At 45.0% G+C, this 59,599-nt stretch overlaps 1 protein-coding gene, 1 non-coding gene and 1 pseudogene across 5 annotated transcripts; 1 reads left to right on the top strand and 2 right to left on the bottom strand.

The window, feature by feature from the left end:
- Window positions 1-15,942: 15,942 nt before the first annotated feature.
- Window positions 15,943-38,617, top strand: LOC119086636 (neurofilament heavy polypeptide-like). 4 transcript variants are annotated; one of them, XM_037199067.1, is made up of 6 exons: window positions 15,943-16,091; window positions 35,286-35,435; window positions 35,556-36,209; window positions 37,192-37,530; window positions 37,885-37,978; window positions 38,362-38,617. In XM_037199067.1, the coding sequence occupies exons 2-6, from the start codon at window positions 35,303-35,305 to the stop codon at window positions 38,456-38,458; spliced, it is 1,317 nt and encodes a 438-aa protein (XP_037054962.1). In that variant the 5' UTR covers window positions 15,943-16,091; window positions 35,286-35,302; the 3' UTR covers window positions 38,459-38,617. The 4 variants fall into 4 exon arrangements, with proteins under 4 accessions (XP_037054962.1, XP_037054961.1, XP_037054959.1 ...); XM_037199066.1 differs by having other exon boundaries at window positions 35,466-36,209; XM_037199064.1 differs by having other exon boundaries at window positions 15,944-16,091; window positions 35,286-36,209.
- Window positions 29,739-29,816, bottom strand: Trnaa-agc. The gene has a single exon. It is a non-coding gene; the product is annotated as a tRNA-Ala (tRNA).
- Window positions 38,618-41,567: 2,950 nt separating the features above from the next.
- LOC114689096 lies at window positions 41,568-42,463 on the bottom strand (annotated as a pseudogene).
- Window positions 42,464-59,599: the final 17,136 nt, after the last annotated feature.

Raw genomic sequence — 59,599 nt, 5'->3', positions numbered from 1 at the left:
ATCTAAAGTATACGACTTGCTTTTTTTTTAATTTTAAAATTTTTATAAAAATATTTATTAAATTAAAATAATTTTTTTTTTTGAATATTATTATTTAATTATTTTTATTTTTTTTTTATTAATTTTATTTTTATATTAAATTTTTTTTTATTTTTTTATTATTTATTTATATATTATTTTTTAATTATTTTATATAATTATAATTATTTATATTTATTATTTTTTAAAATATTATTTAAAAATTTTTTATTTATTATTTTTTATTTTAATTTTTTTTTTAATATTTATATTATTTTTATATTATATTTATTTATTATTTATTTTAATTTTTTTTTATTTTATTTATTTTATTTTATTTTTGGGCTTTAATTTTTTCAAGATTACTTAAAAGTTACTGACTTTTCTGCCTCTGATTAACATGCATTTCTTTGTGTAGTTAAATGTGTTACCATGTAATATTTGGCCAGTATGAAATAGGAGCATATGAAATGAAACTGAATAAAAGGGACATGTGTTTACATACCACCAAACTTAAAAATGACAGTGTTGACGATGCTACCATAGGAACCTGCAGCACGAATCTTAAATAAAATCAAACCTGAGGCCAGTATTGGGGTGAATGCTGGAGGAATCAGAGAAGCAGAACAAGCCACAGCCACCTCACCTTGCCAATTCCTCGGCTGATCCTGTTTCCTCAGACTGGAAGCCTCTGAGTCCTCCTCTGTGGTTTGGAGCAATCACAGTCTGATCAATGTCTGTCTCTTGGAGCCATGAACATTCTTCCCTAGAAGAGAAAATCTTCACAGCATTTTCTCCCCACCATCTTGTCTTGCCAAACTTTTCCGAACTGACCTTTGTCGATGTTTTCTTGTAACACGATGGTCCTGGCAATTCTTCTCTGAACAAGCAGCTTCTCTGAACAACCCTTCATCCCAGGTAGCAGCATCACCCCAGTCACCAACACGATGAGAAGCAGCCAGCAACTCAGAGCAGCAGCCGCTGCTCCCATGGTCCCGCTGCCACCGTTTGTGGCTCGGCCTGGCTCTGGGCACAGCTTCTCCTCAGCAAGCCTCCTAGGCCGGCCTCAAACCCGGGATCCTCCTGCCTCCGCCTCCTTCAGTAAATCCAACCAGCGTGCGCCACCACAACTGGCAACATGTAGCTTGGGCCTGAGCTGGGGCCCACATGGCCACAGGCAAGTAGCTTTTTCGAGAATTCGTACCACGAACGTTGGGCGCCAGATGTAGCACAAATCTTAAAGAGTCTTATTATAAAAATCAAACCTGGAGCCAGGTATTAGGGTGAATGCTGGAAGATCAGAGAAGCAGAACAAGCCACAGCCACTCACCTTGCCAATTCCTCAGCTGATCCTGTTTCCTCAGACTGGAAACCTCTGAGTCCTTATCCAGATGGATCTCAGTTGAACTGGTGCTCCAAAGCCTAAAGCTTAACCAGGCTCTAGTTTCTGGTCCTCATGCCTTATATACCTTTTCTGCTTCCTGCCATCACTTCTTGGGATTAAAGGCGTGTGTCACCATGCCTGGCTGTTTCCAATGTGGCCTTGAACTCACAGAGATCCAGAGGGATTTCTACCTCTGGAGTGCTAGGATTAAAGGTGTGTGCCACCATTTTCTAGCCTCTGTATCTAGTGGCTGTTCTGTTCTCTGACCCCAGAACTTCCTATTTTGAAGTCTTAAAAGTTTTTTTTTTTTTTTTTACTTTCTTTTAACGTCTATTTTTTTTTCCATTAAGTATATAATTCCATTTGGAACTTTAAAGAAATATAAATGGAGGTGCCAGGGAGATTGTTTAGTTAAGCAAAACTTAGATGACCTTAAATTCCAGTCCGTAGACCCTCCACAAAGTCAGATGCAGTATCCAAGCACACGCTGCAGCTAGGTGGGAAAACAGAGCCCGGGAAGGCTCTGGGAGCCCAGGGAGGCTCTGGAGCCTGCTGGGCTGGCTAGCTCGGCATCTGCGAGTGGCAAACAACCAGAGACCCTGGCTAAAAACAAGGTAGAAAGTCAAGGCTGGATGCCCAATGTTGTCCTCTGACCACCACGCATATGCTGTGACATGCTTATGCTGCACTTACACACACACACACACACACACACACACACACACCACACACACACACACATTGTGTGTTCATATCACATGGGTGTCACCAGGTGGGACAAGGGGAGAGGAGAATGCTGGGTGGAAGAAGGCTGAGTCAGGAGATGCTGCCAGCCGACGCCGAGATGAGTAGCAAAATGTAAGTTAACTGGTAAGCCACAAGCCACGTGTCAAGGTATAGATTAATAGAAATGGAATAATTTAAGATATAAGAACATGGGCTGGAGAGATGGCTCAGAGGTTAAGAGCACTGGCTCTTCTTCCAGAGGTCCTGAGTTCAATTCCCAGCAGCCACGTGGTGCTCACAACCATCTGTAAATGAGATCTGGCGCCCTCTTCTGGCCTGAAGGGACACATGCAAGCAGAACACTGTATAAATAATATCTTTTTAAAAAAACATAGCTTAAAAAAAAAGATATAAGAACAGATAGCAAGCCTGCCATGGCCATACAGTTTATAAGTAATATAAGCATCTGAGTGAGTATTTTATAAGTGGGCTGCGGGACTGCGGGGGCTTTTCAGGACCTGGAGATTAACATTCCAGCTACACACACACACACACACAACACAACCACACACACACAGAGAGAGAGAGAGAGAGAGAGAGAGAGAGAGAGAGAGAGAGAGAGAGAGAGAGAGAGAGAGAGAGAGAACAGAGAGACAGACAGAGACAGATAGACAGAGACAGGGTGGGGGGAGAGAAAGATATTAAGAACCCAATCAGATTGCATCATTTACTCAGTTTAGTTTTTGAGGTTTTGAGACAAGATCTCACCTCCTAGCCCTGGCTTTGAATTCTAGATGCTTCTAGCTCTGCTTCCAGAGTGCTATGATTATAGCAGGTGCCACTCCGCCCTGACATTTGCAATATTTCCCGCCGACTGCTAACTGTCCAGGACCATGCGCTGCCTGGTGTATTTTCCCACAGTCATCTGCAGGGCCACCTCTGAAGCACAGAGATTTCCACACGTGAGTGGGATCCCTCTGGCCTTGCTGTTCTATTTCACTGTTCTGTTCTTATGCTCTGCGCCACACCTGTGTTGATTAATAAAGGTTAACAGAAAGTCCTGAGAAGTGTAAGCCAGATCTGCCTAATTTGTTCTTTTTGTGTTTGTCTTCACTATTCTTTTTTTCTTTTTTAAAATAAAATTTTTATCAGTGTGTGTTTTTATTATTAAGAAATTTTCTGTTCATTTACATACCAACCACAGATCCCCCCTCCTCCCTCCTCCCGTCCCCCAGCCTTCCCCCAACACCCCCCCCCATTCCAACCTCCCCAAGTCAAATTCTCCCATGGGGAGTCGGCAGAGCCTGGCACACTCACCTGAGGCAGGTCCAAGTCCCTCCCCCTTGCACCAAGGCTGCATAAGGTATCCATAGGCATTGGGCTCCGAAAAGCCCGCCCATGCACCAGGGACGGATCCAGATCCCCCTGCCTGGGGGCCCCCCAAACAGTTCAAGCTAAACAACTGTCTCGCATATCCAGAGAGCCTAGTCTAGTCCTATGGGGGCTCCACAGCTATTAGTTCACAGTTCATGGGTTTCCACTAGTGTGGCTGGTTATCTCTGCATGTTTTCCCATCAGGATCTCAATGTCCCTGCCCACAGAATCCCTCCTCTTTCTCATCGATTGGATTCCTGGAGCTCAGCCTGGTGCCCAGCAGTGGATCTCTGTATCTGCCTCCATCAGTAACTGGATGAAGGCTCTATGATGACAGGGTATTCACTAATCCGGTCATCGGAGTAGATCAATCCAGGCACCCTCTCAACCATTGCCGTTAGTCTAAGGTGGGGTCATCCTTGATTCCTGGGAACTTCGCTATCACTCTGCCTTTTCCTAGTCCCATGATGTCTTCATTTAGCATGGTATCTCTTTCCTTGCTCTCCCACTCTGTCCCTGTTCCAGCTTGAACCTCCCATTTTCTTATGTTGTCATCCAAGTAATTTTATAATTACTTGCATACTGGTTATATACATATATATATATATGTATATATATATATATATTATTGTCACATACATATTCTATGTATAAAAGATGTACATTTCTGTGTCTGGTCTTAATGTAGCATATAATGCCCTGCTTGGTTGATGTCCTTGGGAGCCTGCTCTTTTCTGAGGGGAGACGGAGGATGGGTGGACCTAGGGGAGAGGTGGAGACTGGGGGGAGGAGAGGAAGGGAAAACTGTGCTTGGGATGTACTATATGAGAGAAGAATAAAGAAAAAAGATACATATTTCTGTATGTTTCTATATTTATTCCTCACATAGTTTTGCTAATGTTTGCTAATGTTATCTTAAAAACTCATGTGTCCTACATTTCTTGGTATTTTTTTTTTTTTTTAGAAATTCAGTTAATTTTTGAATGCTGAATTTATACTTAATAAATTTATTATACTTGACATTTTGGTTCATCAAAATAATTTACATTCTAGTACTGTACTATTGAATAGAATTGGTGGCAAAGAGCACATTTCATCTTTGAAAGATTCTAAATTATTTTTTGAGACAAAGTCTCACTATGTAGCCCTAGCTGGCCTTGAACTTGCTTATGTAGGCCAGCTGGCCTCAAAACTCAGAGACTGGCCTACCTCTGCTTCCCAAAGAGCTGGGATTAAAGGCATTGCCACCATGCCTGGCCTACGATTTTAATTTTTAACTCCTAGGAATAATGTGTGCTGTAGGTTTTTGGTAGATTTGCTTCTTAAGTGTGTGTATTTATTTCTTGAGAAATAAATCCATGGTTGGTGAGATAGCTCAGAGGCACTTGTTGTAACAAGTCTGGTGACCTGAGTTAAATACCCAGAACCCATGGTGGAAGGAGATAATTGACTTCTGAAAGTTGTTCTCTGACTTCTACCACAGCATGCACATCCACATTCAAAGGTACACATCCTGAACACACATATATGAACACACATACAAGAAAAATTTAAAGCATAATAAGTATTTAAACACAACAGTGAGTCAGTGTTGTACAGGACTATCCACTGAGCTAAACTGCCACTCCACTGTCTTGGGGAATTATGTCGGGTCTGCTGGTAAAAGGTCACACAGTTGGGCTTCTTGACAACTGACGCCAGAAGGATGGGATGGGACTGTCATGGAACCCTCACTGAGTATCTAGCTACTCCTCCCAAACAGTTGTATTCAATTTTGTCCTAAAGGTCTCAGGGAGGGACCAGAGGTTCTAAGATTCAGGGAGGGGCCAGAGGTTCTAGATGGGGAAGGATTCAGGGAGGGGCCAGAGGTTCTAGATGGGGAAGGATTCAGGGAGGGGCCAGAGGTTCTAGATGGGGAAGGATTCAGGGAGGCCCCTATCTATGCAGCCATGGGGAAGCCTTCTGTGATGCATGCAGACTTTCCAGCGTTGCTTTAGGGGCCCCCATGCACCTGCTTGGAACACATCACTCAAGCTGTGTAGGTAAACCTAATGAACTCATTGGTTCACCAGGGGGATCTCTGGTGGACTCAAACTTTGGTTTGTTATTGGAAACTTAGAAGGAGAGGGGAGACACTGCCTAGTCTCCCCACCCATGAAAAATTTCACAACAATCAGAAAGAGTTGGGTTCAGTCCCCATTCACAAGTTATATGTCAGCTCCTGTACAACTCGGCATTGTTCTGTACCTAGAATCTTCCAGTCACTAAGGTATCTCATATCCTCACACACCCTCTCTTTTAGCAACTGCTGACAACATTATCTCTAATTCAATATCTGACAATTGTCTTCTTACTCTAGCCCTAATGTACCAGGATCTCTCACCAATGTACCACGATAATTCCTTAAATGGTCCCCTAACTACTTTCTAGATTTTCCACATCCTGCAATTTTTTTCTTATATAATGAGTACCTGTCATCCTTTTTGCCTCTCTTTCTTTTCTTCTCTCATTTAATCACATAATACTTTTGGAATCAGATAGTTTCCTCTGTTCTTCTGGTCTACTCTGACATTATTGATCACTGATCGTCAGGAAGTCTGTTCTGATTAGCCTGCTTCCCATTCTTGTCCATTTCCCATCCATCCTCCCTCCAACACTGCATTAGAGTGAGGCTGTGAATATGTAAATGAGCTATGCCATGTCCATGCAGAAAGCCCATCCTCTGTGTCTTTAGCCCCAAGGATGCAATCCTGACTGTGATCTAGAAGAGTCTGGGTAACTCATCCCACCAGTCCTTCCTCTCCTAGGTCACAATGTCTCCTTGTCACTCTCTCTGCCTCCGCCTTTCACTCCTTGGCCGCCAACACATGCCCCTGCATCCTCTGCCCTGGTCCTTGACACAGCCTGGAACTCTCCCTCTGCATCTACACAGTCCTCCCGTGTTCTCCAGGCTCTACTTAGAGGACCCTTCCGAGAGCACCCTACCACCACCCAGGCACCCTTTGCTTCTCCCTCTCACATCTTTGCTCAACTCATCCCCAACACAAGAACAGCTGTGTGTGGTTTCACCCTCTTCTTTTCCCAGCTAGCTTACCCCGCCCCTAACACACACCACCTCCTCTGCCTCACAGGAGGCTTCTTCCGGTTTCTTCTCCTGCCCCCGCCCCCCAACCCTGTCTCCCCGCCCTCCTCAGGTTCAGAAACCTCCAATCAAGAGCGCCGAGCCGAAGGCGTCGCCACGGCCCGCCCCGTCCTCTCTTGTGGGGGCAGTTCCTGTCCCTACCTCTTCTGCCTCAGGATATCAAATTCTCTTCACTTCCAGTCTGACACCTCTAGGTCATTTACTCATCTTCTGCTTTGCCAAGCACAAGCCAGAATCTGAGGATCAGCAGTGAACAAGAAACATAGGAACTAGGGCCAGGCATGGTGGCTCACACCTTAAATCCCAGCACTTGGGAGGCAGAGGCAGATGGATCTCTGTGAGTTCAAGGCCAGCCTAACCTAGTTGACATAGTGATTTCCAGGAAAGCCAGGGCTATAAGGAGAGACACTGTCTCGAAGAAAAAAAAAAGGGGGGGGAAGGGGGGCAGGGAACTTACTGTCATTCATGTTTGTCCTCAAGAAGATAAGAAGATTCCCAGGTTGGGGGCTGGAGAGACTGCTCAGCAGTTAAGAGCACTGGCTGCTCTTCCAGAGGTGCTGAGCTCAATTCCCAGCGGTTCACAGCCATCCATAATGAGATCTGGCGCCCTCTTCTGGCCTGCAGACATACATGCAGACAGAACACTGTATACATAATAAATAAATAAATCTTAAAAAAAAGAAAAGAAGGCTCCTCAGCTATTGGTTCATAGTTCATGTGTTTCGGAGCCCCCAACTGATCAGGCCCTCTGGATAAATAAGACAGTTGGTTAGCTTGATCTGCTTGGGAGGCATCCAGACAGTGGGACCGGGTCCTGTCCTCAGTGAATGAACTGGCAGTTTGGAACCTGGGACTTATACAGGGACACTTGGCTCAGCCTGGGAGGAGGGGACTGACCTGCCTGGACTGAATCTACCAGGTTGAACTCAATCCTCGGGGAGTCTTTGCCATGGAGGAGATGGGAATGGGGGTGGCTGGGGGAAGGTGGAGGGGGTAGGGGGTTGGAGGGGGGAGAACAAGGGAATCCGTGGCCTGATATGTAAAATTAAATTTAATAAATAAATAAATTTTAAAAATGAAAAAAAAAAGAAAAAGATTTCCAGGCGGTCGTGGCTCATGCCTTTAGTCCCAGCACTCAGGAGGCAGAGGCAGGTGGATCTACGTGGCTGTAGGCCAGCCTGATCTACAGAGTGAGTTCCAGGACAGTCAGGGCTGTTACACAGAGAAAACCCTGTCTTGAAAAAACAAACAGAGAGAGAGAGAGAGAGAAGAGAGAAGAGAGAGAGAGAAAGAGAGAGAGAGAGAGACAGCAGACAGAGACAGAGAGAGAAGAAAAGAAAAGAAAAAGAAGACATTAGGAAAGGTGACAAGACCACCTGATGGCTCCACTATACACTGTGAATAACAGCAGAAATGTCACTGGATTCTTCAACGACATTGCTAGTGTCGGCAAAGAGGGCTAATTAAAAGCCCTGAAGCGATGGATTAGAAGATGAATGTGTTACCAGCGATCTCTCTAGAACTGAAAAAAGAATCAAAGAAATGTCTGTTTTGGGACTGTGCCAAAGACATCCCAATAAGTCCAAGGAAAATCAATTCCACTATCAATTAGTAAAAAAAAAAAAAAAAAAAAAAAAAAAAAAAAAAAAAAAAAAAAAAAAAAAAAAAAAGTTTGATTAATGTAAGTAGTGAAAAAACATTTATCACTAAAAATAAGGGGCTCACTCTTGTTCTTTTTCAAGGAAATTATTTGGCCACTCCACGTAGTTAAAAGGATATTTATTTGATGGCGTAACTCACAAATTAAGTACTGGGTAGGTCGCAGGTTCTGGGAAGGTGTATCGCAATTGAGCGGTGTTCTCCGGAGCTCTGCACAGTCCACCTTCACCGTTCAGCGTCCCGGCACCGAGAGAGCGCACAGAGAGAGCGCTGGCCCATCCAGTTCTCGGTCTCCAGGCGCCTCCCCTGCCCCGCCTCGTAGGCGTGACAGTCGCCAGAGTCTCAATGGGGGTTGGAACTTCCAGATCCAAGCTGGAATGGCTACCCACTACAATAAGGGCTCACTCTTGTTCTTTTTCAAGGCACAAGGTACTTCTCGGGGTACATCATTTAAAAAAAATAAACGTTATTGGGCTAGACAGATGGCTCAGCAGTTAAGAATGCATTCTATACTTGCAGAGAATCCGATTCATTTCTCAGCACCCACAACCACTGGTAACTCCAGCCCCAGAGGGTCTGACACTCTCTTCTAGCCTCTGAGAGGACCCACACACCTGTGGCATACACAACACACGTGCACACAAATAAAAAGAAATCCTAAAACTGTTACAAATATTGAAGGTCTACATATCATGAGAAACCAAGGGTGGAACGTTTACTGAAGGGAAGCTGACTAACATCTCTCATGTAGCATATTTGCCCTTTCCTTTTTCATGTGTGTCAAGAGCAGTTCTGGGTTATCTGTGAAAGAAACGCTCCCCTGATTTCTTCTGGATTCTCTTCACCTTGGCCAAGAAGACATGTATTTTCCCTTTTCTTACTTGGTTATCTTTTACATTAGTTTCCTTGCATGCAGAGGTCACATTAACCTGTCAAAATATGAACGAGATGTGTCCTAACTTGTAAGAATGGTTGCAAAGGTGGAGAGGCATTGATTGATTTCTGCATCCTCTTCATATTCCCAATGGGAATCATTCACTCGTCTATACCTGGGCCACTTTGATACTCCACCTAGATTTGAGCAATGGAAGTAGTGAATGTCCTACACACCCCCAAATATTGACCACCTGGATCTTTATAGAAAAGCTTACCTAAACGCTGTCATACGTGACTAAGTCATCTTGGTGGGCCCATGAATGATGCTGCCATACAACAATGAAGGACATGCTGAATTGTTTACAAGTTTGTCATTGGCCTCAACAATAGTGGTAGATATGAACCAACCCCCTGAATGCTACCTGAGAGTCCTCTAGTCCATCCAGCCCAGAATGACCCAGGAACAATCTACTTTTCAAACTATTACTGATGCTGTCACAGGCCCTGACCCGAACCTACGCATTGTTTTGTTCCTGGCAGCTCAGCTGAGAGAGCTGAGTGCTTAAAACTGAGCTTAGTTTAGGTGTGTAAGTGGAGCATCACTCACCACACTTGGAAAATGGACTCAACAGATGTTTTTAAAGTTTAAACATTTATTCATTTATGGTGTGTGTGTGTGTGTGTGTGTGTGTGTGTGTGTGTGTGCGCATGCGAGAGGGAGAGAGGAAGAGGGAGAGAGAGGAGGGAGGGAGGGAAGGAGAGAGAGGTCGGTGCACATGAGGGGCACGTGTGTCTGTGTGTGGGGGTGTATGAAGGCCACAGGCATGCCGCAGTAGTCAGAAGATAAACCTGCAGGAGTCGGCTCTCTCCCTCCACCACATGGAGATCGAAACTCAGGCTATCAGCCTTGGCAGCATGCGCCTTCACCCACTGGGCCATCTTACTGGCCCTCAGCAAGTGTTTCTATATTAATTTGCACCCCCACTTTCCACGAAACTTCATTTTAGAATCTTACGTACATTTGAAGCTCCATACCGCAGGTGTTCTAGATATCCTCGGGAAAATGAAATGTCTTGATTTTGAGGCTTAAAAGAAAACTGTTAATTTGGGACATTTGTATAGCTACTACAAAGATTGAAATTGCACAACCTTTACAGTGAAGTCAAATACATCCTATCCATCTAATAATGTTATCCCAGCTGTTATTGAGAAACAACAGGATTTTTGTTGTTGTAGGAGAGTGGAACTAGATATTGAAGTTTCCTAGAATGTTGTAGTTTTTTTAAAAGGCCTTCCAGACGCTAAGAAAAAGCAGTAAAATATTTCAGTGTTAGGAGTCTCTGTCAGTAAAATCTGGGGTTCTTCTAAACATTGTCTTTAAACATACAGATGTTTTTCTTGTTTACCTGCTTGAGAAGGGGCTTGTTATCAACTCATCAGGCTAAAGACATCAAGTCTTGGTTTATGCAGTAGCTCACAATGTCGTGTCTGGTGTTTATAGTTGCTCCTCCCTGCCCATGCCCTCAGCCACCACCTTATCTGTTCGTGGTTCTTGGCCAGAGAGAATGTGACTCAAACATTTACTCCTCAGTGCTCTGGCCATTAGATGTCTGCTTCGACGGAATTCTTTTAATTACTCGTTGCCCTAAATCACAAAACATACCAAGAAGAGATCTAGCCTTATCATGTATACCCCTCTATAATCCCTTTTGAAATGGGAACTCAACTTGTATTCGACAGTCTGGTCCAATCACCCCAGAGATTACAGTAAAGAACAGCCTCCCTCTCTGCCAGTTCATTGAAAAGGATGAGCAATCCAAAAAGGCCAGCCGGAAGTGTCAACTTCTCTTTCAGTGGAGACATTATTGTTTTCCCTGGCCAAATAATTTCTCTAACTGAAATGAAAATCTCTAATGCAGAAGAGCATAGCATCATGGGAGTCCACTAAGCTGTGAACTCACCCATGAATTAAACCATTGATGGAGTTCATGTTCTCATGGGCCAATCACCTTTACATAGTGCCACAAACAAAGACCAGGCCTTTAACATATGTGCCTTTATATCCAAACCACAACATGGCTTTTCTCTAGACTCCTTATGAGAACATTTTAATTGTGTATTCTGAAAGTTGCTGACTAGTCAATCAATGACTGGGACACAGCCTATGCATGTAGGTCACTCATACCTCTGTCCACTTCTCCTTCTGACAAAGTGAACAGCCTGGTCCACTGTAGAGGTTTGTTCCTCCCAGAACATTCGCCTTCACCACTGCCTCCATGGCTGGCCCAGTTGGAACTATAGTGATATACCTGTCCACTTTGGGCCAGCACAGTGGACAATGTTTTAGTTGTGTCCCTCCATGATTCTAGTCTTCTGGTTCTCCAATCAAATCTAATTGTGAATACTGCTGTGCAGAATGTGGGCTTTCTTTTGGTAGCACTAAAAGAAAAAGTAAGCAAGACGACAGTGTTCCTATTGAAAAAAAATGTTTAAACTTTGGTATCATTCAAGTAGATTACAAAAAAGGGATGTCCTAGGAGCTGTTCTAAAAATATATGCAAATCTTATTAGCATGGTAGTCTACAAATCTCTTAGAATAAAAAGGATCCTCTGACAATGTGATGAAGAAATACAGTGTTTGGGGCCTGGGGAGATTGTTCAGTGGGTAAGAACACTTGCCATGCAATTATCAGGATCTGAGTTCAAATCCCCAGCACCCACATAAAAATCAGGGCATAGTCAGGCATGTAACTCCAGCACTCTGGGGATAGGAGGTGCATGGAGACTCAGGCCTTCTGGCTATCAGCCTAGCTGCAGGTTGAACGAGAGATCCTGTCTCGAGGGAATAAGGGAGGGTATGAGAGAGCAAGACAGCTAAAGTTTTCTTTACATACATGCATGCACTCCCTCACACTCATCTGTGGTGGCTTGAATGAGAAATGTCCCTCAACCTCTTGGGCATTTGAATGATAGGACTCTGATTGGTGGTGCTGTTTGGGAAGGCTTAGGAGATGTGGCCTCGTTGGAGGAAGTATGTTGTCACCACTGGCCCATCGGGGGTACCAGGACCGTAGGGGAACCAGGGCTTGGGTAGTCAGGAAGGCAAGGATTCTGCGAATGACAGACAGACAACACACTCCGAAGTGGTTTGAATCTGCTGCAGTTTTACTTCTGCAAATCAGTAGTTTATATACAGAAAAGAAAACTATCAAGTCATACAAGGAACAACAAGAGCTTGACAATAATTCAATTACATCATCTTTAAAAAAACAGCAAGCACGCAATTATTAATCGTCGCTAGACATATCCCTTTACCAAAGAGCAGTCTGTGTTTTTTAAACTTAGTATGGTCCCTAGACTTGTGAAGGCTTCTTTGCGGTTGCGGCTGTGTCCTTCATCTTTATCTCAGCCGCTCGCTAGTTTATTATGCACTTCTACTTTTCTGGTTCTCATGACCCATTTAGCCAATTTGGATGCTGCAGATCTTCCCTAAGTCTTTCTTTAGTTCTTTTATCACATATCTCTTTTAATATAAAACCTTTTTACCTGCTGGAATATGGACACTTGTACTTTTACACCTGTAAGGGGAAGGGGTTCTGCTGTAGTCCTTAAGTTTCCCATGCTGAACTTCCTCAACAGAGAGGCCCACCATCTGCCTCCTATGAGATAATGTTTTCTGCCATAAAACACTTTAGTTGGGATTCCTAAAGGATTCCGAGTGGGTGAGTGTTCATTCCCTAGAAGTGCCTGAACTATTATACTTTCTTTATCTAGCGGCTTGGGGTCTTAAAAAATAGCTCATTCTGCTATATTTGATTAAGATCCATGTCCAGCTTCCCCTTTCCTCCATAGTTCACAACCCAAGCATTCATTAATTTTGGCTGTGCTTCATAGATTAATTAGAACATTATCAGAAAAGCAGTTATACAGAACCCATAGCCCAGGGAGCTCATGATCTCTGAAGCACGTCTCCTTCGAGAAGGAGGCATAACAAGGGCATTCTGCCAGGGACCTCCAGGGAGCTTAGTCCCGTGGCACACGTCTCTCCCGTCCGCTATTGTTGACATAATTGTTCATGTCACATGGATGACACTGGAGTTGGTGTGGCAGTATGTCACCGAGTCCAGCCTTTGAGGCTTCAAAGACTGGGGCCAGTTCAGCTCTTCTCTGTTTCCTGCTTTTGGTTTGAGATGCGAGCTCTCAGCTGTTCCTACCACCCTGTCTGCCACTAGCATCACAATTACTTACCAGGCTGGATAATTATCCCTCTGGAAAGAGACACAATCAAGTTGAAGCTTCAGTTTTAAAACTTTTTAAAAGATGTATTGATTTCTATTTTATATGCAGGAATGTTTTGCCTGCGTGGTGCAGTACCCAAGGAGGCCAGAAGAGGGCATCATATCTCCTAGATACAGGTGGTTGTGAGTTGCCACGTGGGTGTTGTGAGCCACCATGTATATGTTCAGAACTGAACCTGGGTCCTCTCTAAAAGCAACCAGTACTTTAACCACTGAACCATCTATCTATCCCCCACCAGCTTTCTCTCTCTCTCTCTCTCTCTCTCTCTCTCTCTCTCTCTCCCTCCCTCCCTCCCTCCCTCCCTCCCTCCCTCCCTCCCTCTCTCTCTCTCTCTCTCTCTCTCTCTCTCTCAGTTGAGGATCGAACCCAGGGCCTTGCGCTTGCCACTGAGCTAAATCCCCAACCCCCACCACCAGCTTTAAACCTTGATTACTATATTAAATGGAATTACTATATTTGGGCAAATTTACAAGTTTTTCTTCTTTATGTTTGTATACATGTTTGCATGTGTGTGGGTATGCATGTGTGCATGTCTTCTTCCTTGGTCAGGTCATTCTCTATTCTTTGAGGCAGGATCTCTAAAAGTTATTTTTCTGTCTAATCAAACCACTTCCTAACCCTTTTGTTTGGACAAGTAACAAAGCCAAAAGATGTCCATTTATCTTTGTAATCACGAATCTTCCCTGAAGTCTTCAACAGTTTTTACAGAGGCTGTGGTCCTTCTTACCCCTTTCTCCACTTTTTCCTAGTCAGAAAATGGCTATGAGAGAGTCAACTTCTCCCTGAGTTTTAGAGTTTCTTGAAGCAAATGCTGTTTGTCTTTATTTAGGAAAGACTCAATCTGTGCAATTTGGGTAAGCAACTTATAGATTTCCTTATGGTTTATGGTAAGTCTCCAGCATGAGCAATCCAACCTTAACTTTACAGAATTTTGGAGGCTAAGGTACAAGTGTGTGTGTGTGTGTGTGTGTGTGTGTGTGTGTGCATTCAAGGCTAGACCCATATTGCATTGTGTAGATTTCCAAATTTCATATATAATTGGTGAGTAACACTGTGGAAGCTGTGGCTGACTGAGAAAGGGCATCACACTCAGGGAATTCTTGTTGACCTAATATTTGTACATTAAAAAAATCACTTCATTCTAATTAACTCACTAATAAAAACCACTACACAGTTTGTTTAAGGAACCCACTCCAATACTTGCCCAGTCCTAAACTCTGTACATCTCAGCGAATACCCACAGTTAGAATAGCCATTCTGAAGCAATGGAGATCACTTAGGGTTTTTTACTTTCACTCTTAATTACATGTTTATTCACTTGTTTACCAGGAAGAAAAAAACCATGACAGAGTTTGTCCTGGGGTTTCTACTGCTGCCATGAAACACCATGACCAAAAGCAAGTTGGGGAGGAAAGGGTTTATTTGGCCTACACTTCCACATAGTAGTTCATCATTAAAGGAAGTCAGGACAGGAACTCACACAGGGCAGGAGCCTGGAGGCAAGAGCTGATACAGAGGTCATGGAGGGTGCTGTTTACTGACTTGATCCCCATGGCTTGCTCAGCCCTTTGTTTGTTTTTCAAGACAGGGTTTCTCTGTGTAGCCCTGGCTGTCCTGAAACTCACTTTGTAGGCCAGGCTAGCCTCGAACTGCCTGTCTTTGCCTGCTAAGTGCTGCTAGAATTAAAGTTGTGTGCCACCACTACCCAGCTACTCAGCCTGCCTTTTTATAGAACCCAGGACCACCAACCAAGGGACGGCACCATCCACAATGGGCTCGGCCCTCCCACATCAAACACTAATTTAAAAAATGCCTTATAGGCTGGCTCTTAGCCTAATCTTATGGGGTCATTTTCTCCATTGGGGCTCTTTTCTCTCAGATGACTGTAGTTTGTCAAGCTGACCTAAATCTATCCAGCACAGAGTTGAAACTAGAAAAAAAACCAACAACCTTTACATCCCCTTTCATGACTCAGGTATCCTTTTGCCTACATTCAGGCCTTCCTCAACGCTTAATGTTACCCTCAAACGGTCTCCTTTCTATAACATTTGCACTTTTGAAGACATAGTGAAGGGAAAATAATCTTCCGTATTGGAGCCAAAGGAGCCCATTTTCCAGCAGAGCATCAGTTAATTGTGTGTTCTAAAGCTACGTGCCAGACGGCAGCGAAGCAAGCCATCCCTCCCCAGCCTGACAGTGTTTGCTGAGACTGTCAACATTTTAGGAAGGCAAAGGCCAGGCTCCACCTAAACGCATGGTTCCACTGTAAGTCTTGTTTGCTTCCATCCTCTCCCCAGCGCTGCCTGAGCTTAGCGCTGTCACTTCTTCTCTGTTTCCCTGGAAAAGTGACACCACAATTGTCACCTGAACATGGACCACCCCTCCCCCAGATCCAAACGAATCAGGGTGGAGCAACTGCAGGGGAAATTCCAGAGAGGAGACATCACCCTCCATATGATTAGGAATGGCGTGCCTCCTTGATGAGTGTGCTCTGCTCTGTTAAGCACCCCGGTGCCTAGTGGAAGCGAGAACTCACGGATACCCCTGCAAGTAGTGTGCATAGGACGGAACTGCAGGAGAGCTGTAACTACAGTTCCGCGGGCCCCGATACAGGTAAGAAGACGCACGCGCGCAGCCTGTCTCACTAGCTGGAAGGAGAGCCCTAGATGGAAAGCAACATGCAAGGAGCGTCTTCCACAGTAGCCTGAGTTGGCCAGAAAATTAGATTTAAAAAAAATGGAGGATGAAATGGCGATTTTGTAATGTTGCTCATGACTGTGAGACAAATGGGACGTGAGTGCAAAAGAGAAAAGCGTGTTCCTGGAACCCAACCCTAAAGTCCATGGGAGAACTGGATAGTAAGGAGGAAAACAGTGAGGTAAAAGGTGTGGATGAGATCCCCACACCAATCTGACCCTTGGACAGAAAAAGAGAAAAGTTCACAATTAAGAATGGAGACAAAGATCCTGACAATGGCCCCATTTAAGAAACGGTGGTCATCTGGGACTATTCTGTGTTGTGTTTGGTTGTTTGTTTGTTTGTTTGTTTGTTTGTTTTCTGAGACAGGCTTTCTCTGTGCAGCCCTGGCTGTCCTGGATCTTGCCTCTGTCGAGACCAGGCTGGCCTTGAACTCACAGAGATTTCTGCCTCCCCAGTGCTGGGATTAAAGGTGAGCGCCAACACCGCCTGGCAATCAGGGACTATTCTGATTCTGAGCTGCTTGAACTGAGAATTTAAACAGGCATAAAAAGGAAGTTATTACTGATTGGTTTGTGAGGCTCTGGCATGCGGATGTGAATGTCAATCACATTTAGCAATGTGAATTGCTGGCAAAGGGACTAAAGCAACATAATGAGTCATCCTTTGCCCTGGCAGTGCCCACAGAACCTCCAAATGTCTGAAAGAAATCCCTCACTCCTTAAGGACTGGCTCATATGGGCCATTAGGGACTCTTGGATGCTGCCTGCCACTGTATCAGCAACTTGAAGTGATTAGAAAACCATTGGAGGATCAGGTGATGTTATGAGAACTGAGGATGTAGGAGACAGCTTTTGATGCCAATGTACCAGGTCAAATAACTGTGATAACTAAGACCCCTCTAAATATTGAATGCAATGGGACCTCGGAATAGGTTTTGCTCACTAGTGGAGCACAAGATCTTTGGGGTGGGGGAAGCTCTGGCCAACTCTTTGATTCCCAGTTTGTGAAGGATTACGAGGTGTGGCCTTGTTGGGAGAGATAAGTCTCAGCACTCGCCCCCCGCCCCCCGCCCCCCGCCCCCGCCCCTCCCCCCGCCCCGTCTGCCTCGTGCCTGTGGCTTGAAAGGAAAGCACTCAGCTGCTATTCCAGCATCCTGACTCCTTCCTGCTCCTGTGCCCCCCACTGATGATCACCAACTCTAGCCCTCTGGAATCGTGAGGCCACAATGAAACTCTTTCTTCTGTAAGTTGCCTTGGTCATGGTGTTTTGTCACAGGAACTGAAAAGTGACTAAGACAGTCGGCATGTATATCTGTTCATCATTTATGCGCCTGGTGCTCATGGAGGGCACTGGATCCCCTGGAACTGAAATTACGTGTGTTGTTGGTCACTATGTGAGTGTTAAAAATCATGATCAGGTATTCTGAAAGAGCAACCAGTGCTCACAACTGCTGAGCCATCTCTCTATAAGCTTGTTGTTTTTTTGTTTTGTTTTGTTTTGTTTGAGACAGGGTTTCTCTGTGCAGCTTTGCGCCTTTCCTAGAACTCACTCTATAGACCAGACTGGCCTCGAACTCACAGAGATCCACCTGGCTTTGCCTCCTGAGTGCTGGGATTCAAGGCGTGCGCCACTGCCACCTGGCTTTTTTTTTTTTTTAACAGCAGCATGTGCCAGGAAATGTGAAGCAGATACATGTATTTCTAGGAGTTCTGAATATGGCAACTGTCTTAGTTTCTGTTGCTGATAAAACATCATTACCAAAGCAACTTGAGCAGGAAAGGGTTTATTTCAGCTTATAGTTCCTTATCATAGTCCATCATCAAAGGAAGTCAGGACAGAGACTCAAGCAGGGCAGGGACACTGGGGTGGAAACTGGAGGCAGAAACTAAAGCAGCAGCTATGAAGGAGTGTTGTTACTAGCTTGCTCTTCATACTCAGCCTGCTTTCTTAAAGCACTCAGGACCACTAGCCGAGGTATCGATCACTAATTAAGAAAATGCAGTACAAGGCTTTGCACACAAGGCAATCTGGTGGCCGTTGTTTGACAAGGTTTGTCCTGGGGAGACACTATACACTCTCTACTCTCTCCAGATGGGGAGCCAATGATAGACCCAACGTTTCGATAGCACCCAGAACCAACTTGGTGATCCAATGACTTTTATTGGTGTCACAGGAATATGGATGAGAGGTTACTTACAGGAGCAGAAATGACTCAAAGCCAGCTGCCTCACCGGAGTCCACCCCAGCCGGGTGACAGCTCACACAGCTGGGAGCCTGGGGCGCGCGCGCACGGCACAGCCTGCAGGCAGCTCAGCAGGCTGGAGAGTGTCCTTTCCACCCAGGTCTAAACTCCTCTTCCGGGCAGCCCGGCTGCTCTGTTTCTTCCGGGCAGGGCAGCTGCTCTCAGAATCTTTTTTTTTTTTTTTTGCAATTTGGCTTATCTCCGAGGGACTCTTAGCAGCTTGGCTTGTTTACTCTTGCAATGGAGGGGCCTAGTCAATCTGGTCAGTTTGGGGGACTCCGGAAGCTATTTTGAGTTGTTTACCTTCTGCTGAGGCACTTCCTGATAGAATGTTTCAGTCTCAGAGGAAAGTGCTACATAACAGCAATTTTCTTAGTTGAGGTTCCCACTTCCCAAACAATTCTAACGTGTGTCAAGTTAATATAAAAACTAGCCATCTGCTGGGTGATGGCGGCTCATGCCTCCAGCACTTAGGAGGCAGAGGCAGGTAGGCTCGGTGAGTTCGAGGCCAGCCTGGTCTACAAAGCGAGTTCCAGGACTGTTACACATAGAAACCCTGTCTCAAAAAACCAAACCAAAACAAAACAAAAAAAACAAAAACTAACCACCACGGGCACATTTTTGTACATCATCTTGCTCAAGATGCCTATTCTTTATATAACCTGATGAAAGGGCATCATGTGGGATTGAACCAAAAAGGCTCCAGAGGCTTTTGAGTAAGCTAAGATTCCTGTGGCCCAGGCTGAATAGTTCTATGTTCCTGGGACCCAGGGCCCATTTGTTTCACGATCTCAGAGCTCGGAGAACTACGGCTGGGGGGTGATGGCAGAAACAAGTTGAACAGATTGTTCTGATAGATTTAGGGTTCCATTTTTAAAAAGGGGTAGGAGCACCGAATGCAGCACAGAAACAGATATTGCTTGTTACATATAAAATCCTGCAGCGGGAGGACTTCACCACTGAACCTACTCCAGTAGCAATACAACAAATAACATAAAGAGATGTATTGAAAGTCTTCTGGCCAAGCCCTTCGGGAATGTCAAAATACCAGACTCTATGGATGTGGCACATAAACTTACAACAGCGTGGAGTCTTATCTGCTAGTCTTGTGAGAAATACCAAGCATGCCATAAGGGCACTGACATCCTTCCAAGCTACTGGACCACTTCCAGTGATTAAACCAAATAACCATGCCAGATAAAGGGCTAGAACAGATACTAGCCATCTTTAAATATGTTTGGCATATCAATGGCCCTGGTGAGCTGGGGTACAAAACAGGAATAAGCAATGTACAAATTAATATAGATACTACCTGGGTAAAGAAAGGAAAAGATCAGCCAATGGGATCATTAAGAGTCACGAGGAGACTGGAGAGAGGGTTCTGAGGTTAAGAGCACTGGCTTTTCTTCCCAAAGACTTAAGTTCAGTTCCCAGCACTCGCGTGATGGCTCACAACCAACCATCTGTAACTCCGGTTCCAGTAGATCCAACAACTTCTGTCCTCCACAGGCAACAAACAGGGATACACATGGTACACAGACATACATGCGGGCAAAACATCCATACACACAGAAAAAACCACTACGGCAGAACTGAAGCCAGAGTTGGGGGCCTGGGGGATGGGTAAGAACAGGGCTGACTCACAAGGCACGGCCACTAGTTTTTTTCACAGACAGTTACTCTATCTTTAGGGGTGTGACTTTGTGGATAGCGCAGTAGCAGAGAGCACTTGTAACTGTTTGTGGGCCAACAGATAGAAAAACATGAAAAGTACAAAATAAATCAGAGCAGCCAACGATCTTCCCATGGCTTCCAGAAAACACAAATCCAGGCCCCTCTGCTGTCACCAAAAGATGATGCCTTCACAAACGTGTTAGCCATTTGTTCATAGAAATACGAGGATGTTATCCATTGGGTACATGTGAAATCAGGGTACAAATGGAGCAGGGGACAGCACAGGCTGGAAACCAGCAACATTTGCAGGCATTCCCCTGAAGCATACTGTTAACGTTCTGAGCCTTGTTCCTGGCTATCCAGCCTTGAAGGATGGCTCCACCAACCTAACAGTATACATACACGTCAATATGCCTAGTAAGTGATTGATGGGTAGATTTCATAGGGCTTAGGCACATGGATGAGGAAAGCAGATGTGCCTTTATGTGTGTGCATTGTCACAGGATTCCTGTAAGTATTCTCATGTAAACAGGCCTCACCCAGCTCAGTGTTATAAGTTGGCGTCTACAGAGGATTAACAATAAAGAGAGCAGACACCCATCTTACAAACAGTGCTGTACAAGTTTGGACAATCAATGGAAATATAAAAACAATTTTGGACACCCAAATATGGTGATATTTTTGACAGGGACAGAGGAGACAGACAGAGGCGCTTTACTATTCTATATTATATGATACATTTGTACTCTATATTAAAAAAGAAATCTGAACTCCTATTTGATTTTAATCAAAACTGCGTCTTTGTGCCGACCTAACCCCACCCCCGGTTCAGGGACCCTGGAGGAGTACAGGCTGGTACCAGCAGATGCTTACTAGATCCGCTGCTCCGATAAGCACCTGGGGCCAGCCAGCCAGAGAATGAAGGGAGAGTGCAGGGGATGATAACAACAGAAGTAAAGATACCGCACGTCTCAGAAATGTGACTGATTAACTGACCAGAGCCAGAAGCCTGGACTCTGGGCCGATTGTCTTCCAATCCTCTCCTCCTCTACAATCTACTGACTGGAGATGAGAGACAAGGAAAGCTTGAACAGATAATCATCCTCAGGCCAGCAAGATGGCCCAGTGAGTAAAGGCTCTGGCAGCTGAGCCTGAGGACTCGATTCCCATCTCCAGAGCCCACATGGCTCCGTGAGTAAAGGTTCTGGCAGCCGAGTCTGATGACTTGATTTCCCTCTCCAGAACCCACAGGGTGGACGGAGAGCAATGATTATGGCAAGTCATTTTCTGCTACCCGCATGCTCTCTATGGCAAACGCATCCTCACACATATATCACACTACACACACACACACACACACACACACACACACACACACACACACACACAATGGAAAAAATAAAATAAAAACATGTGAGCCTCCCAAGACTGCCAGCTCTCAGAATAAAGTGCAACTCAAAGGTTAAATTGCCGTCTCTGTTTGTGAGCATTTGCAGTAAGAGTCCCCCAAATTCTGGTGTTCCAGTTTTATCTTCACTTGCCTTATAACTCCACAGAGTTGTTTTGTTGTTTTAGAAAAGGGTTGTGAAAATAATAGCAAAAGAGTTTAAATGAAGGCACCCTATGTGGGTGAATAAAGATGCTTTTCAAACCAAACTCATAAATAACACTCCCATCTCAGGGTAGCCTGTCTACGATTCATTGGCCAGGTAGGCAGTCAAGATGGCGTCCACACTAGAAAGACTGCTTACTCCAGCTAGTTGCGAGAGCAGACTGAGCGGCGAGTTCCCAGCGTTAAAGACAGAACCTGCTCTGGACATAGGCCTCGCAGGAAAACACCTGGGACTCAACAGCCGGCTTCTTCCTCATTGGCTAGCACTTTGTAGTGCCTGAGGATGCTGTTTGGGCTGCTAGCAGGCAGCCATCACAAATGGCCCTGCTGGGCTACAGATGTGCCATGGAAGATGTGCTTACTGCTGTGACAGAGGCACAAGAAGCATGGTACAACCGACTACATTCTGATTGGCTCTTAGGCCACCCCTGGGAGGGAACCTATGTGCCTGGTATGAGAAGCTGGGTCAGAAACTTGTGCTCAGCGGAGTCATAGGTACCCACGGAGAAGGCACTGCCATTTTATTAAGTGGCGCTAATATAGCACCGAAACATTCTTGTTTGTACTCATAGATGACTGCTGCTGCCAGCCATAGCTGAGGCGAATTTCTTCTTATGAGGAATGGGGACCACAGTGGCAATCTACAACAAAACCAGTTGTTGGATATGTGGTGAATCCCCCCTATACAGTCAAACAGGCATATTCTACTAGAGAATACGTTTCCCCCAGCCTCCCAAGCTGGACCAGCTTTCTTGGGTTCCCAGCACCAAGATGGCATTTTCTCTTAAGTAAGTGGGATCTGACAACTTCCATCCAAGCCTTGGTGGTAGTGAGAAAGTATAAATAAATCTTTATCCATACATACCACGAGACAGGAGAACTGCAAATTCAATGTCTGCCTGAGCGACAGAATAAGTTCAAGTCCAGCCTGGTCAACTAGTAAAACCTTGTCTCAAAATAAAAAATAAAATGGCAGGGGCTATAACTGAGTGGTAGAAATCCTGCCTTCCATGCATGAGGCCTGGGTTCAATCCCCAGTACAGATACAAAGCAAAACCCAGCAAAAACGTACATACCAAAGTTTAAGACAAACTCACCTCTATGATAACTCAATATGGATATGTATCTACGTATATTTCCTTTTGTCTTGAAAAACCTTAAATGGCTTAAAGACTTATTAATGACATAGATATTTAGATTTCTACGATGCTTCTGCACATTGATTGGACTTTCTGTTGGGCAATACAGGTCATGAACTCTTGACTGGTGTTTGTGATGCCCGGGGAGGAAGCATTCACTGTTGCAGTTAATACTGTTGCTGTCCCAGTTTAGCCCTTGACACACAAAACAAAAGGAATCATAGAATCCCTCTCCAAGGATCAAAAGAGCATCAGAAAAGTGGAGTAAACAAAAGCAACAGCCAACCCCCCAAAAAAACTGGGGGGTGAAGTGCAGGGAGAATCAGGGAGACTAGTTCTCCAATTTCTATCGAAAGAAACAGCATTCTTGAGGATCCCATTTAGTTGTTTTATGCCCGAAGTCTACAGTGTACATTGCAACAACCCGAAGCCAGCCTTCCCACGGGCTGACAGGGTTTGTGGTGACCCTCAGCATTTCCGATAAGGACGAGGATGGAGTCCATTCTTATAAAGGTCCAGCTTGCACTTGCCCTGTACTGGACACCACATGAACTCCCCCAAACAAGACCTAGGGTATGGGGGTGGGATGTGATCGGGAAGCAGGCAGGAACAGTGAGTAAATCTGCCCAACATTTAAAAAAAATCTCTGATGAACTCATGTATCTGTCAAGCTGGGCTTCTAAGGGGTGTGTGTGTGTGTGCGTGTGTGTGTGTGTGTGTGTGCGTGTGTGCGTGCGTGCGTGTGTGTGTGTGTGTGTGTGTGTGTGTGTGTGTGTGTTACAATTCAGAATCAGGCAATTCTTCTTTATCTCTCTGGGAAAGTCACAAACGTGGTAAAGTTCTTAGGCTAAGCAGAGACCCTCCTTTAGCAAGAGTCTAAATGTAGCCCGTCCTGAAGTAGTTCAATGCTTTCCTAGACAAAACGCAGCATTAAGGTGGACTGCTGGAAGCTGGCTTCTTGAACAGCTGGAAGAGCAGCATTCTTCGCTTCCAGATGGTGCATCTGCAAAGCCTCACTGTTCTCCAGGTTTATAGGGAACCTCTGGGGTCACTGCACCCAAACTGGAGAGGTACTTTTTGCTTTCCGTCTCTAGTCGTCTTTTCCCGAATCTTTCAACAGCCTATCCTTTTGACTTAGAATCCTAAACTCTATAAAGTCTCTTTAAGCCCCTCTCCTCAGCTCACATGCTTCAACTTTCAGGAAAGCAATGTGCTTGTATGGAAGGAAAATGCAGGAGCCGGCCCCAGGAGCGCCCCCGCCCCCAGTTCCCCCACAGACTTTCGAAAGTGACTAGAAGGGCAATGAGACAAAGACCCCCCCAGGCTCATGGGTTTGGCGCCCATCGGCATTTTCACCAGCTGCAGTCCCTGAAATCCCTCCGCATTCTTCAGCTCCCTTGTTGCATCATGACAATTGGAGGAGGGAAACTCTTCTCCTCAGGACTGGCCTTCAACAGATCTATTTCAGAGCACCATTTTCTGTCTCCTAGCTTGAGTGACCAGCAGGAGCTTTAAATCCCAGGAACAGTGAAACCGGGGGTGCCACCAGGGCTCAGAGATGCCCAGCATGACTGTGGCACATTTTTTTTTAACCTGGTTGACGTGCCTTGGGCAGCCGCCCTGCTGTTGGGGGGTCTCTGTCCTGACCCTCAGATGTCCCCACTGAAGCATTACAGAAGCCCGGCCTTCGTACCCGCATCTCAGTGACACACCTCCTTTGCGCCTTCACATCTCTGCCACGGGGAGAGAACTGCCAGGTTCTGACAACACTCGCCGCCTCCGGGATCTCGGGCATCAAATCTGAGATAGACTCTCGCAGATAGGGAAATCGGCCTTAGCCATTCCGCTCACTCAAATGGACACTTTGCAAGCAAGTTTCTCTGTCCAAGAAGAGACGAGGATATTCCAAAGACAAAAATACTTTCCCACTGTTGACTGTTCTGTAAAAGTAGGGGCCCCGGAAAAACAGACTACCAGAGAAACTTGGGAGTTCAGAACTTGGGAGGCCTCACCAACACCAGAAAGAAAATGGGAAATCTCATTTCTGTGACCTTCAAAACCCAAATAGGTACGCACCTCCTTAGCTTTTAAGGAAATAGAAATTAAAAGCACAACGAGTGTTGTAGAAATGAAGAAATTAGAGTACTCAGACATGCATGGCTCGTGGGAATTTGAAGTATTGCAACATTTTTAGAAGAGAGTGGTGTTTTGAGAAAGAATAGACCTAAAGTTATCAAATGATCCAGCATTTCTACTTTTAGATATATATTCAAGAGAAAGGGGACATATGTCCGTACAAAGACTTGCATATAAACATTGACAGAGCCAGGAAGCAGCTCTTGCTGCTGAGCCTGATGACCTGAGTTTGACCTTAGGACTCACATGGTAGAAGGAGAAAATCAACTCTCAAAAGTTGTCCTCTGACCTTTACATGTGGGTAGTGACGTGTCCCAAACAAATAAGCAAATATAAAAAATAAAATGGAATAAAAACATTTACAGAGCCAACCTTTATTGTTTCAACTTTCATACACGTGTGTGTGTGTATGTGTGTGTGTGTGTGTGTGTGTGTGTGTGTGTGTGTTGTGTGTGTGTGTGTGTGTGTGTGTGTGTGTGTGTGTGGTTGGAGAGATGGTTCAGCAATTAAAAGCACTTGCTCTTCCAGAGGTCCCCCGTTCAGTTGCCAGCTTCTACATTAAGTGGCTTACAACTGTCTGTAACTCCAGCTCTAGGGCTGGCCTCCCCAGGCACCTGCATGCACATGCTCGCATGCAGACATAAAAACCTGTGACAGACCAGGCTGCAGTGGTGCACACCTTTAATCCCAGCACTCAGGAGGCAGAGTCAGGCGGATCTCTGTGAGTTCGAGGCCAGCCTGGTCTACAGAGCGAGATCCAGAACAGGCACCAAAACTACACAGAGAAACCCTGTCTGGGAAAAAGAAAGAAAGAAGAAAGAAAGAAAGAAAGGAAGGAAGGAAGGAAGGAAGGAAGGAAGGAAGGAAGGAAGGAAGGAAGGAAGAAAGAAAGAAAGAAAGAAAGAAAGAAAGAAAGAAAGAAAAAGAAAGAAAAGAAAAAACACCTGTGATGGTTTGATAAGAATGGCCCCCACAGACTCATATATCTGAATGCTTAGTCAGCAGGGAGCGAAACTATTTGAGTCAAACTATTAGGTGTGGCCTTGTTGGAGACAGTGTGTCTAGGGGTGGGCTTTGATGTTTCCAAAGCCCATGCCAGGCCTGACCAGTCTTTCTCTCTCTCTTCTTCTTCTCTTCCTCTCCTCCTCCACTGCCTCCTTCTCTCTCTCTGCCTATGAATCGGACTGTAGCTCTCGGCCTGTATGCCACCTGCCACCACGTTCCCTTGCCGTGAGGACAGTGCACTAAGCCTCTGACCCTGGAAGCCAGCCCCAATTCCTTTCTCTTGTAAGAGTTGCCTTGGTCACGGCAAGGGTCTTTTCATAGCAATAGAATACTGACTAAGACAACACCTAAACATAATTTAAAATAAAAAATAAGTATTTAAAATAATATATATGCCATGGCATACATGTGGAGGTCTGTTTTAGGATTTCAGTTGCCCTGAAGAGACACCTTCAAGTTTAAGTATCTACACCAAAGTCAGGTTCTTCCTTGATTAATCCTTCCCAGGCCCAGCCGACCATGAATCCTTAGGGACTTTCCTCAGCTATCCAGTGGCAAAAGCACAAAGCTTTTCCTTGGGTTGTCCAGCTCAGCCAGACTCTGGCTTGGGTCGGGAAGAGAAGAGAGGGGACAGAACGTAGGACATCCGAGTGCTTTTCTCACCTCTGCTTATGTGTCTGGGTTACATGTATAGTGGAGACGGGAGGATGACGGTACGGGGGTGGAGGGATAAGGGGGATACAGGACCTGAGTTCTGCAGGTGCCTGTAACCCCAAAGCTACAAGGATTGGGAGCAGAAGGAAGCGGGGAGACGTGAGACTATAAGGGAAAGGAGGTGGGCAGGGGGGGGTGCAGCGGAAGGGGGAGGGGAGAAGGCAGACGTGAGGAGGGAAAGAGAAAAGGAATGGAGGATGGAGGAAGGGAAGAGTACAGGACACCTCAAGCCCTCCTTGTCCCTCACATTTGTATGGACATGTCTGTGTAAGATTATAACCCGAACTGGGAAGGGAGGCAGGAGGATTGCAAGTTCAAGGTCCACCTGGGCTACCTAGCAAATTCATGCCAGCCTAGTGAGGCCTGTTGCAGATCAAAAACAATAAATGCAAGAAGTACTGAAAGGTCTGAACTTTCCCCATTTTACAGCTGGGCCTGAGTTTCAGTTTCCTAAAAGGACAACGAGGGAGATAGCATGTACTAGGCCTGAGCCAGCCCCACAGTACCTCAAGGCAGTGACCAAAAAGACAGTTCCTGTCATCTCCCTAAAACATACCCTGCCTTGCCCAAGTATGCCCAAACCGGTAAAATTATAACCAGAACCAATTAAAATTGTTCTAATGCAGCTACAGCCTGCTTAACCAACTGTATTTGAGGTGACCTAACTGTTCCTAGAATTCCCCTAGCAGAGCTTAAAAGGGGCCTGTGTGCTCCTTTCGGGGTCACCATTTTGTACAGTGGTGGCCCCACATGCTGGAATAAATGCTCTTTGTCCTGACATACTATTAGAGTCTGGGGTCTTCCTTCAGTGATTCTTGGACCCTTACACTACTAGGGGTGTGGCTCAGGGTGTGGGTTTTGCTAACACGATTAATGATCAAGGTTCAGTCCTCAGTACTCTAAAAACAGACGGCTGGGGAGAAAATCCAGTGAGAACCTCCATTAAGTACCCTAAATCTAACCTCAATTAAGTACTTGTAGACTCAGTTCGTTCTCTGATGTCCACAAGCATACCATGGCACACAAGCACCCAGTGTCTCTCTGACTATCTCTGTCTGTCTCTGACTCCTCTGTCTGTCTGTCTGTCTGTCTCTCTCTCATACACACACACACACACACACACACACACACACACACACACACACGTAATATTTTTAAACATAAAGCAATCTTTGCCCTAAGTCCACAAATATCCATAATATCATAGGCATTATTTCACACCCCCATGAAGTAGGCTCAAGGCCTAATCTTTCCTTGTTTCAATGAAATGGATTATCTTTTCTGCAGTCATTTGCGGACCCCAGTACCATCAAAAGATTTGCTTGCCATGCTTGTTCCCAGACTCGCTGTCCTTTCCCACTGCCGTTTCTTTATTCTTGCTTCGAATACTGAAACCCCAATGTGGTAGTGTGTCTTCTGATCCAGTGGTTTTCCTTGAAGACTGTTTAGATAGCCTAGACTTCATATCGATACTCATTTTAGTATCAGGTTGCCCTTTTTCTAGACAAATTAACATAGCATGATTTTGAACGCCATTATCATACTTCTGGGAGGAAATGCTGCTAAGAAGGTGGTTTTGTGTTGTTTGTTTTTAAGAGAGGAATTCACTGTGTAACCTTGGTAACCTGGAACTCATTTGTAGAAACAGCTAGCCTTGAGTTCTGGGAGATCCAGCTGCCTCTGAGGTATGCAGTACCACACCTAGCTATGCTGTTGAGTTTTAATAACAAGACATTCAACCCATAGACATACATACCGTAGTTCCTTTCCATTTATTGCAGTCTCCAAATTCTTTAAATGTGGTTTATACTCTCTGTGGACTGTGTTAGCACATCATTATATGCCTAAGTGTTAAAGGCTTGGGGCACACTTCGTTGCTACTTTGAATTTTATTTACTAATTATTTGTGCTTACTATACAGAAATGTGGGTGGCTTATGATTCTTGTCCCCCAATCCAGAAACTTGGTTACTGGCACTTAGTAACCGCGATGATTTTTTTTATTTTGTTATATTTCATATTTATTTCTCCCCCCACCCCGTGTGTGTGTGTGTGTGTGTGTGTGTGTGTGTGTGTGTGTGTGTGTGTGTGTGCCCACATATACCGGATGCCCTGGAGCTGGAGTTCGAAGCAGTTGTGAGCTGTATAACATGGGTCCTCTACAAGAGCAGTAAACATTCTTAACCACTGAGCCATCCCCTCTAGCCCTGGTTTTATATAATTTTATTTTAACTTTAAAATTTGTATGGTTTTGAATTATGCGTCTGTGTGGGTATGTGCAGTTTCCCACAGTGGCCAGAGGATCACCCCGGAGCTCTAGCTACAGATGGTTGTGAACAACTAATGGAGGTGTTGGAAGAGAAGGAGATACTCTTTCCTGCTGAGCCATCTCTTCAGCCCCTGCTTTTACATCATTTTAAAAACTGATTTCTTTTTTGAGGGTTTATTTCCTTTATGTGCTCTGGTGTTTTTGTTTTTGTTTTGTCTGCAAGTATGTCTGTGTGATGATGTAGGATCCCTTGGAACTGGAGTTACAGACAGTTGTGAGCTGCCTTGTGGGTGGGTGCTGGGAATCCAACTCAGACCCTCCGCAAGAGCAGTGCTCTGACCGCTGATCCGTCTCTCCGGCCCCAGTTTTATATCATTTTAAATGCTCTCTCTCTATAGAAATGTCACCCGTAATCATGACATTTGCACTTGTTCCTTTCCTGCCTTCTTGTTTTCACAGTTCCCTGGTCTGCCATAGTATCAAGATGTCTAACATTTTGTTGGGTAGAGTGTTCATTCATCCTTGGCTTGTGTGAAGAATTTAGGGAAAAAATGCTATTTTTAAGTGAATTTTGACATTGTGGTGGAGTAGGGGCTTTTGTTTGTTTGTTTGTTTGTTTGTTTGTTTTGTAGACATGCTGTATTATTTATTTATTTGGTTGGTTGTTGTTGTTTGTTTTTTTCCAGGCAAGGAGAGTTTTGAGATAATCTCTCTATGTAGTCCTGGTTGTCCTGGAACCCACTATAATGGCATTTATGTATTTATGGGTTTGTTTGTTGGGCTGGGGATTGAACCCAGGACCTCTTGCATGCTAGGCAAACGCTCCTCCACTGAGCTATGTCCCTAGCTGGAACCCACTATAATAATCAGGCTGGCCTCAAACTCATAGAGGTCCCTGAGCATTGGGATTAAAGGCAGGCGCCACCACACCCTGCCTACACTTTATTATTTATTAATTGTTAGGTTGGTTTGCATCATAACAACGGGTGTCCTCAAGGTCTCCTCCTCACATGTCATGGCACTGTGCTCAAGTTCGCCTGGCCATCCCCTCTCCTCTCCCTCCCTCCCCTCTGCTACTGCACTTCCTCCACCCAAACGGGCCTGGTGCTGCTTCCTGTTGGGTGTCCATAGTGCTTAATCCAGATTGGCATGCGAGAGAACACGGGCTATTTTGTCTTCTGTAGAAACACTTCAGTGGGGTTCGGCACTGGTTTTGTGCTCTCAGTTGCTGATCCTTTCAAGTCACAAAGAGGATTTGAACTTAAAATGACCTGCTATTTCCCTGACCCTGTCCCGAGCTTAAAGTTGATTGAAGTTAAAGCAGCCTTGCCTTTCTGCATTGAACTGTATGGTGACGTGCGGCATGGCTTCCACCCGCCTTTGGTTTTTGGTTGATAATCTTTTATTTAAGATGTTTGTCTCCGGGCCCACAAGATAGTTCAGGAAGTAAAGGTGCTTGCTGCCGAGCATGATGATGTCATTTCAATCTCTGGTACCCATGTGATGGAACCCAGAAGTTGTCCTCTGACCTTCACATTTGCACCATGGCATATGTACACACACACACACACACACACACACACACACACACACACACACAAATAATAAATTTTTAAAATAGATATTTGTTTCTGTTTTCAGGAGAGACTGTACAGCTTAGTAGGTTTGTATCAGCTTCTGTTAGCTTCACAAAGTGAGCTAGAAACTTATCTACTTTTTTTCTGTTTTATGAAATAATTTGTGTAACACATTTTTTTTTCACCCAAATGTTCAGAAGACTCCTTACCAGAAGCCTGTGGATACAAAGGTTTAAATTTTTGTCCTGATGAATCCTTTATTATTATTATTATTATTATTATTATTATTATCATTATTATTATTTTATTCGAGACAGGGTTTCTCTGTGTAGAATACACCTTTCCTGGAACTCACTCTGTAGCCCAGGCTGGCCTCGAAGTCATGGAAATCTGCCTGCCTCTGCCTCTCGAGTGCTGAGATTAAAGGCGTGTGCCACCACAGCCTGGCCAGTCCTGATGAATCTTACGAAATATAAAAAAAATTCAGATTTTCTGTTCCATGGGATTTTATTACATTCTATTTTATCTCCATTTTTAAACCTAAGGAAAGTTTTTCCTAACGGTTTGCTCCTCCCACTTCACCACATCTGTTCCCGTGGTTATTCGTCCTTTCATTTGATTTTGCTTTGTTTTTGAGTCTGGGTGTCATAGACTGGCTTCAAACTTGCCTCAATCTTCCCTCTGTCTCTCAACACTGGGTTATACTCATCATCCACGACGCCAACTTGTGTCCCATCTCTGATAATTGTTTTCTTTGCTGCATCCAGCTTTCCAGCTGGATGAAACGCCATCTGCCATTCCTTTTTTTTTTCCTGGCCTCGCTGAGATCATCTTGGAAAGGTCTTTGTCTGCCTATCTAGGTCCGCATCTTGAGGTGTAATTCCTGTTTGCCTGCAGCAGTCACAGTGTTTCAGGTCATAGTTTAGCCATTTGGAGTTTCGGTCTTTCTACCTAGTTTGAGTCCTGTACGTGTAGATACTCAGCTGGTCAAGCACCACGTGGTGAACGAAGGAGCTTCATTTCTCCATTTATGTATCTTGGCACTTTTGTCGAGAAAGAGCCGTATTTTTTGGTCTTATTTCCTGGGTCCTCTGTTCTGTTTCATCGCGTCTCTCTCTGCCCTTCCTCTCTCCTCTCCTCTTTTTCGCTCTGTCTCTATTTGTTTCTCTCCCCTCCTCCATCTTGCCTCCCCCCTCTCTCCCCCACTGGGTGCCCACAGGCCGTTTTTTGTCGCCATTTAATTTAGGGGTTGTGACTGCTCTTGCTTAGCCAGGATTGATATTAGGATTATTCGGTGTCATTTGTGCTTCCATCTGGAAGCACAAAAAAAGAACTAGAAATAGTTATTTTTAGTTTCGTGAATGATGTCACCAAAATTTTGGTGCGGATGGCATTGAATCTGTACATCATTTTTGGTAATATGGCAACTTTACCAACATGTTATCTGCCAACTAACCCATTTTCTTAAATTTACTCTGCCCTGAATTTCCCAAGCAATCAGCTTTTACTAGCTAAGCTAAATGCATAGCTTTAATATTAAAGTATGTATGTGTCCATGCCCCTGACCAAGGATAATGTACGTATGTATATTGTTTGAACCATGCTGAAAGCAGCTAAGAGGTTAAAAGCAACCTTACATGACAAATATCCCATAAATGTGGGAAGCAGCATGTGGCTGTTAGGTTGATAACATCTCTCTGCAGTTTTAAACGCTCTTAAGGGTCAGTTTGGGTCAGTAAAGTAACTTCTCCCCTTGCAAAACTCGGTTAAAGATTTTTGTAGAGAAGAATTCCTCATTCCTTTCCCATACCATGTTTTCCGTGCTATTAAATAAATACAGAGCAAAGCCCGACCCCTTTTTTTGCGTTTTTCGAGACAGGGTTTCTCTGTGTAGTTTTGGTGCCTGTTCTGGATCTCACTTGGTAGCCCAGGCTGGCCTCGAACTCACAGAGATCCGCCTGGCTCTGCCTTCCAACTGCTGGGATTAAAGGTGTGTGCCATCACTGCCCGGCCAGAGCAAAGCCCTTTGTCAGGGACTGTGAAACATCGTAAGCACAGCAGACAGACAACAGACAGGCCCCCAATCAGAAACTACAGACAGATGAAAGACTCGGGGGAGGGGGGGAGAAGTGGGGAACTCAAATCTGGGCTCACTATTGGTCTAAACTAGTCCAAGAAGTCTCTTGTTTTATACCTTAATGTAGTGCCGATACACTCCAACATTTTCTGAATGTCCTTACAATGATTCCAACTTTTCCATGGATTGTTCTCTTTACTAAGATGCAGTGACTTTCTTATCTCTTCTTACGGTTTTCTTCTTAAAGTCAGCTTTTTCAGATAACAATCTAGCTGCTCTTGCTTGTGCAGATTCTGTTTGCCTGGGAATACAATATTGCATACTTTCTGTCATTTTATCTTTGACAATGAAGTAAGTTTCTTGGAGAGGGGACACAGTTGAATCTTGGCTGTTTTTTTTTTTTTTTTTTTTTTTTTTTTCTTAACATTTCTCAGTTCTGTATATTTTTTTTGGTTGTTTGCACATTTTTATGCGGGGGTATTCACCTGTGCGTGCCTGTACATGTGGAGGCCGGGGAATGACGTCAGGGGTCTTCCTCTAGTGCCTTCTACCTTAGTTATTAAAGACAGAGCCTCTCAGTCGACCTCACTGGTCAGGCTGGATGAGCAAGCCTGCAAGCCTCAGGGACTGTCCTGTCTCTGCCATTCCGACTTCCTGCGCTGGGGTTACAGATGAGTGCCCTTGTGACTGACCTTTTCTAAGGTGCGCATGCGAGTTCAGCGCCACGCACTTTATATATAAGCTGTCTCTCCACCCCTCAGGCTGCATATTTTCTGGAGACTGCAAGGTACGTACAGACTTCTTCCTTGTTCGTTTTAAAGCTTTGTGGGCTCACTGAGGTAAAGAGATTTGCCCCTTTCCAAATGCCGTTTGCCTTTCTATTCTTACCGTGAGACCTTTTTTCCTTCCCTGCTCTCTCGTGCGGCTGTGGATCTTTGTCTTCTGTGTGTAGTATTCTTTCTTTAGTGTCTCTTTCAGGACAGCTGAGTGTGGTGGATTGTTTTAGTTCAAGCTGATCCTGGAAGGACTTTGTTTCTCCTCTGATTTTAAAAGATCAATCTACTGGGCATAGTAATCTGGGTTGACAATTACTGCCTTTCAAGGTTTAAAATGTATCAGCCTGTGGCTGTCGGACATTAGAGTTTCTGTGAAGAAGTCTCTGGAAAGCCTGGTGGGTTTGCCTTTGTACCTAACTTGGTGCTTCTGTCCGGCAGCTTCCAGTATTTTTTCTTTGTTCTGCTCCCTCCATCTTCGAACCAGAAGATGACACGGAGAGGCGCTTTATCTGATCAGGTCTAGTTGCAGATTCCTCCTTTTCTTGCATAGCCACATTTTCCCCAAGACTTGGGGGATTTTTGACCAGACTTTCACGGACTAGAGTTTGTACATTTAGACTGTAACTTGGTTCCTCTTTTAAGCCAAAATTTCAGAGGATTCGTCTCCTCAGCATGTCCCAGTTTTCCTGAAAGTCGTGGTCGAGATTGCTGTGTTTTTTTTTTTTTTTTAATTTTCGCTATGTGGAAGTAATAATTCTGCAATCTTGTCTTTAATTCCTGGAAATTTTTGTAATACTTGATCTACAGCAGGGGTTTTCTTTTTTTCTTTTTTCTTTTTCTTTCTTTCTTTTTTTTCTTTTTTTTTTTCTTTTCTTTTCTTTCTTTTTTTTTTTTTTTTTTTTTTGGTTTTTCCAGACAGGGTTTCTCTGTGTAGCTTTGCGCCTTTCCTGGAACTCACTTGGTAGCCCAGGCTGGCCTCGAACTCACAGAGATCCGCCTGGCTCTGCCTCCCGAGTGCTGGGATTAAAGGCATGTGCCACCGCTGCCCGGCTACCGCAGGGTTTTTCAACCTTCCAAATGCTGTGACCTTTCAACACAGTTCCTCATGTTGTGTGACCCCCAACCATGAAATGATGTTCGTTACTCCTTCATAGCTGTAATTGTGCTACTGATAGGAATCATAATGCAAATATCTGTGTTTTTTAATGGCCTTAGGAGACTCCTGTGAATGGGTGGTTTAGGGTCAGAGAAGCCCTGCTCGAGATGCTTTCTGTTAAATGAGTTTTTTATTTGTTTGTTTGTTTGTTTGTCTGATGCATCAGCCTTTGCATTTCCAAGGTTTCTGTCTGGCTCTGACTCCCCATGATCTCTATTTCAATTGTCATTTTTTTTTCATCTGCTTCATGAATTCACTTCTTTCTTCAGTTTCTTATTTGCTTCTTTAAGCTTCGGGAGAATTTCAAAAACTGTACCATTGACTTCTTTGTCATTTCAAACATTTTGGTATATTTAGATTTGGCCGTATTTGCTTTTTCACAATTCTCTGATATCTGTTTTCCTGACTCTTCTTACTATGGAGGAAACTTCTTACCCCATCATATCCCATAAGCTTTTTGAGTATGTTTTCAATGTTGTAGTGGTTAGAGTTTGTTAAATATTATATTTTCTCGTCTCTTTCTTTCTTTCTTTTTTCTTTTTTTCTTTTTTCTTTTTTTTTTTTTTTTTTTGGCAGGGTCTCTCTATACAGACCTGGCTGTCCTGGAACTCACTATGTAGATCAGGCTGTCCTGGAACTCACAGAGATCCACCTGCTTCTGCTGAGCTCTGGGACTAAAGATGTATACCACCACACCCAGGAAATATTATCTTTTCATTGCTGTTTTCTAGGGAAAAAGCCAGACAAAATGGAGCCTAGCACAATGCTTAAACAGGAAGTTAGCCCTGTTGAAGAAGAAGCCATGGGTCCATCACCAAAGAAAAGGTGCACTGAGGACATGGTGTCAGAAGCTCCTGTCAGGGTGAAGGAAGAACGTGAAGATCCTGTCAGGGTGAAGGAAGAACGTGAAGATCCTGTCAGGGTGAAGGAAGAACGTGAATCTCCTGTCAGGGTGAAGGAAGAACGTGAATCTCCTGTCAGGGTGAAGGAAGAACGTGAAGATCCTGTCAGGGTGAAGGAAGAACGTGAAGATCCTGTCAGGGTGAAGGAAGAACGTGAATCTCCTGTCAGGGTGAAGGAAGAACGTGAATCTCCTGTCAGGGTGAAGGAAGAACGTGAATCTCCTGTCAGGGTGAAGAAAGAACGTGAATCTCCTGTCAGGGTGAAGGAAGAACGTGAAGATCCTGTCAGGGTGAAGGAAGAACGTGAATCTCCTGTCAGGGTGAAGGAAGAACGTGAAGATCCTGTCAGGGTGAAGGAAGAACGTGAATCTCCTGTCAGGGTGAAGGAAGAACGTGAAGATCCTGTCAGGGTGAAGGAAGAACGTGAAGATCCTGTCAGGGTGAAGGAAGAACGTGAAGATCCTGTCAGGGTGAAGGAAGAACGTGAAGATCCTGTCAGGGTGAAGGAAGAACGTGAATCTCCTGTCAGGGTGAAGGAAGAACGTGAAGATCCTGTCAGGGTGAAGGAAGAACGTGAAGATCCTGTCAGGGTGAAGGAAGAACGTGAAGATCCTGTCAGGGTGAAGGAAGAACGTGAAGATCCTGTCAGGGTGAAGGAAGAACGTGAAGATCCTGTCAGGGTGAAGGAAGAACGTGAAGATCCTGTCAGGGTGAAGGAAGAACGTGAAGATCCTGTCAGGGTGAAGGAAGAAGGTAAATATGTCGTTGTTGGGTGGACAGATATGAGCAGTTTTACAAAGTGAAGAAACCATGTGAAATGATGAAAGGGATGGGGGTTACTGCAGGGAGAGCAGCAAGTTCAAACAGCCCCTTGCAGCTAGTGAGGACAAGCTCCAAGAGGAAGCAGATGCTTTTCCCACCTGACCTTGCTTCTCCTTCACCTACTCTCTCTTTTCCTCCATTTTCTAACGCCATGTGGGTCCCTGCCTTTTGTGTCATTAACACCACAAAAGCTTTTGTGGACTTCATTGGTCTGCAATGATAATGACATTCACTGCTCAGAAGCTTGTGATGTAGACAGACGCCCCTTTATTACTGACAACTTTCTGGTTTTTTTTTTTCCCCCGAGACAGGGTTTCTCTGTGTAGTTTTGGTGTGCCTGTCCTGGATCTCGCTCTGTGGACCAGGCTGGCCTCGAACTCACAGAGATCCACTTGGCGCTGCCTCCGGAGAGCACCAACCTGGTGGCCCTGTGAGCGCCCTCTGCTGCTTTCTCTCACAGGTCTGCTGGCTTCTTCCCCAGCATGAGAAGAGCTGAGTGTGTGGTTCCTCTCCGATGAGGTCTCCACAACACTATCAACTCCATAGGAGCAGGGGAGCTTCCTGTCTTCCATGTTCGCTGATGATGCCTAGCGCTTGGCAGGTGCTGGGCATAACAGAACATGAGTAAATGACACAGAAGTGTCAGAGGGAGAGGCAAAAGAATTCAGCCTGGCACAAAAAGGAAAGATGAAAAGTCACCTACAGATGCAGATTTTTAGTGAAGGTGTGCAACTAACATTGTGACATCTTTAGCTTTTCAACTTGTAAGGTGTATCAGTTTGTCATGGTTGAGATTTTTCTCTGGTGTACTCTCCTCCTCTAAAATAATTTCAGACCCCAAAGAGCACAGAGGTGACTATGTGGAGTCATGGAGTCCCCCCTTCATAGCTCGGTTTGCCGCTTTGCTTTCCAGATGTTTCTGACAACGAGGAAGCCCAGGTGGGGATGACAGAGGGTGATTCCAAGCCACCTACAGTCTATCTGCGAAAATGTGATAAAAAACGGCTGAAGTCTGAGGCAGAAGATGCCAGTCCACAAGGTTCTCTGCCTGATGGTGCTCTTCATCTCAAAGAGGAAGTTAAAGTCGAAGCTGCAGAGGAAAGTGCCAGCCTTGAGCACTCTGCAAGCCCTGCTAATGCACCAGCAACATCTTCACTGGCAATCAGCTGCTACGTGCTCCCACTGGGCCCAGAGGACGCTAATCAGGAAATAAAATATGCCCTGATGGCAGAAATCCGACGCTTCGGACGCCGTAAGTACCCAAAGACTGGCTAGTAACAGACAAGGGCGATGCCTCCAGTTGTATGATTAGAAGAACCTGAAACGGCCTCAGGAGAGGGAGCCTTGGCCACAGCCGAGGTTTTCTCTAGAGTTGAGTACAGTCGCTCTTTGACTAAAACATCTCAGTGGACTCCATCTTTCATTTGTAATGTTGCTTGGTTATTTCTCATAGGAATTGTATTAGTGTCTATGCTTAGGCATTTAGAACACATACCCACCATTTAACATTCCTGACCAGAAAGCACATTACTGAGGTACACACGGATCCACCAGTTCTATTTCTTCATTTCTGAGAAATACTGAAATATTCTTATATTCTCTTCAGATTATGGAAGGATTTTCGAGCTGCTTGAAGAAGTGCAGGGACCTCTGGAAGTCCAGATTCAGTTTGTTAAGTTTGCCATCAAGGAAGCCGCAAGGTGAGTGCCCAGAGGAACCGCACATCTTTAAACTATTGGGTCACTGTAGCAGTTGGGTGCGGGGAGGAGAACAGCGCCTGCTTTGAGTTTCTCAGTCCCTGGCCCCCACTTTAGAGATAAGGCTGGTGACATAGACATTTAGGTTGATGTCACTTGTGTTCGACACATCCTTCCAGGCCTACTCAGCCCTCCTTTGTCACGGTAGTCTTGAGCTGGGCACTGAGCCTCAGTAGACACCCTTCATATTGGCTAGAGCACCTGGTGCCGGGGATGTACTGACTATTCCCACAGATGGGGAGCCCCTGCTTTGGGTCACACAGAACTTCCTACTGCACAGGTTCTTTGGGTATCTTTTTTTACATGATGTGTATGTTTATTTTCAGATTTAAAAGATACCACTTGATAAGCTACCTCGACGAGATGCTGGACAAACTAATGTCAGAAAGCACTATCAGGGGCAATCTGAACCTAAGCGCATGATCCTGTTATTACTGTGGTCAGCAAGATACAGAAAATGGTTTAGTGTGTTCCTGGATGTAGGAGGAGGATGCTGAAGTCCCCGCGAATGTATTAGCTAAGATAATTACCTCTAAGAAAACTGTCTTAAACTACTCTTAATAAAGATGGGCTTTCTCCCTGTGCCTTTTTTTTTGAAAGCATAACTTCTTGCTGGTTTGTTGATTTTTTTCTCTCCCCTCTGCTGGTTGATGTTATTGATGTTATTGTCTCATCAGGTAAATATCATGATGAGTCTGTATTCTGAAGCAGGTCACCAGTGTCATCTCTGGTATTTAGAACTGTCGTCTTTCCCAAGTATTGCTTTGGGTTTTTTTTTTTATTTGTTTTTGTTTTTTGGTTGTTGTTTTGTTGTTTGGTTTTCTGAGACAAGGTCTCACTGTACGACTCTGACTGTCCCAGGACCCAGTATGTAGAACTCACAGAGATCTGCCTGCCTCTGCCTCCTGAGGACTGGGTTTAAAAGTGTGCGCTGCTATACCTGGCATCCCAACCATCTCATATTCCCATTGTCCAGAGATAGACCCTCAACGGGTCCTGGCGCTTGATTTAATGAGCTATCTCCAAGCCTTTTTACTTAACCATCTGGGCTGGGCCATTTCATGTCCTGTGTGAATTGACCTGCTGGAAATGTCCATCACCTCTAATGACAAAGCACAAGAGTACTAAGAAGGACTCCATACTTTTCACACCATCCTTCTTTTAGCCCTTGTAATGCATTCAAGTCTCATGTGATAACCAAGTATTCCTCCAGAAATACTCCCTCATATGATTGTTGATTGAGAAAGATGCAGTTTCCGTAGTGGTGATTTTTTTTTTTTGTTTTTTTTTTTTGGTTTTTCGAGACAGGGTTTCTCTGTGTAGCTTTGCGCCTTTCCTGGAACTTGCTTTGGAGACCAGGCTGGCCTCGAACTCACAGAGATCTGCCTGGTTCTGCCTCCCGAGTGCTGGGATTAAAGGCATGCGCCACCACCGCCCGGCTTGTCATGATCTTTTTACTTCCACTTCCATGTCAATGGATTCATTTGGGGATCTCCTTGCAAAGATGATCTAGCAGCATCTCAAACTGTCAGGATAGGAAACCGGAGGTCAGTGTTACATCCCTAGGAGTAGCAGGTGGGGTTGGATGCTTGCATCACTTCCTTTATCACGAAGACATAAATGAGGCCGATACAAACTGCTCCATACACTTGGTAGCAAAAGAGAGACTTGCCACCTTCTAGGTCCCTAACTATCCAATTCCACAGTCAGCGCTATGAGCTAGAAACACAGGCACCTCCTCAAACATAGCCATTTTAGCTAGGAGTGTTGGCACACACCTGTCATCCCAGAGTTTAGGAAGTAGAGGCAGGAGGGTAAGGTTTTGAAATTTATCCTTGGCTACAATACAAGTTTCAAGGCTAGCCCAGACTAAATAAGACCCTGTAAAAAATATCATTCCATTCCTATTTCGAACCATTCAATTCCAGCTATAGGAAACACGATGAGGCAGTGCATGTCCAGAGCATGCACACTGGATGCAATCTCCCAATTTAAAGACATGTGCGCCACAACGGTCAGGAAGTCATTTTCTAGGTCGGGGAGTGATGGTTTTCTCTTGATAATATGGCTAGGAAAGGAAGTTGTGCCTTAAATAAATCTCCATGTAAGTAAGAACAAATCTGTCCTTCTACTTCTTTCGGTCAGTTTCCAAAACCTTGGGCCTGCCACCTGGCAGCCAAGTTCTCTAGGACGTAGTCCCTTAAGTAGTCTCACTGTCATTTCCCTGTTGAGAGATTGGGATTGCTCTTGGGAGTTAATCTTCACAGACTGGTGCGTACTATCCCACCTGACACCATGATCACGATGCCCGGTAACAGTGTGGAAGCGTTAAGAATGTGTACCAAAGGTGTTTGGGTGTGGTCCTAGTAGCCTCCAGTGCTGTTTCGACCTGCATACAATCTTAGGAACCTAGATCTGCCACTAAGTAGGCCGAGCTTGGCAGTGAGTTTGCTTGCGCTCTCCAGCCCCTCAGCGCTTGCCTGAACCCTCAGCTTTGGTTTGGTGAGCCTCCCAGCAGAGCCCCACAGTGCTGTTCATTTACATAGTTTCCGCTTTCAGCTGCTGGGGGGAGTAGTTTGTTCGGCAGCAGTGAAGGAACTAATGTAGCTGCTGCCTACATGTTGTTAGTGATTAAAGCCACACGTGAGTTTTTGAGCATATTTGTTTTCTTCTTTTGCGTATCAACTGGCCACAGGGAACTATTCCTGAAGCCACAGATGCTATCCAAGAAAAACCCTGTTTTTCTGGGCCCTACTCCAAACTAGCAGATTCTTGCTGAACATTGCAGCACGCAACCCTGAGGTAAATTGTTGCTGTGTCCCTCCTTAAAGCAGAGATGTGGGTATTTGTTCAGCTTACAAGCACTGTCTTGATATGCCTTAGATTATGTGATCACCAAAGTGTGACTCATTTCAAAGGCCTTAGTTTGGTTTAGGGGTGATTTCTCATGTTCTATCTAGCAAGCACGCTGCCAGGGTATCTGGATTAGTTTCCATTTCCTCCTCAATGAGAAGAATGCCACCAATTCAAAAGAATGCTGCTATGATCCCTAAGGACTGCTTTAGGATGTAAGTCTGAGGTAAGATGTGACACTGGGGGATGGAGAAATGGCTCTATGAACAAAGTGCTGGCTGCACCAACTTGAAGGCCTGAGTTCAAAGCCCCAGAACCAACACAAAACTCAGGCACAGTCGCTTATACCAATAATCCCATTGCTGCAGTGTGGAGGCAGGAGTAACCCTGGGGCTTTCTGGCTAGCCAGCCCAGCTGAATTGGCAAGCTCCAGGTTCAGTGAGAGAAGCTGTCTCTTGAGACAGGGTTTCTCCGTGTAGTTTTGGTGCTTGTCCTGGAACTCGCTCTGTAGCCCAGGCTGGCCTTGAACTCACAGAGATCTGCCTGCCTCTGCCTCCCGAGTGCTGGGATTAAAGATGTGCGCCACCGCAGCCTGGCCCAACCTCACTTTTATTTTATTTTATTTTTTTTAACTGAACAACTGAGCAGTTTTTATTTTTCTTTCCAGTGTAATAAATAGCCCTTCATGACTGCAGAGGGGGGACAGCTTGGTAGTAGTCACAAACCACAGTGATGGTGTCTTGCTAAAGGTGGGTAGTCTTCAGTAGAAGTCACTATCAAACCAGCAAGACTGCATTTATGCACCCATCGTGTTCCGGATTGTTGGTAACCTGGGCATACTTTCCCAAATAACCTTGCCTCCTTGTGTCACGAGGCCCAGCTCGCTCACGTTCACTTCAATAACTGTACCTTTGGTGATCACACCCAGAGTTGTATATAATGCGGATGATGGATTCTCTTTCACACCAAGTATTGGCAGGCAAAATGGAGCTTTCAGCTCAGGATGTGTGACATGGGCTTTTTTGAAATGCAGGCTCATTGGCCTAATGAATCTTTCATATTTAGGAGGTTTTCTTGTAAAACCATCACCAACAAAGCAGACTTTGGTAACCATCCTCTTCCATGCCTTCTTTTTTTCTTTTTCCTGTTTGAATAACTTTCAATACTTCTGTTTCTTCTTGGGCACGAACTTTGGGTAGAGGGACTTCCCATTTTCCCCGCCTTCTCTTTCCGTTTCTGCTTAATCATGTTGGAAAGTACTTTTGCTCTAGACTGTCCCTCTCTGTCCAGCAGATAGGCAGGTACTGCTCCCTGTGGGGTCTTTTCATCATCCTTTTGTTTGGTGTTTCTCTTTTCATGCATCTTAATAGTCTTTTTCATTTATATTTTCTCGGCATGGCGCTGTTTGTGGTAGAGCTTAGCCTTCAGGCCAATCATTTTTTTTTTTCCTTCTTTGAATGTTCATGGGCCTCCGGACTTTCTCTTTCTCTTTTTCTCATGGTAATCCAAACGATATCCATAGCGTTTACGTTGTAATTCAATATATTCATTTTGTGGCATGATAACAGCCACGGAGCAGCCGTCCGCGACCTCCCAGGGGCCAAAATCCTTCTGGGTCTCGCTGGTCCATGAGCCCACTTGGCGTAAGGCAGAACAAGAAAAGCCCAACCTCACTTTTAAAACCAACCTGCCCTGCTGATTACTAACCCATTCTAACATTGATAATCCATCCCGGAATGGAGATCCCTCATAATACAACCATGTCTTAGGAGCTCTACATCTCCAGTCTGGAGATGTGCTCAGTTGTACAAGGCCCTCAACTCTATCTTCAGCACCAGAAAAAAAGTTGTAAAGTTCTACCTCTCAACTCTGTTGCATTAGGAAGTAAACCTCAAGGGACACATCCAGTCATGCTGAGTAAGATGTCTCAGCTTTGGGGCCTCATGGGGGGCATACTGCAGCAGAACATCCTTTTGAGTACAGAGTTTACTAAAAGACTTATTAATGCCATGGGCATACTCACAACCCGTAGCACAGATAGGGCCTAAGCAAAGTTAGCACCTAACACCATAGCTAGGCAGTCAGCACAGTGGAAGTCTAATTAGAGTTTACGCTTACAAGGCAGAGTTGCAGTGGGGGGGGGGAGGGGCGGGGGTGGGTGGGCGGGGCGCTGTTCTTTGAGATCTCAGAGGAGGCTGGAAGGGTTTTTAGCATGAACCTACAGCCAGACTGTCCTTGATTCCCTGCCACCCAGTATGTTCATATGTCTTGATTCTATTTCTCTGGAGACACCTGAACAATCCACCTACCTTTACAACGCATCCTTGTTCTAGTAACTGATCATAGATCCATTTGGCAAAGACTGGGACAGCAATAACCGAGGAGTCATTTTGCTGTGTAGCATGCATGGCTCTTCCTTAAGGGCAAAGCTACAGCAACTCCTGGCAAACAAAACAGTCATTAGAGAGGTGCCTGGGCTCTCCTTGGGAAATCGTTTCCGAAGTCGTGTCCTCAGGGCATACCAAGGTGGCCAAACTGTTTGTTCTTCGCGCAGCCAATTCACTTCAACATTGCAGTCTCATTTCGGCTCCAGATGTCTTTCTGTGAGTAGGCCAAGCCCTGTCTGAGATTTGTCCTTAATTTGGAATAAATCACCCTTGGACCATATTTCAGCTCACTAACCAACAGACTGTGTAACAAGCTCCTTTCCCCTCTGAAATGAAACTACTGAATGCAGAGCCTTGGTATATCAAGCCCACATCAATAGGTTTAGTGTTGTTCAACATCATTTTCCTCCCACCTTCATCCACCACCCTTCAAATCTGTATTTGCACAGACTCCCTGTGCTCCTGCCTAGACACGAATCGGGAAATCCTGGAGATCACTGAAACTCTTCATGATTGGTGGGGGGGCGGGGCTAGAGAGAGAAAGGGCGTGGCCTGCACCTTCTAATGAGGATCAGCAGAACGCTCTAGCTCCTGTGAGACAACTACAGAGCCTACAGATGATGAAGTGACCTCCTCAGACAAGACTCAAAGGTGCATTTCTGCTAATGAGACACAAGAACATTTATAATATTTAGGAGTCGAGAGAAGGAGCTTCAGCAGAGTTTGGATATGTGTATTCCAATCCAATATTTGAAGGATTTTAAATTTACTTTCCTTTTCATAGACTAGCTTTATTTTTATTTAATTTGAATTAATTAATTTTTGTAATTCTTTTTTTTTTTTAAGACAAGGTCTCACAGTATAGCCTTGGCAGTCTTGGAATTTACTATGTAGAGCGGGCTAGCCTTGAACTCACAGAGATCTGCCTGCCTCTACCTCCTGAATGATAGGATTAAAGGCATGTGCCACTATACCCAGCCTTAAATGTGTTATTTATGATTTACCACTACAATTATATTCATTTATGATACACAATGTAACTGTATATATGTACAGATTTGGAAATGATTAAATGAAGATATCTATTACCTCATATGCTTTGAGGGTCAGAACATTTAAAATCTATTCTCAAAGCCATTCCTGTAACCCTGACACTCAGAAAACTTAAGCAGGGGATCTCCAATGGCATTCTCTGCTGCATCGCCAGACCGTGTCTGCAAAGGACAAAAACAAAGCCCACACTCGCAGCAATGTTTAGGTGTATAGAACACGGTTATTATAATGTCTTATCACGAGCTGTGGTTGCCAGGTTACATGTTTAAACTCTTACGTACATTCCTCCTATGTAAGCACCTTTGTGTGGCCTGACTACCGTCCATCTCCTAATCTCTGGCCCTCAGTCCTTAGCAACCACCATTCTTTTCTCTCTGTTTCTGCGAGTTCAATGCTATTTTTTCAGTTAGAATCCACGTGGGAGTGAGGTCATGCAGTATTTGTCTTTCACTTAGCACAGCAGCCTCTAGGTTCAACAATATTCTGGCAAATGACAGAATTTTGTTTTCTTTTTCTTGTTTTTTTTTTTTTTTTTTTCTTACAGAATTTTTTTCCTTTATTTTTTTTAAGACAGAATCTCACTCGGTAGTCCAGGCTGGCCCTGAACTTGCAATGATCCTTCTGCTTCAGCTCCTTCACCGCTGGGATTACAGCACCCTGCCGCCAAATTTCTGTCTTTTAGAAATCACAATCAAATTCCATTGTGCATGTGTACCACGTTTTCTTGATCCATTCATCTTCTGATAGAAGGCATTTGGACTGGCTGTGTATCTTTGTCATTGTAAATAATGCCACGACGATGATGCTGATTTCATTCTCCCTGAGACAAACACAGAGGTGGAATTGCAGGATCATAGGATAGTTCAGCTTGGTAGGGTTTTTTCTCTTTGTTATTGTTGTTTGGTTGGTTTGGTTTTGAGAGTTCTCCATCCTGTTTTCTGTAATAGCTACCCTAATTTACATTCTTAACAACAGTGTGCTCTTTGAAAAGAGTTCCCATCTTTGAACATCCTTGGCAACAGTTGTGTGTGTATATGCAGTCGTGTGTATGGGTATACTGTATGCCCATATACGTGGAAGCCAGAGAAGCCACAGGCTGAGGGTGGGGTTGTTGGTCAGCCATGTTCTTTTGTTTTCTTTTTTTAAAGAGTCTCTCACTTGCTTTGCTGAGGCTTAGTTGGCCAGTGGGTTCCTGTCCCCATCTTCCCAGCAAGAGGATGACAAGCAGACACCCCCACATCTAGCGTCTTTACTTACATGAGTCATAAGGACCACACTTCCATCCTCATGCTCTATCGACTGAGCTATCTCCGAGCCCCATATTTCTCTTTCTTTTTCTTTTTGTTACTTTTAAATAAGGGCATTTCTAACAGGTACAAAGTGAGATTTCATGATCTCACCCCTTTCCACTTACTGGCCTAAAGTTAACAGGCTGGAAATTCACTTTGTGTGGCAATTTACCTGATGCAGAACCAAACTTGGGACTTCGCTTCCTCAAACTCAGCTCCTGCCATCAGAAAAAGGTGCGGCTAACCTTATGTGGCTTTTGGACATGGAACGTGGACATGACCACATCATTTTCTCCCTCAGGCCATCCAGCAGATTCCGAGGCACCCATCCATCAATAATCTCTTCCTTAATGTGGTATTGGTGTTTGGCGCGAGCTTGATCGTCGAGGAGTTTCATTTGGTAGGAGCTTGAGCTCTGGTGCTCTGGAAGAGCAGTCGGTACTCTCAACACTGAGCCCTCTCTCCACTCCCCAGTTTCAGCTTCCTTTCTGGCAACTTCTGGTAGCCGAATTGGCTTTGGTTTTGATGCCTTTGTCTCCCAAAGGGAGTGCAAGATCCACAAGTACAACGTGCCATTCACCATCTGCTATTATTCTCTGTCATCCCTCTAATGTGACCTCTCTAGACCACACACCCTTAGGCTTCCCCTGACCAACTTATTGGTACTAGTTTATTAAGTGACCCCCGGATCCCGAATATTCTCCACTCACATACGTTTTCTTATAGGATCTTCCAGGGGAAAGGATAGAGGGCCTTAGTCTGGGTGCCTGAACTGCCCATCTACTGTAATCAGATCCGGGACAACCCTAACTGTCGTCATAGAGCCTTCATCCAGTAACTGACAGAAGTAGATGCAGAGACCACAGCCAAGCACTGGGCAGAGATCCAAAAGTCCTCCTGAGAAAGGAGAGGAGGGATTGTACAATCCAGGGAGGTCAAGGTCATGATGCTTCCACGGAGACAGCTGATCTGAGCCTATGGGAGCTCATGGACTCTGGACCAACAGTTAGGGAGCCTGCATGGGATCGATTTAGATCCTCTGCCTGTGTATGACAGTTGTGTAGCTTGGTCTGTTTGTAAGGCTCCTAGCAGTGAGATCGGGGTCTGTCCCTTCTGCAAATGTTCCCTGAGCCTTGGCAGAGGCAATATAGATGTCCCGTTTAGGACTGAATACTCAGCCACTTATCCTCAACACTTTGACCAGTAACGCATCTCGGCACTGACTGCTGTCCACCACAGAAAGAGACTCCTCTGGCCAAGGATGAGAGCAGCACGAATCTATGGGTATAAATGTAAATATTTAGAAGGCAGTTTGACAATATGACCAGTTAGCAAAACAACTATAATAGGTCTACCCCATGACCCCCACCATGGGCTTATGACCAGGTTTAAAGTGGTAGTCATGAATTCCTTCTTCTGTGTTTTCCCTCACAGTCTTTATTTCTGTTCACAGATCATTTCCCTGATTTTATTTTGTTGTCTCTTTGGTCTCTAATTCATTGTGCGCCTCATGATGGCTATTTGTATTGTCTGACAAGCAGCTCATATCTGCTTCACTTTTTTCTCTTTTAAGTTCTGTTTTTAGAAGTTTCATTTACTGTTTTAGGGGTGAGGGTGTAAGTCAGGATAGTGTGCTTGCCTAGTATGTACCAAGCCTTGCGTTTGTCTCACAGGGAGGGGGAGAAGAAAGAAGAAGCAGAAAGAGAAGAGAGAGAAAGAGTGAGATCAAGCAAGTGAGTAAGAGAGAGACAGAGACAGAGAGATAGACAGACAAAGACCCACAAAAGGAGAAGAGAGAAGCAGTGGGGGCTTTAAGGGCATCATATTTCCCTGTTTACCTATCCTTTTGGCTTCGTCAGGATTTCAGCATCGAAAATATTAGCTACCTCTCCAAGCCCTTATAATCTGGTGTTGTACACGGAACCTTTTACTACTCATTCTGGATAGAGTTTCTGGACATCTCTCAAGCCTTTTCTGAATCCTTGCTGGGTTTGTGGGGAACGTTACGTGTGTGGGGTTCTACCACAAGCTTCCCCTGGTGCTAATCCATGGTCCTGGGTCGCCACCTAGCGTCACTGCACATCCTGGCACCTGTATGATGTTCAGAGACATCCCTATCAAGGACATTATTCTCGTCCATGCTAAGATTCAGTCATGGGAGAAACTAGTCTCTTGGTCAGCCCTCCTTAAGAATCAGGTTGCAATATCTAAATTATACTGCTTTGTCTCCCAAATGGGACTTGGTTTTCTCCCGACTGTACTGTATTGCTCCGCTGGGGTGGGGAAGGTATTGGGAAGCAGGGCTCTGATGAAAGAGAACTCAAATGAACTGCCCTACTGATCTTAATTGCAGTTGTTTTGTGTTCACCTGGGGTGCAAGACCAAACTGGTTTCTATATGTTTCAGAATAATTGTTCCTTATATTCTTAATTCCACAACTCTGGGAGAGACCTCTCCAGGATGTACCATTCATGTTTTCATTTTGGTTCTTTTGGTTTTTAGGTTTTTTGGTTGTTGTTTTGGTTTGTTTGTTTGGTTTATTTTTTCAAGACAGACCTTCTTAGCCCTGGCCACCCTGGAACCTGGCTCTTTTGGTTTTTGACACAGGATCTAATGTAGCTCAGAATGGCGTCATATACAATATGTAGCCAATGATGGCCTTGAATGCAACAATCCTTCTGCCTTTGCGTCCCAAGTGCTAGGATTATAGGTGTGTACCACCACAGCCTGCTCCCATTCCCTAATCCTGATGACATCACCTAATCATCCATTCTATTTAGCAGAGAGATTATGACACCAGAGAGCTTATGTTGATGCAAAGTAGGAATCTTTTATTTGGGACTGTGGTAGTTAAAATAATAACTACCATTTGTTTATTAGAGTACCTATTGAACTATGAATGATCATATTAAATTCTCTGAACCATTCTATAAGATAGAAGCTAATAGATTTTTTTGTAGTTTTAATAGTTTTTATTATATTTGCCTTTGTGCATGTATACACACGTGGAGGTCAGAGGGCAATTTTTGAAAGTGGTTCTCTCCTTTTATCATCCAGGTCCTGGGCACTGAACTCAGGTCATCAATCTTAGCAGTAAGTACCTTTACTCCTAGATGTGGTGATATATTGTGTACCCTAATATACTTGCCTGAGGACCAGAGGACAGAGCCAATCACTAGATTAGACATAGAGGTCAGGCAGTGGTGGCACACACCTTTAATCCCAGCACTTGAGATCTCATGCATTTGCTTGGGAAGCACACACGCCTTTAACCCCAGGAAGTGATGTCTAGGCAGACAAAGGTATATAAAGTGTGAGGAAACAGGAACTTACTCTCTTGAGGCTGAGGACTTTGTAGAGGTAAGAACTAGTGGCTGGCTGCTCTGCTTCTCTGATCTTTCAGCTTTCACCCTGATATCTGGCTCTGGGTTTTTTGTTAAAAGACCATCTAAGATTGGAACAACACCTAGAGCTGTCTGGCTAGCCCTAATTTATTTTTCACACCAATGCAGAGTAGGTGCACATGCCACTGCATGCGCGAACAGAAGACAACTTATGGAACTCGGTTCTCTCCTTCTCCCATGTGGATCTTGAGGACTGAATTCAGGTCATCTGGCATTGCAGCAAGTGCCTTTACCCCCCCCCCAACTGTTTCACTGGCTCTATATTCTAATAAATAAAATGTAGAGCTCTAGTCAGTGACTTCATAGGGCCATACAGCTTCTAAGAAATGAAAGTCTTTCTGCTGTAGTGTCTAGGTTCCTTTGTACTACCCTAGTCTAGGACTTCTTTTTTTTTAATATATATATTTTGGATTTATTTATTTATTATGTATACAATGTTCTGTCTGCACATATCCCTGCAGGCCAGAAGAGGGCACCATATCTCATTATGGATGGTTGTGAGCCACCATGTGGTTGCTGGGAATTGAACTCAGGACCTCTGGAAGAACAGCCAGTGCTCTTAACCTCTGAGCCATCTCTCCAGTCCCTAGTCTAGGACTTCTAATAGCAGGTTCACAGTTTCCTTGCATTGTCTCCCATGTGCTGTTCACCAGCTTACCTGTACTCTAGACAGTGACTAAGTGCTTTTCTTGAAACAGGAATTACCACATAGGTCTGTTGTGTGATAGGACCTTGATGGATGGAAGCCCTGATCCCCATGTGACAGGACTTGGGGACGTGATTAGGTTTAGATGAGGATTTGTTTTCTTGGATTTTCAAGAACTTTCTGCCTTCCCTCTTTTCATTATGTAAGGACACACATGGCTGATTGCAATCCAGGGGCAGGCCCTCACTAGAACTTGACCATGTGGACTTCCTACCATCCAGAATGGTGAGAAATACATTTATTTTAAGTTTATTTTGCTCGATCCATTCAATCTATGCTATTCTATTGTGGCAGCTCAAGCTAATACATTCTGATTGTTGAATACTATTATGGTAGATTCTTGCCTAGCTAATTAAGGTACAAAGTCAGGTGGTTCAAAGTCAAGGAGATTATGTGGGTGGACCTGACCCTCTCAGGGGAGTCCTTAAGAAGCAGAAAGCTTTACCTACCTAGAAACAGAAGCGGTCCCAGAGTGTCAAAGATCCAGAAGGATGAAGTGAGGTGGCTGGGGAGTTTAACTCAGTCCCTGGGCTGACAGCTAGTGTGAAATCAGGGCTATCACCTTAAGGAACTAGAACTGAATGAACACCAGCTGGGGTGAGCTCCAGAGAGACAGCCAACCATCCAGCTCTTTGGAGCTGGTGATACGTCCCCACTGAGCTATGACACCTCCTGGTCTCTTGACTTGTTAAATCCGTGAATTCTGTGGCCATTGTTACTCAGCAGTCTAAAGGAACGCAGCTCAGGCCCCAGTTGTGTTTCCTAGGCTCCTGGTTGTAAGCAGTGTCCCAGGAGTCCACAGATAAGAGAACAATGGTGTTCTCTTCTAAGCCCTAGGTAGACTCAGCGGGTTTTTTTTTTTTTTTTTTTTTTTTTTTGTCATAGAAGCAAATGGCGCTGAAAAACTTGATCCCCAGACATGTAGGCCTACATATGGAGCTGGAGTTACATACAGACTATTGTAAGCTGCCTGATGGGAATGCTGGGAACCCAACCCAGCCAGGCCTTCTGCCAGAGCGGCGGCGGCGAGTCTTCTTACTGCTGAGTCACTTTTCCAGGCCCCTCGTCGTCGTCATTTACATACGAAATTATAAACAATGCCATCTGATTGCAGGGGCACTTAGCTTCATAAACCTACTACAGTTAAAAGATATCAGGAAGCAAACTGATAAAGGAAAGCAGGGGCACTTAGCTTCATAAACCTTCTACTGTTAAAAGACATCAGGAAGCAAACTGATAAAGGAAAATTGAATTTACCGATAGTTCGGGCCAACCCAGAAAGAAAAATGCCTGGTTTCTCCAGCCTTCTCTAGTAGCACTGCTACAGTTTTATTGAAAAGCTGAAAGGAAATCAGAGAACTATGGATATGCTAATTTAGCTTGCAGAACTGTGTAAAATCCCTCCGCCTGGCCTTGCCCTCTTTTATTAAGTTTTACAATAATCAGGATGGCTCTTAAGCCAAAAAATTCAGCCTAGTGACAGATCTTCCAAAAGCTGTCCTAAAGCCATCAATCATCAGGAAAAAAAATTCAGGACATGGAGTAAAATCCGTCTCTTGTTCCCCAGACCTCCCCAACTAAAACTTAAGCATCTGGAGAGCAAGGCTCCTGACCCACAGACAAAAGAGTCATCTGTGGCATTTAAGGTGTGCCAGAGAAGAGATAAAAGCCCGAAAACAAAATTGCCAAGTGCTGGCACTCGCTGACTCCCAAAAGGTGTTGGGTCCCTGTTTTAAGTGAGGAAAAGGCCACAGGCAAGCGAATGCCCTGCCAGGCCATTAATAGCCTTGTTAAAAGTGCGCGCTAGAAAGACAGAGTCAGCTGACTGCCCCCAGGCACCAAGACACATGGGTATATCAAGCTAAGACCTCCAGCAGACCTAGGCTTGCTACAGACATGGCAGGGAACCCAGAACACAGCAGGGAAGCGATCTGTTTCTTTCCTTCTGGACACCAGAGCCACTGACTCAGTCCTGGGAGTTTTGGGATGCCACCTCTCCTTTATTGTAGGGTACAGAGGACAGCCTTACCCACCTCGCCAGATTTAATTGCACTTTCAGAGTTACTTAATGAAAAAAGATTTCCACCTAAAATAAGAGCTCATTGCTTTACTCCAGATCCACTGCCTGTGTTTCTCACGTGCATACAGACAGGGCCCTGATCTTTGTTTGTCTTGTCCCTAATTACAAAAAATAAATTCTCATGTACCACAAGCCTTTCTCTTCCCAGTTCCCTGTTCTCACTGTTCAGCTAATGGTACAGGACCACCACAGAACTGTAGTCCAGAGATCATCACATGAGAAACTATAACAACTAAAGGTATTTACACCCTCAGACCCAAAAGTGTCTGGGCGCTACAAAAAGACTTTAATGTAAACATCTATTACTATGAGATGCTTTTAACAATTGATCACCTGTCTCCTAGATGCTGAACTAGTAAAGGAAACAGGTGCTTTAAAATAATCTGTCTCTGATAAAGCTTAACATGTTTCAAAATCCATAGGGACAGGCTGGATCTACCTCAGATAAATGTCAACATAAAATAGTAATGATTCTTTTATCTCTCTAAGTTTTTTTTTTTTTTGTGTCACCAGCATCTTGTCAAACAAAAAGTTCCCAGCTACAGCCACAGCCAAGAGGGATACATGTCTCCAGAGCAAACGGACGACAGACAGCATCCCACAACACCTGTCTACCTTGGAAAACTCCCCTTCTCCATTCTCCCAGAGCCAACCGACGTCCAAAAGTCAGCTGGAAGCAGTTTTTTGTGGGGAACGACGCCCCTAGTCCCATCTACCTGCTTTTTTTTTTTTTTTTTTTTTTTTTTTTTTTTTTTTTTTTTATAATAAGGGAAAGTCTGGGATGTAAGGATTCGGTCCTTAATTATGTCATCAGCCTTCGACAGCTCCCAGGCTAAAAAAGTGGGTGGCCCTCTGTGCGCTCTGTCCCTCTCCTTTCCTCCCATTGCCGTCCCTCCCCCTCGGCCCCTCCCCGCGGCCCCCCCCGTGTCTCTCTCTGTCCTCCCTCTCTCTGTCTCTCTTTCTCCCCCTCACCCAATAAAGCTCTAAAAAGGTAACCATGGCTATGATTCTTTTAATCAGCACTCTCACCGTGGGCGGCGACCAGCCACGAGGGACAGTGCCGCAGCATAACCAACAGTGACAGTTTTTTTCGAGGTGTCTTGCCCCCAAGGAAAAACCACAAAAACACGACAGAATCCACTAACAAGAGTTTTATCAAGACAAAGAGAAAGGGATAGATGTGATCAGGCCTGTGGAAGGACACATTCAAGAAAGAGGCCGGGGGAACATGGGGCCCATGCCCCATGGCTGTGTGGTCGTAATTGCGTGGCACCACTATGTGATCTATGCACATGTGTGGAGTAGCGGATGAGTGGGTATGGGGCATTGTTTCTCCCAAAAACTGCTTCCAGCTGACTTGGTGGGCATAGGTTGGCTCTTGGTGGGAATAGGGAGGGGAGCTTCTGAAGTCCTGGGATGATGGCTGTCTGTCGTCCATTTCCCTGGAATTGTCCATCCTTTGTGGCTCAGAAATTTTTGGCTGACAGGATACTGGTGACACACACACACACAAAAAAAAAACTTAGAGAAAAAGTATCATTATTATTTTATTTTATTTGGAGTGTTCCCAGACCAGGGGAGTTGGCACTTATCTGAAGTAGATCCAGCCTGTCCAGATGGATTTAAGCTGGTTTCTGGAGCTTGGGAAAAATTTTGAACATGTTAAGAAGCAGCCATGAGAAAATTAGTGACCATTGTGGTGTTTAGTACTCTGCTTAATTTTTACCCGAGACAAGCTTATTAGAGGTAGTTTGTTTATGGCACCTGTCTCCTTTATTAGTTTATCATTCAGGAGAAACAGGCAATCAATTGCTGAAAGCATTCAACAGTGATAGACTGTTACATTAGAGTCTGTTTTTTGCAGAGCCCAGACACTTTAGGGTCTGGGAATGTAAATAACTCTGACGATTACTGTTTTTTTGTATTTTTTTTTCCTTACCAGCTGGGTATTTTTGATGGTCCTTTTGCATCTGGCTCTGTGTGGCCCTAATTAGGAAAGGAAGAGCTTATGGGGTGATACCTCATTTGTCTGGAATTGGTGACAAGGCAGTGGATCCTGATGTCCTCTGGAGCTTGAGAGAGCAAGGCCCTGTCTGTGTTGCTGTATATGAAGAGAGATTTTTCTGGGATGGAGGTGAGATAAAAGGTTTCAGATGAGACAGGTGACCCAGTGAGGAAAGCCCTCCAGTTTAGCAGTTGTGGGGATCACAAGAATTACTCTGAAGGGTCCCTGCCACTTGGGAGAAAAGGGTGAAGGATGCTGCCTTGGAGGGAAAGAAGAACCTGATCCCCATTGTGGATTGGAGGTGGGCAAGGACTGTTACATGGCTGAGGTAAGGAATGGTCTGTGAAGCTCCATAGGATAGACCTTAGGTGACATAAAAGGGGCGTTAACAGCCTGTCTGGAATGGTTGAAGGGTTGGATAGAAGACCTGGTGTTAGAACTGTCCTTCCATACCTTAGTTCAAATGGAGAAATTGAAAGAGGCTTTTTAGGAAGATCCTGAGCCTGAGGAGATCTAGAGGCAATAATCTTACCCAGTCGAGGTGAAGTTCTGTGACATCTTAGTAAGAATAGTTTTTAAAGACTGGTTGGTACACTCCACCTTTCCCTGAGGATTGAGGATGGTATGGGATATGAAAATGCCAAGGAATGTTAAGAGCCTTAGCTAGTGTCTGGGAAACCTGGGAGGTGAACTCCAGACCATTGTCAGACTGAAGGGAAGCAGGAACCCCAAACAAGGAATAATTCTCGGAGAAGGAGGTGTCTGCAAATGCCAGCTTGCTTATTAGAAACAGGGTATGCCTTCACCTAATTTGAAAATGGAGTCCACCATCATGAGGTGATATTTTTTCTGAAGGTGGGCATATGGGTAAAATCGAGCTGCCAGAAGGTCCCTGGAAGGGAACCTCTAGCCTGGTGGGTGGGAAAAGGCTGACTCCTGTACTTGGTATTGGGATCTGTTTTTTGGCAGATCTCACAAGAGGCAGTAATAGTTCTTAAGATCTGTAAGTCCTCAGAGGTGGGCTGCAGATGGGCTTTTACGAATTGAGACAGAGCAAGATTATTAGGGTGAAAGAGCTGGTGTAGATAGGACAGAATTTGCCTAGTGTCAGGGTTTCCCTGAGAGGGTGTAAGCTGTACTGTATGGATTCCCTGCAGTGGATGGGTGAGACTTGGCCCCGGAGGGCCGCTGTCCTGGCTGCCTGGTCAGCCTGGTTGTTTTCCTTAGAGATGATGGATCTGTCGGTCTGATGAGACTGGCAGTGGACAATTCCTATAGCCTTGGGGAGGTGGGAAGCCTTTAGCATGGCCATTATTTGTCCTGAGTTAGATATAGATTCCTCCTTTTGTTGTGAGGAGGCCACACTTCCTCCAAATAGTAGCATGGGTCAGGAGGATATGGAAAGCATATTTGGAGTCTGTGTAAACATTTAGAGATTGTCCCTGTGCCAATTGGAAGGCACGGGTGAGGCTATCAGCTCAGCCTGTTGGTTAGTGGTGTGTGTGGGTAATGCCTGTGCTTCTATTACCTCAGTATCTGACACTATGGCATAGCCCACTTTATGGGTCTCTTCGTATAAAAAGGAGCTGCCATCTGTGTACCAGGTATAAGTAGCCTGAGGCAATGTGCCCTTCTATATGTGTGAAGGGTGAGGTAACAGCTCCTCTAAGGTTCAGTGCAGGAATGAGAAGGAGAATAGTCAGCATTAGGTTGAGGGAGGAGGCTTGAAATGTAAGGGGTGGACAGGTCTGGAAAGTAAGTGTGGCATCCTCTAGTAATGCCACCTGGAGAGAAAACACACAGGAAGGAGGTGAAGTTTGTAAGCCTTTGTAAGTCAAGAGATGGGACAGGTTATGGTGAGAGAAGACAGTGATAGGTGACCAAAGGTTAGCTTCTTAGATTCCCGAATGAGGAGCTCAGCAGCTGCTAAGGCATGGATGCAAGGTGCCCATCCCTGACTGGTAAGGTCTAGCTTCTTTGACAGATAGGCTACAGGTGCCAAAGGAGGGTCCCAGCTGATGCTCTAGGGTCCCCAGTGCAAATCCCTCCTTCTCTGCCACATAGAGGGAGAAGGGATGGGTTTAGGTCTGGGAGGTGAATTGCTGGGCCTGGAGAAGAGCCTGTTGGAGATTCTGGAAAGGTTTAGTAACAGGGTGAAGGAGGCCCTCATGTGGAGAGTCCTGAGCTGCCTCATATAAGGGGCGAGCAAGGAGAGAAAAAGATGGAACCCAAGACTGTAGGAAGCCAGCTATTCCTAGGAAAGACCGAATCTCCTGTTCAGTAGAAGGGACTACAAGAGACTGGATTAGATGCTTTCTGTCTACAGTAATAGCCTTGTGAGTTGGAGTAATGGATAGACCTAGATAGGTGACCTGGGGAGCTGACAGCTGAACTTTAGAAGGTAATACTCGTAACCTCGGCTGGATAAGAAAATTAAGGAGAGCAGAGGTGTTAGTTGGCTAACCTGTAAGGACGGGCTACAGAGTAAAATATCATCTACATACTGTATTAGTTTAAAGCAAGAGGAGATAGAGAGAACAGGTCAGAGGCCAGAGCCTGACGAAATAGGTGTGGACTGTCTCTGAATCCCTGTGGCAGAACAGTCCAGGTCAGCTGTGTGGACCGGTGAGTGTCAGGGTCAGTCCAGGTGAAAGCAAAGATATTTGGAGGCTGAGAACTGAGAAGAATAGAAAAAGAAGGTGTCCTTGAGATCTAGAACTGAGAAGTGAGAGTTCCTGAAGGGACAGTGGACAGGATAGTATAAGGGTTAGGCACTACCGGATGGAGAGGGACCACTGCAGAGTTAATGAGCCGGAAGTCTTGAACCAGGCGGTAGGTTCCATTAGACTTTTTAACTGCAAGTGTGGGGGTGTTTAAAAGGTGAAGAGGTTGGGCGGAGCAGCTTTTCCTGAGAAGGTCAGAAATGATAGGCTTAAGTCCTCTTAGGCTCTGGAGTGAGAGAGGGTACTGAGCTTGGGTACTATGTCTGGTAGGGTCCTGTAACTGGATAGTAATAGGCTGATGGTGCCTAGCAATAGAAGGGTTCTGGGTATCCCAGACTTTTAGGTCTACCTGAGAGGCTGGCAAGGGAAAGGAACTGTTAGAGTCAGTAGGGTGGGTGGCTAGGAGAAGAAGAGGAGCTGCTTGGCGAGTCTGGGGTGAGGCGAATGTGGGCAGCAAAAGAAATGGATGCTCCTACCTTAGCTAAGAAAATCCTTCCCATTAAGTAACCCTCAAAGTACAATTAAAATCTGGTGAGGTGGTTAAGGCTGTCCTCCCTACCCCAACAATAGGGAGATGAGAAGGAGAAGTAGGCCCTAAAACTTTCTCAGGACAGAATAGGTAGCTCCGGTGTCCAGAAGGAAGGAGATGGGGTGCCCAGTTATTATTATCATTACTCTAGGTTCCCTGTGTGAGATGGGAGTGGCCGGGGTTGGGAATCGGGCAGCATCAGTCGTCGCTGTAGGCCAAGCCTGGAAAGTCAGCTGGAGGTGGTCTTCATCTGGCATTCCTATGATGCTAGGTGCAATAGGACTGTCAGCTCACCAGTGTCGATGTAACCAACCGTCTTATTAAATAAGAAACACAGAAACAATGTAAAAGAGAAAGCCGAGAGGTCAGAGCTCAGAGCTAAAATTCACCCTTCCTCCTGCTGTCCCAGCTTCTCCGAAAGAGACCTACTTCCTGTCTGTTCTTTTTTTTATAGTATGTTCTTCTGCTTCTCATTGGTTGTAAACCAAACACATGACTGCCTCGTCACTGTCTGAATGTACAGCCCCCTAGGTCTTAAAGCATATGTCTCCAATGCTGGCCTATATCCTGAACACACAGATATCTATGGGATTAAAGGCGTGTGCCACCACCGCCACACTCTTGCTATGGCTCTAATAGCTCTGACCCCCGACAGGCTTTATTTATTAACATACAATCAAAATAATATTCAGTACAATTAGATTACCACCACAGACCAGTGACCCATTTGGCAACATTTTGGCAAGGTCCTATTGGTACCCCCATGGGGTGGTGGTGCAAGCCTGGGCCCAATGGCCGTCTTTTCTGCATTTGAAACAGGGACCTGGTGGCTTTTGGAGAGCCAGATGGACAACATTCGCCAGAATCTGGCAGTTTCTTTTTGGGCTTTTTCATCTCTCCCATGGTATACCTTAAATGCCACTGCTAACACTTCTGCCTGTGGGGTCAGCGGGACTTTCTCTAAGCATTTAAGTTTCACCCTTTTTCGGGGAAGCTCTGTGAGACAAAGTGGGTCATTAGGAGCTGTGTGCCCTCAGGGCTTTCAAGATCTAGAATAGTATACTGAAGGAGGGCCTTAGAGAGCCATTCTAAGAGATGAGACAGATTTTCGTCCTTATCTGAATTACCATTTTTTTTTCCATAGTTTACTGGTTTTAGGGCAGCCTTACAGAGGCCTGCCAGGAGGCAGGTATAAAAACTTTCCCTGGCTAGAGACCCGCCCTGGGTGTTATAATCCCAATGTGGGTCCAGATCAGGAACCGCCTCAGCCCCTGGAGGGTGTACGGGGTTAGTTTTGGTGAACCTCATCTGCATGTGTCCTAGCCGGGCTCCAACCCACCCTACTGCCTCAGGGAAGTAAATTATTAGTATATCATATATACGTCATGAAAGGTGAGACTATAAGATTGAATAATATATTGAAATTGTTTTAATAAAGGAAGCAGAATTAGAGGTATAAGAACCCAGTTTTTTTTCTATTTGAGAGAGTTCTGTGAGAGGAGAATGGGACATGGGCCTTGACCAGTCCACCTACTCTGGCCCCCTCTTGCCAAGGGAGAACGGTTGGCGGTTTTTGAATGGCTGGGTCAGCGGCGCTTTAGCAGTCTGAGAGCGGTAGCAGGAGGCGTAAAGGTTGGAGCCAGAGCCCGGCCTTTGGAAATGCCTGCTGTTGAAGAGGAGGAGGAAGCCAGAGGAGGAGCCGAAGGTACCAGCGCCCTGGGGGCAGGAGTGGGAGCGGAAAGTTTTTGCAGGATTCAGAGCTAGAAGTTCTGGAGTCAGGGAATCATCCAGTTCAGGCATAGCTAAGAGCACATGGGCAGGAGAGAAGGAATTCAGAAAAGGTGGTTTAGAACTCAGATAGAAAAAAAGCTATGATATAGGGCAACTCTTTCCTTTTGCCTGTTCACTGGCAGAAGTTAGATAATTCCTGTAAAATATCGGGACCTAAGAAACCTCTCGGCAGCCATTTTTTGTTATTGTCTAAGGCATATTTGGGTCATCTCTTAGTACAGAGATGGACGATCTTAGGAAGCTTTAAGCAAGGCATTAAGGTGAGAGTTTTTAAAGCTTCAAGAAGGCATCCTAGGGGAGAGGTGGGACTGATGGGATTGGAAGCCTTATTTCCCATTTAGGCAGCAGAGAGGCAAATATATATATAAATAAATAAAAAATAAAAAAACCAAACATGATCCCAAGCCAAGGCCCCAGGCGTCCCTAAGACTAAGGATGGATCTGCATCAGGCACAAGCCACTAGACGTCTACTCAGACGTAAGGTGGGGGCCTAAGTCCTGTGAAGGCAAGGACTCCCCAGGAGTCCAACAGCACTCACTGCTTTGTCAAGCCAGAAAAATGTGTCAGCCTTACACAGCTTGAAGATGCACGACGGGGGTCTGACCACAGGAATTATACCTCCAACTTCAGACATGGGAGATGGCTAGAAATTTTAGCCTGCGATAGGGACCAACCGTAGCCAGTGAAGACCATGGTCCGGGTACCCCAGTTTCAAGGATACTAGAGGGATGCCAGACGCTCAA

The sequence above is a fragment of the Peromyscus leucopus genome, chromosome X, assembly GCF_004664715.2.
Source record: "Peromyscus leucopus breed LL Stock chromosome X, UCI_PerLeu_2.1, whole genome shotgun sequence".
Taxonomy (NCBI): domain Eukaryota; kingdom Metazoa; phylum Chordata; class Mammalia; order Rodentia; family Cricetidae; genus Peromyscus; species Peromyscus leucopus.
Note: the sequence above shows the minus strand (reverse complement) of the source record. Positions and strands in the feature narration are given on the sequence as shown.

Excerpts from the sequence above, each read along its gene's own strand:
- LOC119086636 (XM_037199064.1), top strand. The coding sequence starts at position 35,303 with ATGGAGCCTAGCACAATGCTTAAACAGGAAGTTAGCCCTGTTGAAGAA. Across the intron at positions 36,210-37,191 it reads TGTCAGGGTGAAGGAAGAAG|ATGTTTCTGACAACGAGGAA; the intron begins GTAAATATGTCG and ends TTTGCTTTCCAG. Across the intron at positions 37,531-37,884 it reads AATCCGACGCTTCGGACGCC|ATTATGGAAGGATTTTCGAG; the intron begins GTAAGTACCCAA and ends TATTCTCTTCAG.